General features: G+C 36.1%; 6 protein-coding genes and 1 long non-coding RNA gene across 7 annotated transcripts; 5 read left to right on the top strand and 2 right to left on the bottom strand.

The window, feature by feature from the left end:
* Positions 1-12313: 12313 nt before the first annotated feature.
* Positions 12314-18679, top strand: LOC110871912 (beta-glucosidase 40). Its single transcript, XM_022120669.2, has 13 exons — positions 12314-12654; positions 14152-14218; positions 14635-14693; positions 14954-15029; positions 15577-15648; positions 15734-15821; positions 15914-16169; positions 16277-16392; positions 16482-16705; positions 17471-17502; positions 17575-17677; positions 18162-18270; positions 18367-18679. The coding sequence occupies exons 1-13, from the start codon at positions 12508-12510 to the stop codon at positions 18539-18541; spliced, it is 1524 nt and encodes a 507-aa protein (XP_021976361.1). The 5' UTR covers positions 12314-12507; the 3' UTR covers positions 18542-18679.
* Positions 18680-20623: 1944 nt separating this feature from the next.
* Positions 20624-27436, bottom strand: LOC110871913 (probable mitochondrial-processing peptidase subunit beta, mitochondrial). Its single transcript, XM_022120670.2, has 9 exons — positions 26633-27436; positions 24432-24596; positions 24220-24357; positions 23209-23360; positions 22210-22318; positions 22013-22111; positions 21874-21939; positions 21150-21257; positions 20624-20918 (listed from the first exon to the last, which is right to left on the bottom strand). The coding sequence occupies exons 1-9, from the start codon at positions 27287-27289 to the stop codon at positions 20832-20834; spliced, it is 1581 nt and encodes a 526-aa protein (XP_021976362.1). The 5' UTR covers positions 27290-27436; the 3' UTR covers positions 20624-20831.
* Positions 27437-35811: 8375 nt separating this feature from the next.
* On the top strand, positions 35812-36548 carry LOC110870782 (miraculin-like). The gene has a single exon (XM_022119928.2). The coding sequence runs from the start codon at positions 35846-35848 to the stop codon at positions 36443-36445; it is 600 nt and encodes a 199-aa protein (XP_021975620.1). The 5' UTR covers positions 35812-35845; the 3' UTR covers positions 36446-36548.
* A 2492-nt stretch (positions 36549-39040) lies between these two features.
* Positions 39041-39744, top strand: LOC110869479 (miraculin-like). Its single transcript, XM_022118731.2, has one exon. It carries the CDS (start codon positions 39041-39043, stop codon positions 39626-39628), a length of 588 nt encoding a protein of 195 aa, XP_021974423.1. The 3' UTR covers positions 39629-39744.
* Positions 39745-43583: 3839 nt separating this feature from the next.
* Positions 43584-44498, top strand: LOC110869480 (uncharacterized mitochondrial protein AtMg00810-like). Its single transcript, XM_022118732.1, has one exon. The coding sequence runs from the start codon at positions 43584-43586 to the stop codon at positions 44496-44498; it is 915 nt and encodes a 304-aa protein (XP_021974424.1).
* A 5195-nt stretch (positions 44499-49693) lies between these two features.
* LOC110869481 (miraculin) lies at positions 49694-50372 on the top strand. Its single transcript, XM_022118733.2, has one exon. The coding sequence runs from the start codon at positions 49694-49696 to the stop codon at positions 50276-50278; it is 585 nt and encodes a 194-aa protein (XP_021974425.1). The 3' UTR covers positions 50279-50372.
* Positions 50373-56969: 6597 nt separating this feature from the next.
* Positions 56970-59500, bottom strand: LOC110870783. The gene is made up of 6 exons (XR_002553232.2): positions 59284-59500; positions 58617-58728; positions 58373-58503; positions 57724-57908; positions 57456-57618; positions 56970-57288 (listed from the first exon to the last, which is right to left on the bottom strand). It is a non-coding gene; the product is annotated as an uncharacterized LOC110870783 (long non-coding RNA).
* Between the last annotated feature and the right edge of the window lie 12589 nt (positions 59501-72089).

The raw sequence follows: 72089 nt of genomic DNA, 5'->3' as shown, positions 1-72089 counted from the left end.
CACTAAGAAAAATTCAAAACTCAATGGCAACCAATTTGTCCAATCTTGTATTTTCACACGTTTGTTTCAAAAAAAGGTGAAGTGTGAAAATGTGACTCTATGAGCCTAAAGTTTTGAATTTAATCATATCCCACGTTCGAGTGTCCCCGTGATCTCAAAGTCACAACTTTATTAATATTATATTTTTATGGGATATTGGTATCTAATAATTTCTATTAGCCGTCATTGGATATTCGCAGTTCCACCTTTTTTATTCCCCCTGTCAGTCCCACCTTTCAACTATTTTTTCTCCACTGGTCCTCGGTTAAAATAACTTAACAGAGTTAAGTTTTTTTTTTTCCGAAATACAAACTGACGTTTTAGGGTTATTGATCAGAATGAGGATAAGAGTCGAATGATGTAAAACTTACCTTGAAATTGTGCTCCAAACGACGAAAACAATGCTTCAATTCGGGTGTTTAAATTTCCAATTAACAAAAATCAAGTCGTTGGAGCACCGTTTCGAGGTAAGTTTTACATTAATAAACTCGTATCCTCGTTCTGATCAAAAGCTCTAAAACATCAGTTTGTAATTCGGAAAAAAAACTTAACTCCGTTCAGTTTTTTTAACTGAGGACCGGTAGAGGAAAAATAGTTGAAAGGTGGGATTGGCAGGGGGAATAAAAAAAGGTGGGACTGCCAATGACCAATGACGTCTAGTAGAGATTATTAGAGACCAATATCCCTATATTTTGTAGTTATTTTTAAATAAAACCAATTAATGCATTCTAAGCGACATATAAGAGAATGATATTCGTATTTGTAATGCGCATAAATTTAAAATTATGATATAATGATATATACCTCAGACTATTCACACATCTTAAAATTTATTACAACACCCTGACATGTATACGACTCATATAGAGGTATACGACTACGTGAGCCATATAAGATGTCAGAGAATGTCTAATACGACATGTATATGCTTATACGGACATCTTATACGGCCCTACCCTTGTATGAGTTGTGTTTTTCAAGGGAATGACAGCTACACAACCAATATGCACTTATACGACATGTGTACACATATATAGGTCATATACACATCATGTAATATCAGCTTTTTCATGTGATGTGGATATATATGACCCGTATAGTATATCTGTATACGATCCGTATACAAGTTGTACATATACTAAGACCCATAAATAATCACGTAACCTTGTCCAAAATTGTCTCAAAATAAGGATTACCTTTACGAAATTTCTTTATTTTAACAACATATAAAAAGTTGATAACTGTTTTCTAACGTTTATACATAGGAAATGGTTATTTTAAAAACTCTAAATATTACGATAACTCTTTTTTACATGTGTAAAATAGTTTTATTTTCTTAGACTTGTATAAGAAACACATTTCTCACAAAAAAATGATAATTGAGAACTCTTATCTACACATGTGACAAAAGGATTATGCTTCTCTCACAAATACACTTCGCACCCTTTATCCACTTCATATTTGATGAGACCAATACATATATTAAATCATGTGATATTCTATTCTATTTTATCAATATAATATAGATATTGATTGTTTATTTGACATAATTGCACTATCAAGGAAACCACAACTATAAGTGGTCGTCTATAAACATAATAAAATTACTCAAGCGACAACGACACATTCTTGGAATGTCACCTGTGCACAAGAAGTTATCGTTAAAGAAAAGGAAAACCTTAAAAAAAAGATCAATGACAATCACTAAGTCATTATGTACGATAAATATCGCCTTAGACACAAGAATTATCAATTGTTGGATTATTTTACGTTGTATTCCTGAGTTTTATTTAATAAAGAAAAAGAAAAAATTTGGAAGGATGTAAAAAAAGTCGTGTTTCAGAGCTTTTTTAACGAATGAAAACTTATTTTATTTTAATCATTTTAAATCTTTCAAAATCGGAGAGATTTGAAAGAAAAATATTTTAAATACATAAAATCTTAATTTTTCTTTCCATTTCCTCCAAAATGAATATTTTCTTTTCACTCTTTTTTTTTTCTCTCCTTGATTTATCTTATCTTTTTGTCTTTCATTTATTAAAGTCTAGAACACAACGTTAAATAAATGTAAGCATTTAAGACAAATATTATCAAAATATATACAAAATGTTATAAATTTGGATTGAAATCATACAACAAGATTCTTAAGAATATAAGGTGTGGAAGAGGGTAGTCCTCAAAGGATGACCCGCTACGTAGGCGTAGGCGTCCACATCAGCGGGTGTGGGGATGAGCCTAAAGGGGATGGACCTAGGGATAGGGGATGGGCCTCAATATATATGTGTGTGTGGGTTGGGGGGTCGTCAAGATCAGCTGTAGAAGGCTATTGGAGACGGTGACGGGCCTGAGGGGGTGGGGAGGTGGTCCAGCGCTAGAGGTCGACGGGCGGGGACGTCCCCATACCCACCAACCTAATATAATTTATATGTTATAAATTTGCAACATGTATATGCATTAAGGGTTGTACATAATGTCTAGGGGTGTTTTCAAAAAAAAAATTGATATTACACTTTTTGCCTAAAATTACTTGATTTTTCATTTTTAACTCAAAAGTTTTCATTTTTTGCAATTTAACCTCACTTTTTTTATTTTCAACTTTTGTCCCCTATACTTTTCATATTCCGCAAAAAAAAATTTTATAGTTTCGTTCTAAATTTTACGAGTTAAACTGCACAACGTGCGTGTGTGGTTCGATGTTTTGACGCTTCGTTCTAAATTTGCAAGTTAACACGACGCAACGCGCGTGTATGGTTCAACGTTTTTATGTCGTCTATTTTTCCTGTTTGACAGGTTCGTCGCAACGCGCCGGTACTAGGTCGACTTTGTTATTATTTTCTATGTTTTACATTACGGTGTAATTTCTCCGCATTAACACGTCGCAACTTCAATGTTACGGGTTGCTGGCGATGGTGTGACATTTGCATTTATTTTGAATCCGATATTAACGGCCACTCGTATCTCACCGCTAATGAAAAAAAGATGGATTTATGTTGGATCCGATATTAACGAGTAACGACCAGTTGGATTGACAAGAATAATAGAAGATTCATAATTTAATTGCATGGATATTTTAATACATCCGAAGTTATAATTGCGTTTATCTATTGCCACCGAGCTATAGCTTAATTGACACTTGAGGGGAATTGAAGGTTGGGGTTAAAGGTTATAGGTCTCAAGTTTAAAACTGATTCTAGCCGGGTTGTACTGCAGCGGGCCTTCGAGCGACGGGTTTTTCTCAAATCTAGAGATGTTGAGCTTGGGCTACCCAGCGCTGTCTGCGATCGCACACGTATAAGGTCGTCTTTTGCCATTGTGTTACCCGAGTAGCCGGCTTTTATTCGTTGGTCGTTAAAAAAATGCATTTATCTATTAATAGTATTGATTTCAAAGGATATAATTGGTTTTCATATTTAAATTGTGATAATTAGTATTTTTTAAGACGTGTTTTCGTTACTTTATACTTTGTCAGCAAATATTCAGCTGGAAATTATAATAGTAACAGATACTTGGCGACCAATAATTATTTGCATAAACAAACAAGTGGCGTTAATGAAAATGTGGAATGTTTGGATGATTCCTTTGAAAATAGTTTAATATAATTGGATAAAACAAATAATTATCTTTTCATATATAAGTGAATCATAGTTATTTTACCATAAGACAGGGCCGTCTCCGAAAATAACAAAAAAAAATTTGGCCTTGTGCGAGATAAAAATTTTGGGCCCTATTCGCAAATTTCCATGTATTATAAACTCATCAATTATTTAATCACTAAAATTTATGTGAAAGTAATTTAAATAGTTATTTTTAGCTAAGTGTAGTTAGTAATTTGCTAATTAAAGGAAAAGATGTAGTTGACAAAATTAGGTATTAAATGTCATATACAGCTAAAATTTCTAAAAAAAAATAGCTAAAATAGAGAAGTTGGAGACGCCAGGATTAGAACCAGCGTCTCCTTATTGTCTAAGCAAGGCAATAACCACCCTAACAAGAGCTTGTTTGTGTCATCTTTCGAATCAGTATATAAATATTCTAGCTTATACAACGTAAATTCTATACAAAATTAAAAAGATTTGGGCCCCTGAAGGGTTTGGGCCCCGTGCGGTCGCCCACCCCGCACCCCCTCAAATACGGCCTTGCCATAAGAATGGATAGGTTAAATACGTATTAGTTAAAATATTTAATGTAGTTTTTTTTAAAAGTAACGCTTATAATAATGTCATAAAGATATGAAATGATTATTAATTAACATATAACAAAGTCTTTTAAAAGTAACGCTTATAATAATGTCATAAAGATATGAAATGATTATTAATTAACATATAACAAAGTCTAGAAGATACTTTCACGGTATGCAAGCACTCGTGGCTTTGTATTTTTGAAGTTATTGAGTTAACTTCTCTAGAAATTCTGTTTAAAGCAGACACGTTTTCTTGTGCTTTTAATTAAAGTCAAAATCCATTATTATTTTATCCAAACAAACTTACATTTCACTCTTTAATAGTTGTTTGTCTAATGGTAAATTTTCATCTTATTTCTAGTGGAGACGTATGTTCGATTTTTATTTGTGTCAGTTTTGAGGGATATCTGAGTGAAAGGACGAATCCAGACCTTAATCCGGGTTTGAACCTAACGGGGGCGAGGGTTTACAGATTTCATCCGGTTCCCACACATCGGGGGCACGGTCTCATGGCGGTCGAAGAGTCGACCTTAGACATTACTCCGAGCAGGGTGTGTTTACACGTGAGATTCTTTGCCGTTCAAAAAAATTGTTTTATTTGATTTTAAGTTTTTATACATTTAACAATTACATCAAAGTATACAATAAACTTGATAGGTAAAACATACAATTCTTTTAAGATTTTGTTAATGCAATCTTTTGTCAAAGAAAAAGCATGTTTTCTTATATAAGTACAGTTTTTGAAAATATATGTTATAAATTGAGTTGATGTAATTTTATTAGTTTGTTTTCACAAAGGTATAAACTTTAAATATATATAATTTACATAATTATTGTTTTTTTTTTTTTTTTTTTGTTTAAAAACAGGTCTAGGATTAAATCGATCTCTTAGGAAAACTGATGTAAGTTTGTTGTTATGTAGTATGTTTAGTTGGGTGCCCTGGTTTGGTGTGTGTCACTTATAACGAAGTTTACAATTAAAAAAAACATAATCATTTCTATATGGTCTTTAACCCACACTATTTTTTTACATATTCGTCGTCACACAGTATGCACACATTTTAGTTTACCATAGATTGATTAATGAATGATGATTAACACGTAGGTTTCCTGCATTTAAATAAAGTTTAGTGTGATTATTTTGTGTTGCTTGTTTTTATATATATTTAGAGTTGCGCATGAATCACTTAATATTTTAGAAATTTTACTATATATGTAGTTTACGTTTTATATAGTTTTATAATTTATAATTATGTTAAAAATTGACAAAGTGTCTAACATATAACGTAAGATAAACACAAAATCTAAAAATCACTTATCCGGATTTAGAAGTTTTTTTAATGGCATCTGGATTCACACAATTTGTTCAAGTAATCAAATATATTTATTCAAGTCATCTAATAAAAAGTTTGGCAGAAAATAAAAACATTGGTAACCACCTAAATCAGACATGACGTTACATTTGTATGTTAAATGTGTGTCACGTTTGTATTATACGATTTATTATACGAGATTTACGAGTTTTGTTTAAGCAGTCTAAGAAGAATTTTAAAAATAACATGTTATCCTACTTATGAGTAGGATGGAATGGCATCTTGGTCTTAAAACACAAACTTTCACTCTTTTGTTTTCTTAGAATACAACACAAAAAAATTAGTACAAGACAAGGACCCCTTGAACAAGATCGGTTGGATGCTCACCAATATTTGCTAAATGATTATTTTGCTCAACACCCTTTGTATGATGATACACATTTTCGGTGTCGCTTTCGTATGAGTCATCGACTTTTATTTATTTATTTTATTTTGGGCGATTTAGAACGTGAGTATACATGTTTCAAACAAAGAGAAGATGCTAGACGTATACTTGGATTCTCTGGTTTGCAAAAATGTACAGCCGCAATTCGTCAGCTGGCGTACGACATGGAAACAGATGCATGGGCGAGGATTTACGAATTTTAGAAAAAGTATCATCGTCGAGAGGGAAAACAGCCCGGATCACCAACTAAGACCCCTAAATGATCGGCCAGTGATAAAAGAGGTAGGGATTATTATTATTGTTGTTGTAATTTATAATACTACTTTAATGTTATTAGGTGTAATCAACCTCTACGGAAGACGATATTTGAAGAATTCGACGGCTACCGATATCCCACTTTTATATGGCACTTACCATACACGGGTTCCCCAGGATGATAGGTAACCTAGACTGTATGCATTGGCCATGTGCTGCTTGTCTAACTGTTTGGAAAGGGCAACACCATTGTTCATGTTCGTTCTGTCACACCCCAACCGATGGCGGAATCATCGGGGCGCGGCACTAGGCGAATCAGATTGCTCAAGAGAATCCATAACAACTATATTGCGATAATATTTATTACATTCGTTATCCCATACTAACAAATAATACAATCACATAAGTCATCACAGATTTCTTGTCCTCTCGAACAATTCCAAATCCGACAACCTAGATTTTAGGTGAGTTTCTAGACTTCCTAGCTTGATTTGATGAAGACTTCAACTAAACCTGCAACATACGTTAAAATATTGACAATACAAAAGTATTGGCGAGTATACATGCTTGATATGTAGTAGTATAATAGATAAAAAGTGTTGCGAATTTCCACATGCATAGACGTAATACACGACATATATACTCACAAAACTGATACTACCAGCTAAGTCCTCGATGCTCGATTCTTCGATGGCATAACTAGACCCCGTCGGGCGCAATAGTACTATACTAGTCGTGGTGGGACGTCACGAGTATAAGTCCTAGCACATATGTAACTAGCATCACGTATAACTATGCAAACAGTTATTCGCATGTGATAAATTGACTGGTTAAATGATTCGTTGATGAGTTCGATATATAAGGAACGTATGTTACACCCAAAATTCGATAAAAAGGGGTCAAGTATACTCACAGTGCGTATTTGGTTGGATTAACGGGATAATGCCTGAGAATGCCCTGATTTCAGACTGATTATATGAGCATTGGTTAGCGCGTTAAATGATATCGGAATACACGGAATTGAACGAAAATCAGATCAAAGGTTGGCCCGTTCGGATGGGCTGTCCGATTGAATAGGCTGTCGATCGGATGGGCAGCCCGATTGGTTGGGCTGTCTGGTCGGCCAGCCTGTCCGATCGGCTAGCCTGTCCGATCGGTTGGGCCGTCCGATCGGCCAGCCTGTCCGATCGGTTGGGCTGTTCGATCGGCTGGCCCGTCCAGCTGTTTTCGACAATTTTTGCATGTTTTCTGTGGTTTTGGTCGAGACGTTTGCTGAGACGTGTTAAACAACTGATATTCCATCAAAACCGACTTGTTCTATCGGCCGGGAATCACCCCGTTCCATCAGAACTTGCCGTTCTTGGCGGTTTTCCCTTGTTTAACCCGAAATTGGTTGTTTCATCGTTAGGAATCAGATCTTTGACCAACACGACACTAAGAATGAGTAGAAGGTCGGTATAAGCTCCGATTCCACCGTTTTTGAATACTTTGAGAGTAAAAGAGTTGAAAGAAAGTTGGAAAACCATCCTTCAATCCTCTTATTCATGATGATGTGTGGATCTGATGTGAAAACCTTGTTTATTCTTGTGGAAATCCCTTAGATCTGAGTTGTTCTTGGTGGAATAAGGCCAACACTTGAAGTTCATAAGAACTTCATGATGACATCACTCTAGAACACCCCAAATCCGTTGATTTCACGGTTAAAAGTTGAAATTTGAAAGATAGAAAGGTGAAGGAATGCATATAGGTCAAGGAAGTACAAGATTTGAGTTGAAAACTTACAAGAATCGCGAGAAATCGAGAGATAAAGGGGTTGGAACGTCTGGTCGAGCAGCAACAGTGACAACAAGTGTGTTGGAGGTGAATGAGGGGTATTTATAGGCAAGGAAGAAGGAAAAGGAGGGCAAGTTGGCCTGGATCGGACGGCCCGTTCGATCGGCCGGCCCAGCCGTTCGGCTGGCCTCTCCGATCGGCTGGCCCATCCGTACGGAGGCCTTTCGATCCTCGTTTTTGGTGCGTTGCGATAGTTTGGGCCACATTTTCATATATTTATATTATTATTTATTTATTATAATTAATCACAAAAGGGTCGTATATACGTATCTATATATTCAATATTCGGTGCGATGATCGAGTTACGAGTGCCTTCGAGTGCGTTCTTCGATGTGATGAGCCACAATGATTATCGGGGTACTACTTGCTCGTATTGCCGTCATCGTCACGATGGCTGGAGACATGGTACTTACCCGATAGTCTTTGTTAGCGTTGATTGTTTACGTTTTGACACCTGACGGTTATCGAGGAGGGTGGATTAAGCCCTCACTCAACATCATCGTGAGTGTTTTTATTTATGAAAATAGCTCAGTAATAGTGATAGAATATGTGTAGTTATTCGATTATACTCCGATATAGTGATGTATCTGATATAGTTACATTATGATCCAAATCTCTGGTGCTAGGCGTAACAAGTGTAACGAGGAGTAATAACGCACGAAGGTGCGGGTTGTTACACGTTCGTTAAGAAATGAGCATATTTATGAACACTTACAGAATGAGATTTCTTGTTCGTTCATTAAGGAAATGGACATGTTCATGAACACTTTCTTGGGGGGGTGGGTTGGGTACAAACGCCCAAGTCACCATCTTGGGTGGGCTTGGGTTTTGGCGTGGGCCCTTGGGCGGGGGTTTCAGCCCGGGCGTTGGGCGGGGCTACCCACATGACATGGCGAAACCTCATTGGCCAAGAGCACTATCCCTTTGAAATTGGCTTTTTTTTCCATGCCACCCTAGCCACCCCCCACCATACCCCTTTGAAATTGGCTTTTGGTCTTGGGTGCCCCATTCTCCACGTGTCGCACCATGCCCCCAATCCACGCCCGATCATACCCCACGGTCTAAGCTTTAAAATAAACTGAAATTGAAATGGTCAAACGAGAGATGTTGGCAGAGACGTATAATATAACTATAGTTTTAAGTTTTAAAAACTATAACCAATAAAAAAACTCTTTTAATGAACGAACACAAATGAACATAAACAAAAAAATATAAATGAATACATTACCAAACGTTCATCAACATAAATAAACAAATGTAGTCTCCATTCATTTTGTTTGTTTAACTTATCTAATAAAATTTCTTATTCGAGTTTGTTCATTTATTAAACGAACGAATATAAACGAACTTTTCGACAAACAGTTATTGAACTGTCGTTGAACGTCCAGGTTAATTTACATCTCTAGTAATATTTATTTATAGCATGGTATGGTGAGGAAAAGATAAAAATACAGATTTAGTAACTTTTTACCCTTAACTTTCTTCTAACAGGATATAGCATGTTCTAGCTCTAGACATCCATAGAGTCAATTATTATTATCAATAAGTTTTCATCAATTATACAGATATAATTAGAAAGAAATTAGGTGTCAAAGAAGTATCGGTGTGTGAAACTAACCAATAATAATAAATGTCAAAGAAGGAAAGAAAAAGATACAAAAAAAGAAAGTTCTTTTATAGACAACAAAAAGATAAAAGTCGGCATGTATTTGATTCTCAATTTCTGGTTTCAATAAATTTTCAAAAAACCTATATTTAATAGGTTTACTTAGAACAACAAATATAATTTGTTGATTTGAATAAACTAGGATTAAGACCCGCGCGCGTTGCGGCGCGGGTACAACGAAAATATTGAATAGATTAGTACAAATGTTATGTGATGCGTTAACCATATGAAAACGCATGTTTCGAAGCATCTTACTGGACTCAATATGACCTATATAAGCATTGTGATTGGATCAAAATGTAAGGTAAATCGAGTTTATATCGTATAATTATAACGTATTATATGTGACCTAACTCATACATAGAAAACATCAACGGGTATAAAGGAAAAACTGACACGTTTAATCAAAAGCGACTAATGGAAGCTTTTGAAAAAAGGGAGAAAAGCACATTTTGACTCCACTCGGTTCGAAACATAATTTACGAAACATACATAAAAAGACGAAAAAGTATTATATTTGACCTGACATGTTTTCCAAAAAAAGTTTACGTTTTACGTAGACCAACTCGAATTTATACCAAAACATACATAAACCATGCACTTAAAATGTTTTTTTTAGCGAAAACATTTTATATCTGACCTGACTCGTTTCCAGAGAAAGTTTACGTCGAAACATAGAGCAAATCGATTTTTTTTAATTAAAGGATATATAGAGGTAAACTCGAAAATACTATTAGTAAAAAACTTAATAAATTAAAAACGTTCGTAAAACTGTGCCAAATAGCACCAATGTCAAATCATTGCCAGTGACCAACATCGGAAAAACTCGTAAAACTAATATAAATAAAAAGGACAAAATAACACCGAATGAAAAGCAGACGTAAGATCGTTGAACCACGCACGCCCATTGCGGCATGTGATGAAATTAAAGCGAAACGTAAAACGCGGAAAAGAAATAATAAGTCGATCTAGGTCCAACGCGCTGCGACGAATCTGTCAAACGACTAAAAAACGTTGAACCCCACACACACGTTGTGTGTTAACTCGCAAAATTTAGAACGAAACGTAAAAACTTGCAAAAGACGAAAAGTATGGGTGACCAAAGTTGAAAATAAAAAAGTGTTTGGGTTATATTGTAAAAGATGAAAAACATTAGGTTAAAAGTTAAAAAATCAAAATGGTTAAAATGAAAAAGTAAAATTCTTTGGGTTAGAAGTGAAAATGTAGTTTTTTTTTTTTTTTTTTTTTTTTTTTTTTTTTTTTTTTTTTTTGAAAACCTCCCAATGCAAAAGATACAACACCATTATGCAACAACTAGTTGCTAATTTATAATATGGAAATATATGTTATATATCTCATTGATACTTTTATATCAAAAGGCCTTTAGATCAGTTTTATCCAGTCGTGTGGTAAGGTGTGTCTCCCCATAAGGTTGAAGGTTCAAGTTTAACGTCGACTTTATATTAAAGCATTCACATTCATTTCTCCATCTCCATTTCTAAAACTAAATCAAGGCTAAAAGGTGTGGTCATGACCCTCATGACCACCATGACTCTTCACATCAGTGCCACATCATCCACCTCTAATCCACCATCCAAAACCACTCCCCTAAAAGTGTGGTCATGACCCAAACCACTATCCCATTTTTTAATTTATTCTTATTTAAAGGAAAAGGAAATATTGGAAAAAAAGGAGTCTCGTAATTGCTGTGGTTTAATTCACGCAAACCATGGTGGATGAGGCACGGGGGTGGTGTAGCGATCCATTAATGGTCATATGTGGCGATTGATAACTCAATCCATGCCCCCTCTCCCCTTCCACACCCTTCAGCCTAAGAGTAGTACTAGAGCATTCACATCTATTTCCCATCTCCATTCCTATAATTAAATTAAAAATCACTACATTTATTCCAGGGTCGTCTCCGAAAGTGTTCGAAAATCTTTAGGCCTTGTGCGAACAAAAAATACGGGCCCCTTAAATATAAATTTTTATAAAAAATTAAATATATGAAAATGAATTAATGTAATTTGAATCAACACCAATCATTTAATGTAACTTGAAAAAATTAGACAATTAATATCATTTGTATTTAATAAATAGATAAGAAAGAAAAAAAAAACAAAACTAAGGACGCCGAGATTAAAACCTGTGTCTTCTTATTATTAAAGTGATTTTTAAAACCCACAAAACCAAGTGCATCAAGATGATAATTTTCCTATTCATTATGTATATATTCTAACTTTCAGTGTAAAACTAATATAAAAATAAAAAAATTGGGCCCCCGATGGGTTTTGGCCCTAAGCCAACGCCCATCCCACACACCCTTCGGGCCGGCCCTGATTTATTCTCTATTTTCCAATTAAATAATATTTTTTTTTTATAATTTTATCAATATCTTTTCTCTCTACTCCACTCAAAATCACTTTTAGAACAATAAAATAAAATATTATAATGTGAATCCTGTTGGATTGTCGGTAAAAAAGCTCATAGTTATATTTATAAGAATGGATGAATATTATATATATTTTACTGTTTTTATACATTCGTTTTTATATCTATAAAGAGTGTGAAAACAGGAATTCCTACATTCCGGCACCACTTTCAACTCCCATCCCCACTCCTCCACCATTGGCTATAAAATCACACAAAACCCACTCATTTGTGTATTCATAACAGCCACCGTGTGAGTCTTCACGCGCCACCGTCTACCACCACTACTTTCTTATTCAAACTCAGATACATACAACCAACCTGTACTCCCCATATTGTAAGACAAATGTTGGTGTTGAGATTGAAAACAGTTGTACTATTATTGGCTTTTGGGATTGTACTTCTTCTTCATGGATGTTTTGCTGATGATGGGATTAACAGAAAAAGCTTTCCAAGTGGTTTTCTTTTTGGAACTGCATCTTCTGCTTACCAGGTTTCTTCTTCTTCTTTTTTATTTTTATTTAAATGCCATTTTAATTCACGTGGTTTGTGTCATTTTACCAGTTTAGTTCAAATGTTTTATTTTTCGTATGTGGGTCCAAAAAGTTTTCATTGTTGTCATTTTAGTCCACTTGGTTAACTTCATCCATTTCTGTTAACGAGAAGGACGACTCGGTCATTTATATGCAATTCTGTTAATTAGAAGGGAAATTCGGCCATATAAAATGACCGAATTGCTCTTCTTGTTAACAGAAAAAAATGGATGAAGTTAACCTGGTGGACTAAAATGGCAATGATGAAACCTTTTTGAACCCACGGCAAAAAATAAGACCTTTGGACTAAACTAGTAAAATGGTACAAACCAAACGGACTAAAATGATATTTAACTCTAGTTTTAAATATTAATAGTAAAAATGATTTTAAATGTGGCAGATTTTTGTTATGAGTTTATAGTACTATACCCACAAAATTTAATGTCACCCATGAAATATTTTTTAAATCTAATAAAAAGACGTAGATGTCTCCTGTAGAAAGGCGTCACGCTGATAAGATGTCTCCCCTCTATTCAAGAAGTGGAGTAGATGATTAACAAGAGTAGTTTAGGATTATGACCTTTAAAAACAGTAAACGTGTAAATTAATTATATTTATGATTTGAAATGAAATAAATAGAAGTGAAAACTTTAGAAAAAATCTTAATTTGGTTTATATTGGAGTCTGCTAACTTTTAGATTAGCAAATAAATAAAATAAACACGTAAATTAATTATATTTATGATTCATATGAAACAATTACATTTATGATTTGAAAGGAAATTAATTAAAGTGAAAAATTTAGGAAAAATCTAAATTTGGTTTACATTGAGTCTGCTAACTTTTATATTAGCTCGAATTCATACTCGACAAAACCGGTCATTGGCGCAGCTTTCAGGGGGGGGCTTTTTGCTCAGTAGTGTTTTGTATGTATGTATGTATGTTTCGTATAGAACTTTTTAGGTATATGCATTTTCCACCTCTCGGTTTTATAAAAAAATTTGATTTTGGCAAGATTTGGTAGAGTTACACCTCTCAGAGGACATGGTTCAGGATAGGAGTTTGTGGAGAGTCTCAGACGTAGGATTAAGGTTAAGGACTTGTAGGTGAGAGTATAGACGTGTCCTAGCTTTGCCTTGGGAAGGAGGGGTTAGATTTCTTTTACACTTTAGGTAGGTTAACATATGATGATTATATAAAACTTTAAAGGAAATTGTGTGTAAAGAAACTATTAAATATGTTGTATTAACGTTGCGGTTATCCAATGTAACGAATAGGACACTTTCTGTTTTTTAGTATATATTTATAACCAACTAAAAGGAAAAATATAAGTAGATATTTTAAGGTATTTGTACTTATTATGAATGTGAAGGACATAAATTGCTAATTTATGTTCACTTTTGGAGTTTAATCTGAATGGTACAATAATTCAATTTCTTTGCATTGTTTACTTCCCAGTATGAAGGAGCTGTGAAGGAAGATGGAAGGGGTTCAGCTACTTGGGACAAATTTGCTCACACATTTGGTATTGTTTCTTTGATGAACACGAACACGAACACGAACACTGTGTGTCAAAGACCTTAGTTCTAACTTGGACATACTTGAAATGATGTAAAATGAGCACGGTTTGTGTAACCCGCTTATCTAAACGAGTCAAATGGGATGGCGGGTTGTAAATAAGTGGTAATCAAGTTAAAAATGAGTATATATGACAATTTGACGGTTGTAATAAATGGGTTGGACAGATGACCTCATAAAATCCATTTTTTTAATTCTAACTTTGAAAGGGTTGACTTATCGACTTGTTTAGTAAAACGGGTTAAATATATCATCCTGAACAATTTTTGTTTTTTAAAATGGCTAGAAATGACGGCTAAAACATGATATTATTTTGTGTCGTGTTTGGAATTCTCTCCTATTTAAGAAATTGTAATGTTGCAGGTAAGATATCTGATTTTAGCAATGCTGATGTTGCAGTTAATCAATACCACTTGTTTGAGGCAAGTAATCAATCTTTCATTCTGTTCTTCTATGTTTCATGTAGTTAAGTGTCATTTTCTATTCAATAAATCATGATGCAATGGTGTTCGGTTAACTAACGTGCCACTCGTCATGTTTAAACATGTGCAACACTTTAAAATATCGTGAAAATGAAACAAACCATGAAGTATGTCAATTTCTTTCGGGCTAGACTATCTTCTAAAGTTCAACCAGCCAACCCGACAAAGATTTACCTAATTTGATGATGGTTCATATGCAGGACGACATACGATTGATGAAGGAAATGGGCATGGATGCATATAGGTTTTCAATCTCATGGCCAAGAATTTTTCCAAGTAAGGATTTCTTTTTTAACATTTCATGGTCAAGATTACTTAAAAATCAAATATTTTTATAAAAAATGAGTTTTCCTTGTAATGATTGATAACCATTTATAAGGTGTAAGTGTAACCATTGAGGCATAAGGTACTAATCAAATATAATTACTAGATTAATACAAGAAAAAAATATCGTTTAGTTTAAGCTATACTCAATGTACACTCGTATAAGTTACTCTGAGATCTAACTTAACGAATGACACAGATCAAGAAAGTTACGCCCCGTTGGTGGGTCAAGGGCAGCTCCCCTAAACCTAAACATTTTTACATAACAAGAACCGTAACCAGTTTTTATGAAAATGTATTTTAACATTTCACGGAAATTCGCTTCGGATATTCAATTATTATATATACACATACAAAAGTTTGGTCTAATAGGTTAAAAAAGCCACATAAAAAACTTACAATTTCTTGATGTTTACTTGAAGTTTTAGTTTAAAACTAGAATGTGTTCTTAGATAATATCAAGTGGATTTTATGTAAACTTAAAACAACTATATTGCAGATGGAAGTGGTCAAATCAACCAGGCTGGAATTGATCACTACAATGCTCTTATTAATTCTTTATTAGCCCATAGTAAGTGTATTTTTAAATATTTTATATTATTTATATTAATTATTTTATAATATTAAAAGTTTGAATTTGTAATTTGAAACATTAGATATCGAACCATATGTGACCCTCTACCATTGGGACCTTCCTCAAGCTTTGGAAGACAAATATAAAGGATGGCTTGACACACGAATCATGTAATATTCATATTTTTATTTAATTTAAAAGGATTAAGTTTAAACTTATTATGTTATTTTATATGTTATTTTACATGTTTTTGTTATCATAGAAACGATTTTGCAAATTACGCGGAGACATGTTTTGAGAAATTTGGTGACCGGGTCAAGAACTGGATGACATTTAATGAACCTCATACTTTTACGGTACAAGGTTATGATGTTGGCCTTCAAGCACCAGGCCGTTGCTCGATACTTCTTAAGTTGTTTTGTAGGGCCGGAAACTCGGCGACCGAACCCTACATTGTTGGTCATAATGTCCTTCTTTCACACGCAACCGCCTTTGATATCTACAAAAGAAAATACAAGGTAAATTCGTTATCAGATAATCAGATCTCAGATAATAAAATATCATAGATAAATAATGTCTTTATTTTTATAAACGTTTAAAAGAAACATGTCGTTTTATTAATCAGGCCAAGCAAAATGGACGTATCGGGATTGCATTCGATGTCATGTGGTACGTGCCGGGTACAAACAAAACCGAGGACATCGAGGCGACCCAACGAGCACAAGATTTCCAATTGGGATGGTACATTTCTAAACCAATCTTATTTTTAACTACTCTTACCATATAATTATATAGATCATAAGATATCTAATATTTGTATATGACATTAGGTTTCTTGATCCTATAATGTTTGGAGATTATCCAACATCAATGAGGACAAGAGCCGGAGACCGGTTACCGAGGTTTTCTAAACCTCAATCGGCTCTTCTAAAAGGCTCAATAGATTTTGTCGGTATAAATCACTACACAACATGGTACGCGTGGCATAATTCGACTAGCATCATTAGTACATTTCTCAACGATTCTATTGCAGATTCGGGTGCTGTTACCCTTCGTAAGTCCTTAAAAAAATATCTCCTCTATTATAAACCCTGTTACAAAACCCAGACTTTTTAAAGCCGGCGTATATTGTTGAGTTCCACTATACAACTCAACAGTAGGGGTGCTAAACGGGTCGTGTTCGTGGGTTGGCGGGTTAAACCCGACCTGAACCCGAAAATTTTATACGAACCTGAACCTGACCCGAACCCGAAAATTGTGTCATACCAGTGAACCCGAACCCGACCCGAATATTCGTAGGTTGACCCGAACACGACCCGTTCAACCCGAAGACTTCTATTTTTTACTTTTTTTACACAAATTTATGTATTAAATTTAAAGTTTACTTAAAAAACACAAATATATATATATATATATAATACAATTACATTTAGTTATAAAATCTTATATGAATTTCTTTTTCTTTGTTATAGTTATAGCATAAAATACATACCCAATTTAATTTATAACATAAAACATATTGTAAAAAAATATTATATAATATAAAGGGGTTAAACGGGTCAACCCGCCAACCCGACCAGGTTGACCCGACCCGACCTGTTTAGCTAAACGGGTTCGCGGGTTCAACCTGAAACTGACCCGAACCCGTTTAGACTAAACCTAAACCCACGAATTTCGTGTTAGGTTCGTGTTGTGTTTTCGGGTCGTGTCAGAAATTCACACCCCTACTCAACAGTATAGGTTTTGTAGTATCGTTTATATTTTCATCGACACAAGTAACAAATTGTCTAAAACATCGATTTTTGCGTGTTTTTTACAGCATTTAAGGACGGGAAAGCTATTGGCGATCGGGTATGCAACTTTTTTACGTGCAACGGGCTAACTTGTCATTGTTACATTACTAAAATGTTTTATATATTGCAGGCAAATTCAATATGGTTATACATAGTGCCAGGAGGGTTTAGAAGCTTATTAAATTACATCAAGAACAAATATGGGAATCCTCTAGTGATCATCACTGAAAATGGTAACTTTTTTAAGAGTTAAATGCCATTTTAGTCCCTGTGGTTTGGGCCATTTTGCCAGTTTAGTCCAAAGGTTTGAAACGTTGCCATTTTAGTCCAAATAGTTTCAAGCGTTGCCATTTTAGTCCACTGAGTTAACTCCGTCCATTTTTTCTGTTAGCTAGAAGGGTAATCCTATCATTTTATATGGTCGGATTGCCCTTCTAGTTAACAGAATTACATATAAAATGATCGAAATGCCCTTCTATTTAACAGAATAAAGGGATGGAGTTAACCCAGTGGACTAAAATGGCAACGTTTTAAACTATTTGGACTAAAATGGCAACGTTTCAAACCTTTGGACTAAACTGGCAATGACCCAAACCACAGGGACTAAAATCGCATTTAACTCTTTTTTTTTTAATTTTTTTCATACATTTGTACCACCATTTATGCATAGAGTACAACATGTTAAGCATGATTACTTGTATGTGTTTGTTCCCATAGGGATGGATGACCCGAATAGCATACTTATCTCTCGCAAAGACGCGTTAAAGGATGAAAAACGGGTCAAGTACCATAATGACTATCTCACAAACTTGCTAGCTGCTATAAAGTAAGAAGCCCATTTGGATCTTGTACTTGGAACATGCATTGATGCTTGTACGGTACAATTATCAAAGCGTTAAGGTCTTGTTGTTTGGTGTAACAGGGAGGATGGGTGCAATGTGAAGGGGTATTTTGCATGGTCATTGCTGGATAATTGGGAATGGGCTGCGGGTTTTAGTTCAAGATTCGGGTTGTATTATGTTGATTATAATGACAAGCTCAAAAGATATGCTAAAGATTCTGCTGTTTGGTTTAAGAATTTCTTGACTGTTGGTTAAAAGGTTATGATCTTTCGGATCATTTTCGGGTCGGTGATTCATAAGACGAATACCCGACCATAAAATGAAAAGATTACATGTATTGATTTATTTCGGGTTTGTAGATGGAATATATATACACATATTTATTGTATGTAATATACTTTTAGTTTTTTAATAAGAAATGAAAAGATTATCTTTATCGTGAGGGACGCCAGAGGCCCTCTCTTCTACCCGTTTGTGGAGACGGGTTTTTGCCTTGTCTATTCTCACCACATTCTCCCTACTTCTCCATGTCGACTCAATAGCGTCCGCTTGAAGGTTGAAGATGGCGTTATTATTATTCGCATTAAAATGTTGATGTGAAAATGGTGTGACCCCCTAAGCATATATAAACAAGAAAAGGTTTTAGGTCTTAACTCTCTAAAAAAGTTTATTTTTCATACAAGTTAATAAATAATTCAACTGATGGACATGTTGAACAAGAATTATGTGTATTAGTCATTTGGAATACTTATTAGTCTATGTTTGAATTTAAGATTATATATTTAAAATGTAACACTCTTATTGATATTACTAAACAATATTAAATTTAATTATCGTCTAGCATATACAGTCATGTTATATGTTGCTTCTAAAAACAAAAATGATAATTAATAGCTAAACTTAAAATCCGTAATATTACAAAAAAGTTAAAATGATTTTTTATTTTTTTAATTGGAACATATTTGTTGAAAATACTAGATTCCAAAAAGTTTGTATGTGATATACAAAAGCTTCCAGCTATATTTTTTATTTATTAACAATGTTAACTATAAACTACTTTTTAAGTTTTTTTTTACCAACTATATAAACTACTTGGTTTATCGTTTTTACCTTGAAGTCTGGAAAAAGAAAATTACGACACTAATTTTTTTTTTCATAAAAACCTGCAGATAGGCCTGTAAACGAACTGAACGTTTATGAACTTGTTCGGCGGGAAGTTCGTTTATATTCGTTTATTTAATAAACGAACAAACATGAAGAAAAAAATTTGTTCGTTTAATTAAATGAACGAACATGAACACACCTTGTTGATAGCAAACGGTTCGGTAACGGCTATAAAATTAAAACTCTAAATAAAACGGATAGATCTAACGGTCTCTTGTGATACAGAAACACCACACAAGAAGACGATTAGGGCAAACTAAATGAGAATCAAGATACAGATACACCACTTGAATCTAATCTAGGCTTCAAGAACACCATTCAAGTTGCCACCCTTGAACTAGCATGAAAGAATTAATTACTCTCAAAATCCATTGAGAAAAATTAACACACAAATTTCAAACTCATGAACTCACTGTCCCCTTGCTTCTTTCGATTAGTACATATTCAAACTACAATTACAATAACCGAACACTACTCCCATTATCCTTGTTCATGGGTTTTACTAAATAAAATAAAAACGAAAAAAACACATGTTGGAAAATAAACAAACAGCACAAAACATGGACTCATGCAAATAAAAAGAAAAACGCAAAAATATAACTTAAAAAAAAATATTAGATGAAATAAACGTGACTTAAGGGATGGCTATCACTTGTGTTCGTTAATTTATGTTCGTAAACGTTCGTTTATGTTCGTTCATTTATGTTCATGAACGTTCGTTTAAATTTTACTAAATGCATAAATAGTTAGATTTATATAAATATTAGGTTTTCTAACTACTTATATTAATATGACTAATTAGTATATTTATTAACTCTAATTTAGATGTGTTTTCGGATGAATTGTAATATATTAAACTTGTTTATTCAATCATGTTAATTTATGTTTGTTTATGTTTATTCAAATATTCAGTTTTTTTGTTTATGTTCGTTTGTGTTCGTTAATGTTCGTGAACTGTTCGTTTAGGCTTTAAACGAACAAACTTGAACAAACACGAACTTGCCCGATTTCTTAATGAACGAACACGAACAAACAAATGTGTTCGATTCTATGTTCGTGTTCGGTTAAAGTTAAATAAACAAACACGAACATGCCTATGTTCATGTTCATTCGGTTCGTTTACCGGCCTACCTGCAGGCTATCAAAAAATATAAAACATGACTTGAACAAACATAATGAAATGAAAGGCATAACATAGTGAACCTTTCGTTGTATAAACTACATTTCATGTTATACAGAGGCGATCCAAAAAAAGCCTTTGGGCTTTATTTTAATTCAGGAAAAAGCCAAAAAATTACGTTTTTGCCCATGCAAATGAACACTCATCTTCCAAAGATTTTATGACAAAAAGGATGACAACAAAAAAAATTAGAACAGGAGCCTAGTAACGGAGCATGTAAGTGCGACGACGGAACCAGTTGTAGTCGGGCAATAGCTTCACTGGCCCAGATGCCGCAATTGCTATGTCCTGCAAATCAACAAAAATTATAAAAATAAAACTTAGTATTCATATTATAAATAACAATTCTAAAACTAAAACTGAACCCGGAAACATTAACCAAGTCACTTTTGGAAACGTGTCGTGTGACATGTTGACCCATTTAACATGTTCGTGTGTCTTAAACGGGTTAGAAAAGTTAACACTGTTTAAACACGAATGTGTTTACGTGTTAACGAGTTGTGTGGGAAAAGGGATAACCTGATCAAATATGAATCTGTTAGCTACACGTTTGATGGTGGCAGCATCCACTGCATCAATTCTGGCAAATAACTCAGCAAACGGGATTCTACGCCCATACGTAATCAACTGCAAAAAAATAATATATATGTATAAAATAATTATAAATTTTACAAGCTAAGACTATGGGGTATGGGGCGGGGGTTGGGGCGTGGGTTGGGTACAAACGCCCAAGTCACCAGCGGGGGTTGGGTACAAACGCCCAAGTCACCACCCCGGGTGGGCTTGGGTTTCGGCATGGCCCCTTGGGCGGGGCCTAGCGGTCTTCCGTGGCCGGCTCTCATTGGCTGGGTTGGCTAGGCTATAGGTGGCTAGGATTTAAATTTAAAAAACAACCGTTTGGCCAAGCCAACTACTATAAAACCCACGCGGGCTAGCCACGCCCCGCCATACCGACCCAACATGCAACTGACCAACCCATGCCCCAAACCCCCGCCCCACCATACCCCACGGTCTAAATCTTCTGTAGTTTGATTGTACATTATACTTGATGCCACATTGTTGAATAACTTTATGACATCATTACATTAAAAAATAAGGATCTAGCCGATACAATTTATAAAATGTTGGTATATGAAGTATTACATGAATAATATCTATTTTTAATTGCGTTTAACCATATAACTATTATACAAAAAAATGAAGGTATGGAACCACACGATATAATATTCTGTATCGGGTGTACCTGTCGTCCAATGTCTTCAGCAGTAGGGCTGCTTCCATCAATGTGGAGAAGCAATGAAGATTTAAGCTGCAAACAGTTACAAACAGTTATTTAACAAACTTCAATAGATAGATTATATATTACAGAGTAAGAAACTTACCTGATTTTGAGCACGAATGACATCATCGTCATTGACTCTGTAACATAATTTGCTTATCTCTTGCATTATTGCAAAAGCCAAGTCATCCAAACAATCCGGCTACAAAACGAACAAACAACATTAACTTAGCAATCAGTAATCGTAAGTCCTTAAGTGTATCTAAGATTGTGTCTGAAAAATAATGAAGTTAAAATCACCTTAGCAACAGCATAGACACCAAATAAGCCAGTGTCTTTATAGTTTGTGTTAAAAGCCATCATGCTCTCGGCAAGTTCACTGATCCCCACCAGCTGAGCAAGTTGTGAACTGTTCACAGTTTCCAAAGAATGAAAGATTTTAATAAGTCAAAAGTACACAAGCGCAGATGTGTGTATGTGTTTGTGTAACATATGAATTAGTTACGAAAAAAATTATATGCAAATTAAAAGCAGGGGTGTGAATTTCTAACACAACCCAAAAACACGACACGAACATAACACGAAATTTGTGGGTTTGGGTTTAGTCTAAACGCGTTCGGGCCATTTTCAGGTTGAATTCGCAAACCCATTTAGCTAAACGGGTCGGGTTTGTGTCGAACCTGACGGTTGGCGGGTAACCTGTATAACCCCTTTTATATTATATTTTATTTTTTAAAATGTGTTCTTATGTCACAAGTTAAATTGGTGTGTATTTTATGCAATAATTATATTAAAAGAGAAATTGACATAAGATTTTATAAATAAAATGTAATTTATGTGTATACGTTTGTATTTTTTGTTGTAAAACTTTGTTTTAAAAATGGTAATTTGCGAAAATAAAAAATAAAAAAAATCAGGTTAAACGGGTCGTGTTCAGGTCAACCCACGAATATTCATGTTGTGTTCGAGTTCATATGTTTGACACAATTTTCGGGTTTGGATCGTGTTCAGGTCCTTGTAAAATTTTCAGGTTTGGGTCGAGTTAGACCCACCGACCCACGAACACAACACATTTAGCACCCTACATTAAAAGTTTAGAAAGAAGAGAAGTCTACAAAACAAATCATTGTTTCAGCTTCTGATTTAACCAATAAAGAAACATACAACACCACACCACACCACCAACAGTGGTAGCAACTAGCAAACTTACAAAATTGCTAAGGCACCCTAAGATACACTAATTCATTTCAACTGCGTATGTTGAGTTTGTGAAACGGTAACACGTAAAAGGATACATACCCCATATGTTTGCCGGCTCCTGCAGTTTTGTTCCATGATCCAAGCATAGCTTGGATTACCATCAACGCAATTGAATCGGGATCTGTCCATGATGCTCCATTAAAGGCAACAGCAAATTGAGCAAGAGGCGCGTCGTCATCCCTCATGCGAATCTGATTTTATCACATTTAAGTAACATTTCAATTACTAATTGGGTGAAAACATAACCTGTTCATGAGTTTGAAAATCTAGCCCCCAAAAAACATCCTTTTTTTACTTGAATCCGTATCAAGTTTCTGTTTTTTTTTGCTAAAAAACATGTCTATACTTTGAAGTTTTCAACTTTCTCCGTAAATACAAATAAAACTTCCAATTTCCTCATTTTTAATCGTTTTCAACCGAAAGATCAAAACTTTTCACCAAAAGATCAACCTCTTCAACTCCAAAACTTTATAGTTTCTATTTTGAGTAAAATGCCATTTTCATCCCTGAGGTTTGGCCAGTTTTGCGACTTTCGTCTAAAGGTTTGTTTTTCCGCATCCGGATCCAAAAGATTAGAAATCTTGCCATTTTCATCCGGCTGGTTAACTCCATCCATTTTTCTCCGTTAAGGCAGCGGTGTTTTCGTCTTTTTTGTTAACCTTAGGGTGTTTTCGTCTTTTTTGAATGTTTGTACATTATGCTAAATGCTTGTACATAAAGTGAAATAGACCAAATTGCCCTTTAAGTTAGCAAAAAAGACGAAAATACAACTGTCTTAACGGAGAAAATGGACGGAGTTAACGAGCCGGATGAAAATGGCAAGATTTCAAACCCTTTGGATCCAGATGCGGAAAACAAACCTTTGGATGAAATCAGAAACGAAAATGACATTTTACTCTTCTATCTTTGTCAGAAATAAACCATCTTAATCAAATGAAAACAGATGGTAATTTCAATTTTTCAGTAACAATGCAAATATTAATCTGAAAAAAAATAACAGTGCATGTTCAGCCATTGAAATACCGAGCCCCGAAAAACTATAATACACACCTCAGAACCAGTGAATATTGCAGGCTCCTTTTCTACCAACTGTGTAGTAGTCATGGGATTAGCAGATAGTTTTGTGAACATCTTCTTCACCTGCTCTACAAGATCCTCATGCTTAACTGCTCCAGAGGCGGATATTACCTGTGACATATTAAAAAAATTACATTTTAACATTATATTATATTATTAACCTAAGTTAGTGGGTTGAAATGTACCATTCTGTGAGCAGCATAGTGGGTTGAAATGTAATCTTGAATATCTTTCTTTGTTATCTTCTGGATGTTTTCAGCGGGTCCGAGAATGGTCCGCCCGAGAGGAGTGTATTGGAAGGCGGTAGCATGCAAATGGTCGAATATTACTTCCTCGGTTTGTGTGCCCACCTACAACCAACATTGCAAGAATAACATAATGCATTAAGTAAGATAGCTGATATGAGTGTATGTGTATCCTATAGCAAATCAAACATAGTGGCAAAATATATAATACAGCTCATAAAAACAAAAAAAAGTGAATGTTGTGATCCTCGTCCTTGAAACAAATATTAGAAGAGAAAAAGACCACATTATCCTCATGTTTTCTAGTGGTTTAGACACTTTCAAGTGTTTAGTGGCTGAGTAATATCAAGCTGTATAAGTTCATAACAGATTACTGCCTAATTTGTCGTGGAATTGTGCAAGATCCTACTTTGCAACTCTCACTTAAGTGACCGCTTTCTCTAAGGCGCTGTTTGTTTTTTGATAAAACGTCTGCGCAGGCTCTTCTGTCTGCGCGGCGCAGACCACGCGCAGACATTGCCACGCGCAGACTGTTTGTTTTTCCGAAGACGTTTCATTAAAAAAGGTCTGCGCGAGGTCTTCTTGGTGCAGACTTGGTCCAACCACTTATAAGATCTTCTAAGGTCTGCAGAGGGTTAAACACCACCTAACTCTCTAAGGACCATTACCGTACCAAAATATTTACTGCGCATTTCAAACCCATTATGTATGAAGAAACGCCAGAAATGGCCATCTCTTTCTAAAATTCATGTGCATAAAGATACAACAATGATACTGCTATAGTAACAACGTTCAAATGGAATCCCTGATTGGCTAACACTGACAACTAATATTGTTAATAGTCCCACCTCCTGAGGAATCACATCGGTTCAACAACCCTTTAAAAATTTATAACTAGATATGCTTGGGTTTCTAAAAGGACGCAGTGTTTTGGCACAATCCCCGCATGTTTTCATTACTACTGAGAAGTTGGTGTTCCTAAACCACTCGTAACAAGAATCAATATTTCGTTTTCACTTGAGCTTACTTTTATTTAATTAAGATGAGAGTGCCAGTGGCATTTATAATATCACCATAGAAAAGATTGTAATTACTTTGAATGACGAATTTTAGTTTCAACGTTTCTTCGCCTATAATGAATCTCCAGTGCATATTTCTTAACTAAAAGCAGGTCGTCCATGCTTATCTAATATATACTTCATACTAAGTGTGTGTCACCTCATGTGTTACATTTGAAATAGAATAAATTCATCATGACCTATCCATACTTAAATGATAGAACATCGACTTATACACGTGCATTGTGACAAATATTTGGTCTTTATCTTGTCATTATACGTTATCCAGTCGAAACACTAACACGTCCTACATCACAATCTAACAATCCATAACCAACCCCACCCTAGTCTACCACATAGTTATCGCTAGCGAATAGCGACAACGTACCTATATGCTACGTAGCGATAGCGATGAAATAGTGCCCGCTATTTCGTGTTTAGCGATAAGGTAGTTAAAAATTTAAGAAATAAAAAATAGCTATCTACAGAACTTTTTTTATATATAACGTTAGTTTTATACCTTTATGTATAGATTTATAAGTTTAAGGACCAAATGTAAGCTAGTGAAAATAGGGGTGTTAAATGTTAAAATACACATACTAATTTTACACTTTTTATGTAAATTTTACAAGTTTTAGTGACTAAATGTAACCTAACGAAAGATAGAGGGGTTAAATGTTAAAATCCATAAACTTATTTAACCCTAGAAAAGCTCAAACGCAACAAAAACGCAGCTGCTCTTCTTCTCCATAGTTCCCAGCAAGTTTCCTGCAAGTTTCCGGCAGAAATTGCAGGTTTCCGGCCGGAAGTCGTCGTCGGAATCCGTATTTTCAAGCTATTCAGCGCTATACACCATATCGCGACCGTGTCTCGCCTCGCCACGCTATTCACGATAGCTGTCGCTATGGCCGCTATCGATAACTATGGTCTACCAATAAAATAAATCATGTTAAGACAGTCACTTTCCTATACCCAACACACATTCATCATTGTCCACATACACACAAAAACAATATAACTAATTAACTAACTACCACCATCAAACACAATGACATTAATCAAACACGCTAATTCAACTCATACCTCTTCCATCTCCCGAAGAATAACACCGCGCTCCCGCGTAATCAACCGCTCCTCAAACGTCGAATTCTGCAAAATATCCGCCAATATATCAAGCGCTTTCGGCACATCGCCACCCATAACCTTAGCGAAATACGTCGTCTGCTCCCTCGACGTATACGCATTCAAATGCCCTCCCATATTCTCAATCTCCTCTTCCAAATCCCTAACCGACCTCTTCTCCGTCCCCTTAAATATCATATGCTCCAAAAAATGCGCCACACCGTTCGTCTCCTCCGTCTCAAACCTCGACCCTGCATCAATCCAAACCCCAACGGTCGCCGTTTGCGACGCCAGATTCGACTCGGTTGCAACACGTAGGCCGTTAGGGAGAGTGGTGACACGTGTCTCCGGGTAGGTGAGGATCGATGTGTGATCGGTTAACGTAGGGTATGGAGAGTTGTGTTTGAGGAACCTAGGGTTAGGGTTTTCGAGTCGTTTGAGCTTTGATTTCACTTGTTCGGATACTCGATCGTAGATCATGTGGTTTGGAGGCGGTGGGGAGGGGGTGGGGGTGTCGGAGACGGCGGCGACGGCGGCGGCGGTGGAATTGGATCTGGTGGTGGTGGATAGAGCTCGGTTTGACCGGCGAGAGAGCTTGAGGAGGTGGCGCGTCGCCATGGCTAGTGTGCACGCGCTTCCACTATTCAAATCTGAAGCAAGGTTAGGGCAAGGGGGAGGGAGGGGGTGTGTGAGGTGGAGAAGAAGAGATGTAACAGAGGAATAAAAAGACCGAAATAAGGCTAAAAGTGCTCCTTTTTTTTTTTTTGAACGGCCAACGAAGAAAAAAGTGCTCCTTTTTATTCTCTCAATACTAAAGGACCGGTTCAGTTCATTCATTTGTTAAAACTAAAGGACCGGTTCAGAAAAGCTGATCGAACCGAACCGGGTCATGTCAGGCTTTTTTTTATGGAATTTGAACTGACACCAGTTTATAACGATAAACATCTTCGAAGAGTTCATTGCGAGTCCTGCTGGTTATATATACATCCATATGAATGAACTGAAAATAAAGTTGGAGCAAAAGTTTTATTACAACCCGTTAGTTCTTGTGAACCATAATATGATCTTTTAAATGCGCCCATTCTAGCAACAAAGAATAAAATAAACATCAAACTGCTAACACACTAACATGGCATATGATATCACGACCTCAACCAAAACTTCATTAATCGAGTCCAAATCATATTAGAGGGGCTAATAATGACGCATGGAAGTGCGACCGCGGAACCAATTGTAATATGGCAATAGCTCCACTGGCCCATTGATCGAGTCGAAACTCCAAATCATATTGGAGGGGCTAAGGTCATGTGTAGTCATAAAGCCACTTTGTGGGCGTTATGCGACACGTGTCGTGCCACGTCACACATGGGCTTTATGGGGGCGTTATATCACTAGAGCCCGTAGTCATAAAGCCTCTACCCATCATTACCTAATTATTAATTTTCATTTTTATTAATTAATTAAAAAAACACTTAACTATTTTTTGATTGATCAAAACCATAGCCCTCCTCCCTCTCAAGAAAAATCACGCCACTACGGCTATGGCGCTCCACCCAAAATTGACCCCCATAGCGTCGCCCGTCATGGTGTTTAGAGCGCTATGGGGCGCGATCGGCCAACAAAACCACACATAGCACCCCATTACGGAGGGTCTAAGTATAAGGGTCCAACTGTAATAAACTGAAGTAGAAGGGTCTTAATTGTAAATGTCAACTCACTATTTCAAGTTAGTTGATATTGTATGAACCGTTATTGGTATGCTAACTGTTCTTAAAATCACAAGTAAAACTATAATCTCTGATATAATAAAGGAAATCTTGAATCAACAAATGACAAATAGTTTTTATATAAATGTTTACATAAGAAAATTTACGATACTAGAATCGTAGGTAAACAGGCAAGTGACAACAAGCTGTGTTGTAACCCCCTTCTAAAAATGACAAATCCAATCCTATCCAAAAAAAACTTTTGTTCCTTGAGGTCAAGAAATTGTCCTGCACAACTCTTTACACTTTGTCCAGAAAATCGATACCTTTAGGAACAAGGAAACCAAATGTAACGTAACGAGACTTGTATGTAGTGGAAATAAGCACCAAGCCGAACAAGCCTGTTGAAATTTAAGAGTTGGATTGAAATGGTTTTGTTGAATGTGCCGCTGCAACTCCCAACTTTCAATTAGTCTCCCACCACCCTCAACTAAACATTTCGGTTGCGATATCACTCCTCAGTTAAATAGACTCTAACTGAGTAAGTTTTTTTAGCTGACATGGCTTTTTTGTCTGACGTGGCAAGATGATGTGACGGTTTTTATCATACGTGTTATGGTGAGGTGTAAATATATTTTTTTAAATCTATATTTATTGTTTAAAATATCTGATTAAAAATATTTATTATTTTAAAAATCTGATAAAAAATCAAAAAGATATATATATATATATATATAAATATATATATATAGGGTGGAGATACAATAGGAAGTTTATTTGGCTAGGAAGGATAGGAAGTGATCTTGACCATCCATTAAGTTAATCAAGTGCTAAGATTAAATCAGGGAAACTGAAAGGAAGAAAAGAGACGCGTGAGTTTGTTTAAGGGCATTCTAGTCAATCAAAGCCAATAGTTTCTCTCTCCTCCAATTCCCCCCCCCCCATTTTTTAAACGTTAATAACTCTTTCATACGACATTATTTTTTTATAAAAAAGCACCAAAAAAACGAGCGTTTTTTTATCTTTAAAACGAGTATACTATTGCTATATTTAAAAAAAATTTAAAACTCAGTTGCGTAAAACGCAATAGAAAAACCATCAGTTACGTAAAACGCAATGAAAAAAAACCTAAAAATGACATCTTTCTAAAACGCAATGCACAAAAAACACAAAGAAATGACTTATTTGTAAAATGCAATGGCCAGAAAACACACAAATGACTTATTTGTAAAACGCAATGGCCAGAAAACACACAGAAATGTCTTATTTGTAAAACGCAATGGCCAGAAAACACATAAAAATGTGTTTTACCTAAAACGCAATGCACCAAAAACACAAAGAAATGACTTATTTGTAAAACGCAATGGCCAGAATACACTTAAAATGTCTGTTTTCTAAAACGCAATGGACTGAAAACACATAAAAAAGTGTTTTACCTAAAACGCAATGCAACAAAAACACAAAGAAATGTCTTATATGTAAAACGCAATGGCCAGAAAACACTTAAAAATAACTCATTCTAAAACGCAATGGACTGAAAACACCTAAAAAATATGTTTTACCTAAATGAGCCAATTTATGGAAAATTAATTTTTCTGATGCGTTTTTAGTACAGCAATTTAACCCCAGCCAGGGGCTTTGCCCCTTGGACCCCGCCAGGGGCTGCCGCCCCTGGGACCCAGCTACCGGGGGCTGCCGCCCCCGGACCCCCGCAAAGATCGTAAAGCGCAATGACTAAATCAAAAACCCAAATCATGAAAATGAAATTAAAGAATTTCTTACATGGATCGAAGCCGATTTCTTCATCAATTGACGCAATTTGAATGATAGAAACACTTATCAACGCTCGAATCGAACGAATCGAGTGATTATCTCCAAAATCATCGGAAAAAACGAGATTTTTTTATGAAATTAAACCGGGTTTTCTTCAAAAAAAAGCTGAAGAACACGTTGATCGGGTTCTGAATCATTGATTGGTGATGAAAATCGCACTATAATGTAGTGATTATTGAGATAGAAAGTGAAGAAATAGTTGAAGATGGTGGGTTTTGAAAATGGTGGGTTTTTGAATTTACTGGGTTTTGAAAAAGGAAGAAGAAGGAGTTGGATTGACTAAAATACCCTTTCTCTTTATTTTAAAATTTGCCACATGTCATAATCCTATGGCTTCCTATCCTTCCTAGCGAAAATTAACTTCCTATTTGATCTTTTCCATATATATATATATATATATATATATATATATATAGAGTAGGGTTCCCGCGAAAAGTGTGTTTTTCCTAGAAAGTCTAGGAAGCAATAAGAGCGCGACATGTGGCATTGAAGGATTTTAACTAAAAGGGCAATTGTGTAATTTGAATATTATTTTAATTATGGATTATTTTATTAGGATAACTAACTAACCAGAAAATTATGGAAACTAAATATTCCATTTAAATCAAATTGACAGTTTCAATTTAAATCATACAAGACGCTGTGTTTCTTGACAATGTGTTTTAACAGCAAGCAGATTTCTTGACCCTGTGTTTTAACAGCAAGCAGATTGCTGGAGGATTCTTGACACTGTGTTTTAACAGTAAGATGATTTCTTGACATTGTGTTTTAACAGCAAGCAGATTTCCTTGACACTGTATTTTAACAGCAAGCAGATTTCTTGACGCTGTGTTTTAACAGCAAGCAGATTGCTGGAGGATTCTTGACACTGTGTTTTAACAGGAAGCAGATTGCTGGAGGATTCTTGACACTGTGTTTTAACAGCAAGCATATTTCTTGACATTGTGTTTTAACAGCAAGCAGATTGCTGGACACACTGTCAGTGTCTTCATCTTCAACACAACCCAGTGTCTTCGTCTTCAACACACTGTCATCATCAACATTAAAATGGTAAAACACATAAACCTTAAAACACACTGCCATCATCAACATATTCAGATGTCATTTTAAAACACAATTACATCTGTAGGTACTGCCATCAAGACATCTGTAGGTAACCCCAATTACATCTAGAGCCCACTCTAAGATGTCAAGCATTGAGGTCCATTGACTAAAAATAAGAACCCGATTCAATGATAGATAAAAAAAATTTGAAACAAGTATGAAAAACAACAACCGATATGGAAACATCATCGGCCGACCAACGATTCCGACTACTGTTTGATCGGCTTATACCTCGAAGGAACTGATATATGACCAATCGGAGAAGAATATTTGCAGGAAATATGGCTGGTTCTTCTTTGGTTGTGGTTAGGGGAGAGAGAGAGAGAGAGAGAGAGAGAGAGAGAGGGAGAGAGAGAAAGAGGGGAAATCCCATTATTTTAGGGATTCGTTATTGTTATGGCAGTTTTTTGATTGATTTAAAACACTTCCAATTACCAAAATACCTTCATTATATTAAAAGTCTCTACTTATATAACTCAGATATTACGAAAATGCCATCCATTTGATCTAAGCAATTAAAAACACCAATCGGATGACCCAGATCGCTTCCTAGACTTTCTAGGAAAAACACACTTTCTGCAGAACTCCTACTCTCTCTCTCTCTATATATATATATATATATATATATATATATATATATATATATATATATATATAGGGCCAGGATCATTTCAGAACCATAAATATTTACAGAACTCGCAGAACTCCTATTAAACAATCTTTTTATTTATATATTTTTATGTTTAGGATAATTTTATCATTTATTATGTGTATTTTTACGATTACATACATGTTAAGAGTAATTTTATCATTTTTATATGTAATTAGTTATGACACATATATATAATTTTGGCAATTAAACATATGTAAACTACTATTAACATGTATGTAATCAAAGAAATACATATAATAGATGATAAAAAGATCCTAAATACAAAAACTTAAATATAAAATGATTGTTTATTAGGAGTTCTGAAAGTTCTGTAGTTATTTAGAGTTCTGAAATGAACTCAATCCTATATATATATATATATAACTCACCCCTCTCTCTCCCTCTCTTAACACCATCACCTCCCAGCTCCCACCACTACCACCACCACCACCACCACCACCACCTCCACCAACCACCACCACCACCGCCACCAACCACATCCACGCTTTTAACACCATCACCACCACCCTCCATCCTCTCTTACGGTGATTCTTCATACGCGACGGATGCTCAATCGAAATCCACCGACGTCGTATCCGCAATCGTCGCCGATTCAACGCCTGAGCAAATCGCCACCATTTCCGCTTCCGTCGACTCATTTCTTCACAAACACTCACCGGACCAGTCACGATGGTTCTTCTCCGATAAGGTTTCGGATACAGAGGTTTCCGATAAGGTTTCCGGATTAACGTTTTAGCCCCGGGTACTAATATAGAGGTTTCCGATAAGGTTTTTAATCTACTTTCCGAAGCTTCCATCTCCGATCAGTCATCCGTTTCGCTTGATTGTCTTCGCAACCCATAAGTATTTTGGTGTGTTTTGTTAGTTTTGGTTCAAGGATTAAAAGCCATATGAAAATTCAAATTTTGGTTATAGAAAGGGTTTGGTGGTGGTGGTGGTGGCAGAACTCGCCGGAGTTGTGTGGTGTGGAGGAGATCGATGCAGAGGAAGTGGGATATAGATTGGATGGCCAGTGTTGGTGGCCGGAGTGGTGGCTCATCGGGAACTAGCCAGAGTGGTGGCTCACCCTACTGAGTAGGTTTTCATAGAAAAGGTAAGTTTAGAGAGGGGTTATAAGGGGGAAGCCACGTAGGCAAGCCATGTCACATTTTTATGAGATGTAGGATTAAAAAACAAACAGAGTTAATGATTATTTAGCGAAGGCGACAAGCGGAGGAGCAGGCAACAAGAGCAAGTAGAGTGAAAGTATCCTCATGGTCCAAACAAGAAGAGGTTTAGCCCCAACATCAAATTAATGCATTGATGAAAGGCGGTGTAAACATCGTCTATCTCTCTCTCTCTCTCTCTCTGACCAAGTGGCTCTTAGGGATTTTGTGAAAGGAGACAGACTTCAAGCTACGAATAAGTCTCCTGCTGTTGCCGGTTGTAGCCAGGGGAATGAAGTTCGGGTGATCTTCATTCTCCGGGCGGCTATGTTCTATGCTTTTATGCAGCTAACAAGTCCAACCGAGTCCGCAATTCATCCGATGAATTGAGTAAGACAACCTAATCTACAGCAACGCAAAGGCTTGAGTTACAACCTAATCTACGACTAGCAAGACACGAAGAACGACAGGCAAGGTTGAAGCATAAAGCTTAGCCCAAGCCCACAACAGTCGAGGTAAAGACTGAGACCCGAGCTCGGTCAAGCCATATAACACGGTAAAGCTAGGCAAAGATCTAGCTAAAGCCAAACAGTCGCAAGGTGGGACATACTGCTCAATAAAGGCTGAAACACGAGGGCAGCGGAAGTGTTTGTTAAAGGACTTACACACACGAAAGGCAAGTCTAAGGACACAAGGCTATAACCTTGAAAGAAAATACCAAAAGTGATCAACAAGGCTGCGAAAGAAAATACCAAAAGTGATCAACAAGGCTGCAACAGCGGACTACACCAACACCTCATACAGGAGAATTCCTAACTACGGTTACAGGCCTATCTAGAGGCCAGACATCCAGCAGGGAAATACTGCGCAGCGACTGAACTCATTAGGACTAAGGAAGTAATGAACTAACATACTAATGAATGCAGCTCTTCCGATACCACAGACATGTTGCTACCTGCCGGATCTGCTTGACTTGAGTACCGCTCCTCGTGGAGTAGACCCCGCATCCAACCAAGTCTTTGAACAGGGAACGGGATAATTCCCACTACCGCTGGCAGGCCAGCCGGGCCGTGAGCACGGTGGGGACGGGCTTCCCAAAAAGCCAGCCCGGGCCGGGGTCAGCATAGGATGAAGGGGACAGCCCTAATGTTGTGTTGGCAAAGCCAACTTCTTGGGTTTCGGGCGGAGAAAAGCGGACGTGGGGACTCGGGTCGGGGCGCAGCGTAACTAAGGGATTCCATTTAGGGCGAGACAAAATGGGCGGGCACGGGCGGTCTGGTGTCCGAGCCGATTGGTCAGACGACGACTACTTCATTTATTAGATTAGTATTAGCCGCCTGCCCCGGAATGGAATGAGATGGAATAGAAAAAAAGGGAAGCGCTCTCGGGTAGGTTTTTTGGGAGGGATAAGCTTGTGAAGAAGGAAGCTTATCCCCGCCCCGACTGTCAGCTGCTGGCTCTCTCCATCTCTCCTAAACTTCCCCCGGGTTTCGGTCCGAGCTGTATGAGGCAGAAACTCGTCCCATGTACGGTTCGGGGGCCGAGCCCCATCCCAGCAGTAAGGGTGCGGCTTAGGTTAACTAACACAAAGAATCAAAGTAAAAGTTGGGAGTGGCAGCGGCCAAAATTGATTAGGTGGGGGTGATAAAATCCATTTCCCCTTTTATTTATAAACATACTTTTAAATAAAAGGATAATGTATAATAAGTGAAATACCCTCATGTGCCTTGCACATGACCCGACTTAACTATTAAACTTAACTGGGTTAGTGCCAAAGGACCTAAGGTGTAACATGTTTTCCAAATAAAGAATTATGACTGTAATTATTGAAGTTAAAGACTATTCATTGCAATCCGCTACAAACGTAAAGGACAAAAAGTGTAATTTACCCTATTCTCTAACAATCAATATATTTAAGTTTTGTATTTTTCTAGCCTGTCAAATTAAAGAACTTAACGAAAACAAAATATTGATCATATATATAGGTTTACAAATCGACCCGATAACACACCAAAACCGGTTTCCAAACCAGCCCAACCCGTAGGTTTGTATACAAGTTCGCACTTCCGAGAATCAAACCGGTTTAATACCCGGCCCGATTGGAGAAAACCGGTTTTTCCCCAAAACCGGTTTATAACCCAACCCAAACCAATTTGATAGGTTCGATTATTTTTCCTCCTAAACCGGTTTATAATTGAACCAGTTTGGACGAAACGGGTTTATAACCCATTAACCGGTTTGTACATCTTTCAAATGTCCTAACGGCTAAACAGCTTTCAATATTCAAATTTCAAATTCCAGTGGGCTTCTTATTGGGCTAGAGCTTTAAATTTCTGGACTATCAAACTTAAAAACTTGGGCTAGACTTTTAAGCTAAAAGTTTTTCATGGGCTCTTTTAAACAAAAAATACTATTTTTTTTTCCACTCAATTCAATTAAGGTGAAAATACTACTGGCTAGTTGTGCTGAATATATCTTATAGATCCTATGCCACTTGATATTTGTAGGGCCTGGTTACATTATTACAAGTCAAAAACAATATCCAAATTCATCAGTTTAATTTTGTGTCTAAAAACTATCCATATCCAAATCCAAACCAACATGTTTTTTTTTTTTTTTTTTAATAATCTTAAACTAGCATACTTCCTACCATCTATAAATATGTAGCAATTCAAGCTTAATTAATCTACATCATTCACTAATACTTTCAAAAATGAAAACAATCATCTTATTCTCACTTGCACTCTTCTTCACCGCAAATGCGGCTCATGTTCCTGCTCCGGTGCTAGATTTTGATGGACAATACCTCCACACAGGGGCCAAATACTACGTTATGCCAGCGGCTCTAGACGGTGAAAATGGCGGACTCCTTTCCGTTAAATTTAACAGGAAGCCTTGTCCAGCTGGCGTTGAACAATCTCGAAGCGACGAGACTGGCCTCCCGGTGACTTTCACTTCGGTCAACCCCAAGAAAGGCGTGATCCGTCTTTCCACAGATGTTAACATAAAGTTTTTAGCTTCCACTGGTTGTGACGACGAGTCAACCGTATGGAAGGTGAAATATGATAAAGCCTTGAAGCAATATGCTGTGATGGTGGGAGGTGTTGAGGGAAACCCGGGACCCGAAACATTGGAAAACTGGTTTAAGATTGAGAAAACTAAAGACGGTTATAAGTTAGTTTTCTGCCCGAGTGTGTGCAGCTACTGTAAGGTTATGTGCAAGGATATTGGAATAGTTGACGACGAAGATGGTTCGCAACGTTTGGTACTCAACAATGATCCTGCGTCTTTCGTCTTCTGGAAAACTAACTAGTTCCATTCCACCAGTCCATTATTCCATGGATGCTCGAATAAATAACATATGTAACCAGCAATCTTAATTGTTGTTTTATCTATGTTTGAATAAATTAAGTTGTTTATGGTTGCAAAACTTGCATGGATTGATGTGTGTGTATAGAGAAAATGGTTCGGTTACATGAATTAAATAACCTAAAATTTATTAAAACGACAAGCTGTATAATACTTCAAAGACATTTTGATGATCATAATATATATACAAAGCCTTCTTAGTTCTTACATACATTTATCAGAATGGAAATCTAACATTAGGGTGTGCAAAAAACCGAATTAACCGATAAAACCGAACCGAAAAACCGAACCAAATAAAAAATTGGTGGGTCGGTTAATGGTTTTTTTGAAAACCGAAAGTAGCAGGTCGGTTATGGTTATCAATGTTTCCATAACCACCATAACCGAACCGAACCGAACCGAACCGACATGTAATAAAACTTTGTAGGATTTAGGACTTTTCACCAGTTTTTTAATATTTAATGTTTTTGATTAATTTTTTTTCGTATTTATTGATTATTTGATATCGTTTTGCGGTTTGGTTGGATGTTTATTTGGATTTATGGAATATATCATATCACTTTATTTGAATATTTGGTAATAATCGGTATTAATATTATAGATTGTATGTATTTTTTAATACTATGTAATATACTAATATATACAAATATGCAATAACAATTTATTGCATGTTAAAAAAATTAAGCTATTTTTAGCTAGGTTAAATACACGGTTAACCACCACAACTGACCCGCTATAACCATCAAAACCGATTAACCATAACCGCCATAACTGATCGGTTATGGTTACGGTTATCATTAACTGATATCACGGTTATGGTTATGGTTTTAGGCTAAAACCGACCCAAACCGACCCATGCGCACCCCTATCTAACATGGAACAATCATATAGTTACCATTTATCATCTGAATTTCAAGAAAACAAATAATACAAATAAATTTTTCATTTTTTAAATAAACAGACAAAAATCCATATCAATTAAAGCAGAAACCACACCGTTAAACAAAAATCAATCCATAAAGATATTAAAAACTATTAAAAGAAAAAAAACATACAGTGATAATCCATTTTGAACAAGAGGAATAAGCCTAACACATCCATATTGAACAGTCAATTCCTTATTGTCAAATGTATACCTATTCCTAACACATCCATATTGAACAGTCAATTCCTTATTGTCAAATGTATACCTATAAATTATCACTAGCTAAATTCAAAGTATATTTCAATTTGATATGTAACTAGGTTTTGAGTTCGGTTTTTTTCTATTGTTTTCTTTTTAGAGTAAAATGTCTAATTCATCCATGAGTTTTGTTCATTTTTGTATGATTTTCTTTAAAAGTTTGTTTTTGTTTTTTCATCTAAATTTAAAAGGTTTGAAATCTTATTATTTGCATCCATTTTATTAACTTTATCCAATTTTTTAACGTTAAGTCCGGCTTGTTTTCGTCCTTTTAGACATTTTTGAGATGATTAAAGGGTTTTGATGGGGAGAAAGTCAATAGGATGGATCTTTATTTCTAATAGTGTATATTATAATAAAAAAATAGAATTAAGCCTCCTGTGTTGCACACGCAGGAGGGGGGGGGGCGTATTAATGTCACACCACCATCAACGATATCAGTATCGGAAAAAAACTCGTATTAAAAAAGAAATAAAAAAAGGGAAAAATAAAACCCGAACGAAAAGTAGACAAAACAACGTTGAACCACGTACTCAAAAAGTAAAACATATAAAATAATAACTAAGTCGATCTAGACCCGCGCGTTGCGATGGGAATGTTAAACGGGGAAAAATAAGGATAAAAACATTGGGTCACATACGCACGCTACGATACGTTAACTTGCAAATTTTAGAACGAAACATAATACGAAAAATTTGTAAAAAGATAAAACGTACATAAGATCAAAGTTGAAATTGCAAAAGTGATTAGGTTAAATTGTAAAAGACGTAAAAGTATGGAGTTAAAAGTTAAAAAATAAAGGTAAGTTAAACTTGGAGATGGAAGTCTTCTTTCGTTTCTTGACAGTGAACGAAAAAAAATAAAAAAATAAAAGTACCAATAACTAAGATTGCTCGGGGTTAGATAAAAAGAAAAAAAAAACAAAAAGTAGGTACAAGCCCACTATACACAAACAACTTACAAATTAATAATATATAAATTCACGAATAAAAATATTTAGTATAAAGCAATCAAAGTATAGAAAGAATATTAACATACTTGAATAGTGAACATAATCCATATCTTAGATAATAAATTTACAAACACACCTTTTAAAATATAGAAGATACTACACAATATATTCAAAGTTACATTTTCTCCAGCTGCAAGAAGAAAGCCAGCATGTTGTAGTTGATTATTTATATTTTAGTGGTTAAAAACATCAATTACAAGTCAAAAACAATATCCAAATTCACCAGTATCTAAACCTAGCAAAACTATAAACCAACAACATGTTGTTATTAAATCAAAAACTAGCAAACTTCCTACCATGTATAAATAGCCATTAATCTACATCATTCACCAACACTTTTCAAAATGAAAACAATCATCTTATTCTCACTTGCACTCGTATTCGCAGCCAATGCAGCTCCCGCTCCTGCTCCAGTGCTCGATGTTCATGGAAAATACCTCCGAACCGGGGCCATATACTACGTTATGCCAGTGTTTTCGGACTATGAACATGGCGGACTTTTTCCAGTGAACTACACATCTGCCGTTGCACAACGCCGAGACTACCATCAAGGCCTACCGTTGACTTTCAGCCCGGTCAACCCCAAGAAAGGCGTGATCCGTCTTTCCACAGATGTTAACATAAAGTTTTTAGAAACCACCGGATGGGACATCGAGTCAAACGTATGGAAGGTGAAATATGATAAAGCCTTGAAGCAATATGCTGTGATGGTGGGGGGTGTTGAGGGAAACCCGGGACCAGAAACAGTGGATAACTGGTTTAAGATTGAGAAAACTAATAACGGGTATAAGTTCGTTTTTTGCCCGAGTGTTTGCAGCTACTGTAAGGTTATGTGCAAGGATGTTGGAACCGTTCTAGACAAAGATGGTTGGCTACGTTTGGTACTAAGCGATGATCCTATGTCTTTCCTCTTCTGGACTCTGGATTACTAACTAGTTTCACCAATCTTATTTATTCCAAACGCGCTCCAATAATTTAGTTATGTAATTCGCAACCTTAATTTGTTTTATGTATGAAACAATATGCAATAAAAGTTCTTGACAGTTGCTTAATATTTTTCCTGTTGACAAATAATAGATATCCTTAAATACCACAAAGCACAGTGAGAGGTTTTTAAATGACCAGTAGAAGTAGAATACTACACCACTGGAGGGTTCAAACCAGTAGAATTTTTTTTGTAACAATAAGAATAGAAGAAATTTCAACCAATAAGAATGCTTCATTTAATTTTTATATTTATATAAATAATTTTGATACTTTTATTTATATAAATAACTTTAACTCAACTCCATTTTCGCTAGAACCCGTTTTGACCCAAACTTATTTTGCTCATAACCAATATTGACCAAACCCATTATGGCGCGTCATCTGAACCCGTACGACCCACCCACATGTTTTGGTTTACACCAGAACTTATCATCATGGCATTCATCATTTCTTTCAAGGTACGATTTTTCCGTTCCGCTATGCCATTTGATTGAGGGGAGTAAGGAGCCGTGAGTTCGTGGATGATTCCACTTTTTGCACATACGTCAATAAAAGGTGAAACATATTCACCTCCTCGATCGCTCCTTACGATTTTGATTTTCCGATTTAGTTGATTCTCAATTTCGGCTTTGAACAAGATAAACTTGTCAACAGCCTCGTCCTTACTCTTAAGTAAGTACACATAGCAAAACCTTGTACTATCATCAATAAACGTGATGAAGTACTTGTTCCCACCACGAGTAGGAATTGCTTTTAGATCACACACATCAGTGTGGATCATCTCGAGGGGTTCGGTGATTCGTTCAACCTTTTTGAATGACGATTTTGTTTGTTTTGCTTTTACGCAAGTTTCACATTTATTAATTGAGTCGATATCGAATGTTGGTATGCAATCAAGTTTGATTAAAAGACGAATGGAATTATAATTTACGTGACCTAGTCTACCATGCCAAAGATTAGAAGACTCAATCAAGTAAGTAGAACTAGTAGCGTTTTCTTTCATTGCATTCACGACAATTACATTGAGTTTAAACATTCTATTTAGGGCATAGCCCTTACCAACATACACACCATTTTTGGTCAACACGACCTTATCCGACTCAATCACCATTTTGAACCCAAACTTGTTCAATTGCCACCCCGGAACAAGGTTCTTACGAATTTCTGGAACATACAACACATTGGACAATGTGAGCTCTTTTCCAGACGTCATCTTCAAGACCACGTTACCCTCGCCTTTAATTTCTGCCGTGGCAGAATTTCCCATGAAAACCTTTTCTCCATTTGTCACCTCCTTGAAGGTGTTGAAAAGGCTTTTGTCAAAGCACACATGTCGGGTAGCCCCCGTATCGACCCACCAATCCTTGTTATTTTGCCCAACTATATTCACTTCCGTGACCAAAATCGAGAGGTCCGTGACCATGGCAACAAGCTTATCGACTTCATCTACCATGTTCACTTGTTGAGCATTTTCCTTCTTCTTGGGAAGCTTGCATTCGCTAGCCTTGTGGCCTTGTTTTTGAAAATTATAACAAGTTCCTTGGAACTTCTTTTTCCCAACTCCTCCTTTAGGACCAAGGTTGGAGCGTTTCCCATGACCTTTCTTTCCACCTTTTTCCACTGTTTTTTCCCTTTGAAGATTGGCCATGTTCAACAAGATTGGCCTTCACTGTTTCAGGACCATCAATCTGTTTCAAAGCCAATTTGTTATCTTCTTCAATACGAAGACGAACAACGAGATCTTCAATGGTCATCTCCTTTCGCTTATGCTTGAGATAGTTCTTGAAATCAACCTAACTTGGTGGCAGTTTTTCAATCATTGCCGCAACTTGGAATGTCTCGCCGAGGACCATTCCTTCCGCATGAATATCATGAAGAATAACTTGCAATTCTTAGACTTGGCTCATGACAGTTTTAGCATCTATCATTTTAAAGTCCAAGAACTTAGCCACCACGAATTTCTTAGTGCCCGCATCTTCTGTTTTGTATTTGCGATAAAGTCTTGGCTTTGCAATACACATTATACAATGTGTCCACCAAACCATTCAAGATAAAGTTGCGGCACAGGAAATCCGAATGATTCCAAGCATGCATCGCGCTCATAGTTTGAGCATCCATTTCCCCTTCATCAACATGGGGTTTAGGTTCAGTTAAGAACCTTGCCAGATTCAGCGTGGTCAGATAAAAGAACATCTTTTGCTGCCACTGTTTGAAATTCACACCATTGAATTTCTCTGGTTTTTCAGCATGCGAAACTGCATTAGGTAGCGGTGCAACCAGACCGGTAGTGACAGAAACAGCGGAAGTCATGACCGCAGAAACAGCACTGGTCATGACAGCAGAAGCAACAGCGTCATCGGCTGGGATTCCATTCTGAAACGAAAAGAATGCAGGAAAAAATCAGTAATATAATCTGTTTAAGTTTGTTATAAAACCTGTATCAAAGAATTGAACAGAAACTGGACAGAATGTAATAAAATTGATGAAACAGTAAACGAGTGAACCGGGCTTGTGTTAGACACAATTTCCTTAAACAGATTCGTCGTCTGTTCCCAGGGCACGCCGGTTCTAAGCAGCACCGCGCACTGCCGGACTTGAGCACTTGCCTGAAACGAAAAGAAGCTGTGTTGCAGAAACTGAGATTGAGAGAGAAGCTATTGAGGTGTGTTTAAACAGGTCATCTGCATTGGGTTTTATAGGCATAGATCATAACTGATTCTGGCCTCATCATTGCAGAGAATTAAAGCTAGTCGGTTTCAAAACTTATGCCTCATCATTGCAGAGAATTAACTCACATAATGGCTCAGCGGTTTTGAAACTGAATAATATAATGATTCTCATTAAAACTGAAAATCATTTCAGTTAAAGACCCATTAAGACCAACCGTTTTAAAGACTAATTAATAAAAAATAATTAGTCACTCTCGAGTGCAAAAACTGTCTCCCGCGAGCCCGGGTTTTCGGAGCTGCATTCGTGTCCGCAGGACGTGCGGGCATACGCGAGATCAACTAAATCCGGTTCCATTTTTTGCACCCCCCTGTGCGCGCGCGGGTAGGACTTGTGGTAAAACATGTCATAAGACTTCAAAGGCTTCATTAAGGTTTCACCTTATAAATAGCCTATCTTTTTGTTCCCACACCGATGTGGGACAAGGTAAATTACCAACTTGAGACTTTCATTCACACTAAACTTCCAACAGATGCTTTGTGGGATTTCTTGACCCGGCGGTCCATGGTAAGAACACCCCAGTGCGACCATGGGGTAACCTTCTTGGGCTCATGGCCATACCGGCGTTAACATAAGCAGTTGTGGGGCACGAAGGACACCCATTTAGGGACTTCCCATCGTAACCACTAGATAATAACGCCTATCATCATCCCTGGCAATATCATCGGGACTCAATCGAACATGAAGAAATACCCCTTCGATATAGGGTACCTTTAAAAGTGCACAAAATGATGGACAATACCTTTACCTTTGTGTTATTAAAAGATGCCCTTTTAACTTCAAGATCAATACCAACGGATGCCATGCAATGCTTTCCTAGTACAAGCTTCTTTGTTAAAAAGAACAGAAGAATATTACATAAACAAGAAACATGATAATTATATTATCAGTTAGTGCCATAGAAGTGCATACATTTATGTGGTACAAACTTCAAAAGGATGAACCAGCTTTATTACAAGTACTGTTCTATATATGTATCTAGTTAATGAGATTTTTGGGACAGTGTCAACACGGATGCGAACCTTTCAATCAAACCAGCTCCCTTCAACACGTTCTTGTAGTCGGCTTCACTTGCCCATGATGGCATCTACAATATTTCAACATCAGACATTATAAACTCACATATCAACTGGTTCGAGTGAGGAGGGAATCCTAGAGTTTAAAAAGAAAATGATGGGAATATTCGATATGAGCGATCTGTGTTATTTGACATATTATCTGGGAATTGAGGTTGATCAAACCAAAGACGGAATATTGTTGACACAAGCTGGTTATGCACAAAAGATACTTGAAGTTGCTGGTATGGCCGAGTGCAATAGTACTTTGTTTCCTATGCAACCAAAGATCAAATTGAACAAAGATGAAGGCGACAAGCCATACGATGCTACAACATATAGAAGAATAATAGGAAGCATCCGATACTTGATCTACACCCGGCCTGATTTGAGTTATTCGGTGGGAGTAGTAAGTAAGTATATGCAAAATCCCATAGTGTCTCATTACAATACAGTCAAACAGATTTTAAGGTACATCAAAGGTACCATTAACTTCGGCTTAAAGTATTGCAGGGGAGGCAATGGTGAAGTACTGGGTTACAGTGACAATAGTAATGGCAATGGTTTAGATGATGGAAGAGGAGCAACAGGGTTAGCATTTTACTACTCAGGTAACCTGGTGACTTGGGCCTCACAGAAACAAAGAACAGTTGCTCTTAGCTTGTGTGAAGATGAGTTTATGGCTGCAGCTGCAGCCGTGTGTCAAGCATTGTGGCTGCGAAATTTGATTGCAGATTTGTTAGGGAAAGAGGCTCAAATGGTGACATTGTTGGTGGATAATGAAGCTGCGATCTCCTTGATGAAAAACCCCGTGTTCCATGGAAGAAGTAAACACATAGACACAAGGTACCATTTCATCCGCGAGTGTGTTGAAAGAAGTCAGATTTGTGTGAAACATGTTAGTGGAAGTTTGCAAAAAGCTGACATACTAACCAAGTCTTTGGGAAAGCTGAAGTTATGTGAAATGAGGAGGCTAATTGGAGTGCATGAAGCACAAGTACAAGCCAACATTACAGGGGAGAGTGTTGGATAATGTCGACTGATGATGATGAGCTGGCAGCCTTGACTGAATCATTGAGCTGGCTGCAGTGGAAAACTTCAATAAAAATGTGCAGAATTGATTAATAAAGAGCCGTTGCTTTCTGTTCCTGGAAAAGTGGAAGACTAAGTTAAATAGCCGTTTGTTTTCTTTATTATAAATAGCATATGCAGTAGGTTGTTTTATTTATTCACTAGTCGAAATTTCTCTTTTATCATTTGTAAAGCAGTGATGTAAGCTTTTCATTTCAAGCATTCAAAAATATTACATAAATAAGAAACATGATAACTGTATTATCAGTTAGTGCCATAGAAGTGCATACATTTATGTGGTACAAACTCCAAAAGGATGGACCAGCTTTTTTACAAGTATTGATTTATATATGGTATCTAGTTAATGAGATTATTGGGACAGTGTCAACACCGATGATGCGAACCTTTCCATCAAACCAGCTCCCTTTTGGTAGTACCATTACTAGATGTGTCAATGTTAATATATTATCTACCAATGGCGGACCCAGGAATTTTTTCATGGGGGTGCGGACAATTTTTAAAAATTTTAGGCCCCAAGGTATATAAGTAAAAAATCGGTTCGTATCGGGTCGGGTCGGGTCATATAAAACAAAAGAACATCGAACTAAATTTATATAATCATCAAAAATATGTCAAACCATGTTACAAACATAATTAAAACATCACCCTACGGGTTTTCATTTTTTGAAATCTATCCAAAACATGGCTCCATAACATATTACATAATATATCAACTATTCAAGCCCTAGAAATCATAATGTAAATAACCCTAAAAATCATCTAAACAACATATACACCATAAAAAGAAAAAGCCAAACATTCTTCACTAACAAATATAACCCACCAGATCTACTATGTGGTGTATGCAGCTATAAAAAAAAGGCAAAATATCATCACTAACAAAATATAACCCACCATATAACATAATGAAAAACAAAACGAAGCACATGTCTACTGTCATGGTTAGTATGCGGCTAATATCAACAAAAAAATCAACCAAAATTCATCAAAAATAACAAAGAAATTTACCCGTGTTCGATCGGCGGTGGTATGGTGGCTGATTACGGTGGTATAGAGAGAGCGGGAGAGAATATGTAAGGGTTTTGGGCTTGTTTATTTTATTTGGTTTGAAATATTATTGATTTGTTGAGTTTGTTTATTGGGCTAAGACTTAGTAGTGGGCTAGTTAAAGGTATTGATTATTTGAGTTTAGTTATTTAGGTATTAAAAGTTATATAATTTAGGTAGTATTTAAAAAAAATAAGAGTTTACTAAAAAAATTAAAATATAAATTGATAACACTTTTTACCTAAGGGTTGCAGACGGAAAATTGCAAGAGGTACGGACGGAAAATTCCAAGGGGTGCGGACGGGATTTTCGACGGAACTTAGCACTAAATTTTTTTTCCCAGGGGTGCACCCGCCCATCTTGCCTTTCTCTTACGTCCGCCCCTGCAATCAATATATTTAGGTTTTGTATTTTCCTAACTGTCAAATTAAAGAACTTAACGAAAAGAAAAAATATTTATCACATATATAGGTTTACAAACCGACCGATAACACACCAAAACCGGTTTCCAAACTGACCCAACCCGTAGGTTCGTATACAAGTTCGCACTTTGGAGAATCAAACCAGTTTAAGACCCGACCCGATTGGGAAAAAAACCGGTTTCCCCCAAACAGGTTTATAACCCAACCCAAACCAATTTGATAGGTTCGATTATTTTTCCTCCTAAACTGGTTTATAATTGAATCGGTTTGGACCAAACCGGTTTATAACCCATTAACCGGTTTGTACACCTAAGTCCCGGCTAAACAACTTTCAAATTTTAAGTTCCAGTGGGCTTTTTATTGGGCTAGAGCTTTAAATTTCTGGACTATCAAACTTAGAACTTGGGCTAGACTTTTAAGCTAAAAGTTTTTCATGGGTTGAACCTTTTAACAAAAAAATACTTTTTTTTCACTCAATTAAGGTTGACAAAAAAATACTACTGGCTAGTTGTGCTGAATATATATATTATATATCCTATGCCACTTGATATTTGTAGAGCCAGGTTACATTATTACAAGTCAAAAACAATATCCAAATTCATTAGTTTAATTTTGTGTCTAAAACTATCCATATCCAAATCCAAACCAACATGTTTTTTATAATCTTAAACCATCATACTTCCTACCATCTATAAATATGTAGCAATTCAAGCTTAATTAATCTACATCATTCACTAATACTTTCAAAAAGAGTTAATTACACAAATAAGTCTTGTGCTTTATACCTAATTTCGTCTTTTAAGTACTAACTTTTTTTTAATAGGTTTAGATTTTATAGTTTCAATTTTGTAATAACTTTGGGTACTAAAACCAAAATTTGTTAATTAATGACTAAAATACCCTTGCATTTTTTAAGTTTATCAATGTAACACGTTTGGGTACTAACACCTAATTTTATTTAAGTTTAAATCAATTTTACAAAATCTATTTATTTTTTTTATTTTCATCTTTTTATTATATCTCTTAATTCACATAAAATCTATTTATTTATTTATTTTCATATTTTTATTAAATTTCTTATTTAACAAAAAATCTACTTGTTACACCAGTATTTTTTTTAAATAAAATCTACTAGCTATATGGTTTTATGTAAATTAAATTTCTTACTCTTTTTAAATAATGTAAACCTTACTCGTTTTCAATTTGGATAGATATGATTGATAATAATAAATATCTTTCATGTAAAAAAAATTAAGCGTTTTTTTAACTCGTTTTTTGTTCATTTACATTTTACTATTTTAAAAAGATATTTAATTTACATAAAATTATATAGCTAGGTATTTTAGATAAAACTAAAAAAAACTAAGCCTTTTTTAAACTCGTTTTTTTTTTTGTAAAAAAAGATATTTAATTTACATTAAACTATATAGCTAGTAGATTTTACTGGTGTAACTAGCAGATTTTATGCAAATTAAATATCTTTCTAAAATAGTAAAATGTAAATCAACAAAAAATCGAGTTAAAGAAAAGGCTTAAGTTTTGTTACATGAAAGATATTTATTATTATCAATCATATCTATCCAAAAGTGAAAACGAGTAACGTTTACATTATTTAAAACGAGTAAGAAATTTAATTTACATAAAACTATATAGCTAGTAGATTTTATTTAAAAATCTATTTAAAAAAAATACTAGTGTGACAAGTAGATTTTATGTTAAATAAGAAATTTAATAAAAATATGAAAATAAAAAAATAAATAGATTTTATGTTAATTAAGAGATACAATAAAAAGATGAAAAAAAAAAAAAATAAATAGATTTTGTAAAATTGAATTAAACTTGAATAAAATTAGGTGTTAGTACCCAAATGTGTTACATTGATAAACTTAAAAAATGCAAGGGTATTTTAGTCATTATTTAACAAATTTTGGTCTTAGTACCCAAAGGTGTTACAAAATTGAAACTATAAACCTAAACCTGTTAAAAAAAAGTTAGTAACCAAAGGCGAAACTAGGTATAAACCACAAGACCTATTTGTGTAATTAACTCCTTTCAAAAATGAAAACAATCATCTTATTCTCACTTGCACTCATCTTCACCGCAAATGCGGCTCATGTTCCTGCTCCGGTGCTCGATTTTGATGGACAATATCTTCATACAGGGGCCAAATAATACGTTATGCCAGCGGCTCTAGACTGTGAAAATGGCGGACTCCTTTCCGTTAAATTTAACAGGAAGCCTTGTCCAGCTGGCGTTGAACAATCTCGAAGAAGATGGTTCGCAACGTTTGGTACTCAACAATGGTCCTGCGTCTTTCGTCTTCTGGAAAACTAACTAGTTCCATTCAACCAGTCCATTATTCCATGGATGCTCGAATAAATAGCATATGTAATAAGCAATCTTAATTGTTGTTTTATCTATGTTTGAATAAAGTTGTTTATGGTTGTAAAACTTGCATGGGTTGATGTGTGTATGTAGAGAAAATGGTTCGGTTACATGAATCACATAACCTAAAATTTATTAAAATGACAATATATGTGTGTGCGTTCGGGGAAAAAGTGAAAGTGCACTGATTTTAACGTTATTTTATTAATTTCTTGAAAATAACATTAAAAGAGGGAGATGGTTAATCATGCATCATGTGGTGGCGTGGATAGCCGAAAGACAAGGGAGTACATGCACTAATCGGCTTTTGTCTTAATTGCTAAGTGTTATGTGCCTTATGTCCAAGGCTTGATGCAAAACTACTATCGAGCCGAGGGTCTCACTGGAAGCAGCCTCTCTATTCCTATGGGGTAGCGGTAAAGCTGTCTACATCTTACCCTCCTCAGACCTTACGTTAGCTTTGCTATTGGTGTGATTTACTGAGTATGATGATGATGAATAAGAAGAAGTTGTATAATACTTCAAAGACATTTTGATGATCATAATATATACAAAGCCTTGTTACATACATTTATCAATCATATAGTTACCATTTATCATCTGAATTTCAAGAAAACAAATAATACAAATAAAATTTTCATTTTTTAAATAAACAGACAAAAATCCATATCAACTAAAGCAGAAACCACACCGTTAAAACAAAAGGTAAAAACAATCAATCCAGAAATATATTAAAAACTAAAAAAAGAAAAAAAAAACTTCGAGTGATAATCCATTTGATAATCCATTTTAAACAACAGGAATAAGCCTAACACATCCATATTGAACAGTCAATTCCTTATTGTCAAATGTATACCTATAAATAAATTATCACTAGCTAAATTCAAAGTATATTTCAATTTGATATGTAATTCACGAATAAAAATATTTAGTATAACTATGACATAGAAAGCAATCAAAGTATAGAAAGAATATTAACATACTTGAGTAGTCAACACAATCCATATCTTAGATAATAAATTTACAAATACACCTTTTTAAAATATAGAAGATACTGCCCAATATATTCAAAGTTACCTTTTCTCCAGCTGCAAGAAGAAAGCCAGCATGTTGTAGTTAATTACTTATATTTTAGTTGTCAAAAACAATATCCAAATTCACCAGTATCTAAAACTACCAAAACTCTAAACCAACAACATGTTGTTATTAAATCAAAAACTAGCAAACTTCCTACCATGTATAAATAGCCATTAATCTACATCATTCATCAACACTTTTCAAAATGAAAACAATCATCTTACTCTCACTTGCACTCGTATTCGCAGCCAATGCAGCTCCCGCTCCTGCTCCAGTGCTTGATGTTCATGGAAAATACCTCCGAACCGGGGCCATATACTACATTATGCCAGTGTTTTCGGACTATGAACATGGCGGACTTTTTCCAGTGAACTACACATCTGCCGTTGCACAACGTCGAGACTACCATCAAGGCCTACCGTTGATTTTCAGCCCGGTCAACCCCAAGAAAGGCGTGATCCGTCTTTCCACAGATGTTAACGTAAAGTTTTCAGATACCACGGGATGGGACATCGAGTCAAACGTATGGAAGGTGAAATATGATAAAGCCTTGAAGCAATATGCTGTGATGGTGGGGGGTGTTGAGGGAAACCCGGGACCAGAAACATTGGATAACTGGTTTAAGATTGAGAAAACTAATAACGGGTATAAGTTCGTTTTTTGCCCGAGTGTTTGCAGCTACTGTAAGGTTATGTGCAAGGATGTTGGAACCGTTATAGACAAAGGTGGTTGGCGACGTTTGGTACTCAGCGGTGATCCTATGTCTTTCGTCTTCTGGAGTACTTACTAGTTCCACCAGTCATCTTATTCCATCGGCGCTCGAATAATTTAATTATGTAACTCGCAACCTTAATTTGTTTTATGTATGAAATTAATATGCAATAAAAGTTCTTGACAGTTGCTTAATTTTTTTCCTGTTGATAAATAATAGATCCTTAAATACCACAAAGCACAAATGAGAGGTTTTTAAATGACAAGTAGAAGTAGAATGGGTTCAAACGAGAAGAAATTTTTTGTAACAATAAAAAAGATGAAATTTAAACCAATAAGAATGCTTATTTTACTTCATTTAATTTTTGTATTTATATAAATAATTTTGATACTTTTATTATATAAATAATTTTAACTCAACTCCATTTTCGCTAGAACCCGTTTTGACCTAAACTTATTTTGCTCATAACCAATATTGACCAAACCCATTATGGCACGTCATCTGAACCCGTACGACCCGCCCAATTTGCCATGCTTAAGTTAAAGGAGGTGTTGAGGGTAGTTTAGTAGTTTAGTTCCATCAAGTTCTTTTGTTTGGATATGGATATGATGTCTTTGTTGTAGTTGACTATTTACAGCATCCATTTAAAAGTAAAACACAATATCCAAGTTTGACTTTCTGTCAAAAACTATCAAAACTCCAAACCAACAACATGATCATTTTACACTTCCGACTTCCCACCATCTATATAATAATACCTTTCAATCTTCTTACTTGGGTTCTTTGCCACCATTTTTGCCGGGAACATTAAAGGCATTGATCATAGTCTCATAGATGAAACCAGTATGGGTTAGGTGGTGACAACATTCAAGGAAGATGTAGGAGTTTGCACCCCTGGTCCGATTAGCCTGCTTCATTGGAGCGGAAAAGGTAAACCGTGGTTGAGACTAGACTCGAGGAAACCTTGCACGGTCGGTCACTTGCGGGCCCCATATGATCTTTACCGCTCGTCAAAACATAAATTGGAAGCTAGAGTGACAAAATCTGGGTCAGTAAAAAGATGTATCATTGTTTGATTAAAAATTGCAATAACCGAAGCCAAATGAACAAAAAAGTGTATGAATCTTTCCAATGAAATAAAACAGAAACGCAAAATGCATGGGAATGTATCCACAAGTGAAAACATCATGTTTAATCTATTGGAGGAGCCCTGTCCCACATCGAAAGAATAAGACCTTCCGGTTGTATTAATAAGATCTTGGGTTACTCCCTCTATCACCAATTGGTTTTAGAGTGGAACCCGGGAGGGTATTGGAGGAGCCCTGTCCCACATCGAAAGAATAAGACCTTCCGGTTGTATTAATAAGATCTTGGGTTACTCCCTCTAGTTAAGTTAGTTATAGTTATCACGTATCTAGAGTAGAATGTAGAAAACATTACATAGTGAAGATATTTTTAATGCTAATGCAGATTCGCACATTTTTTTTCTTAACTTAGTTACCTAAAAATTCTATATGGTGATCAACATAAACATTGAGACCTAGACAACCAAAGTTAAATTTCTCATGAACATAACTGAATTTTAAATGAATGGTAAACCATGAAAGGGTTCAGGACTTTAGATCTTCTCAAGCAACACTAGTGCGCAAATCCGAGGTGTGTTTTTGGTACAAGAGTAGGAGCCCGTTGGACTTGAGGAGGTAGATGCTTTGTGGGATTTCTTGACCCGGCGGTCCATGGTAAGAACACCCCAGTGCTACATGGGGTAACCTTCTTGGGCTCATGGCCATATCGGCGTTAACATAAGCAGTTGTGGGGCACGAAGGACATCCATTTAGGGACTTCCCATCGGAACCACTAGATAATAATGTTGGTACACTTTATGTGGACGCGACTCGACTCGGTTCGACTTGGTTCGGTTCGACACGGTTAGGTTCGGCTCAAGCCCGACGTCACGACATTCCTCCGTTGTGCGCCCCAGAGATCGACACGCGAAGCACGGAGAGCCGCGACCTCCGACACATCACCATGACATCATCATCATCATGATGTCATGATGATGTCACATGTTGACTAATCCTTATAATCTGCATGTTGAGAATTCATGTACGTATATATGTGCATGGTTGTTTGGGCCTTAACTCACTTGGGCCAATCAACTTCTTTGGATGCAACCAAAACTTACTTGGGCCATTTGTTTGTTATGGTAAGAAACAAGAAGAATCGTAAGAGGAAAGAATCTGTTTCATTACCAAGCTAATCTCCACAACTCAGTTACAACCGTATATAACGACTAACAGACTAACCCTAACTACTAACTATACAGCCCTTATAGAATTCCATTATTACAAAATACCCCCTAAAGTTTATTGACCAATTACAACACATAACAAAACTCCCCCCAATAAGATTCTTGACCTCAAGAATCCACATTAAAATCTGGAAATCTCAACATGAACTCATCAGCATCTTCCCAAGTTGAATCATGAACTGGCAGGTCTTTCCATTGAACTAAGAACTTGACAACCGGTTTGTGACCTTGCTTAGCTAACTTCCTGTCTAAAATAGACAATGGCTGTGATACTGGTTCCACCACAGCAGGTAAGACTATTGGCTGATCAGGAGGACCAAATGCCTTTTTCAGCAAAGAAACATGAAATGTAGGATGAATTTGGGATCCTGCAGGAAGTTCTAGTGTGTGCGCTGCTCCTCCTATCTTTTTCAACACACGAAAAGGTCCAAAATACTTTTGTGACAACTTCGAATACTTATGCAATCTTAAAGACGTTTGAACATAAGGCTGCAGCTTCAAATAGACCCAATCACCCACCTCAAAACTCCTTTCACTTCTCTTTTGATCTGTAAACTGATTCATTCTATTCCTTGCCCTTTCCAAAGATTGTTTTAAGACCATCAACATTTCTTCTCTACTTTGGAACCAACTGTCTAATTCTGCAACAGTAGTTGTACATGGTGTATACGGCAACTGAATCGGAGGATTAATACCATAAAGAGCTTTGAATGAGGACATTCCAATTGCCGAATGCCAGGTAGTATTGTACCACCATTGAGCTAATGGCAGCCAATTCATCCACGTTGCAGGTTCTGTCATAACCATACATCGTAGATAAGTTTCTAAACACCGATTTAATACTTCAGTTTGGCCATCCGACTGTGGATGATATGCAGTTGATAGAGCTTGCTCTACTCCTTGCAATTTCAAAAATTCTCTCCAGAAGTTACTCAGAAAAATAGGGTCTCAGTCAGAAACTATTGGTTGTGGGCAACCATGAAGCTTGAACACATTATCCAATACCACTTGAGCTGCATGAACATCTGTGAATGGATGCTTCAAAGGAATAAAGTGGCCAAATTTTGTAAACCGATCCACCATAACTAAAATAGTATCCATGCCCTTTGACTTAGGTAGCCCACTAATGAAATCCATAGAGACATCACTAAAGATGGATTGAGGTGCAGGTAATGGATTCAATAGACCCGGTGTGGCAATAGCTTCATATTTAGCCTTTAAGCAGATATCACAAGTCTTGATCATCTTCTTAATGTCTTTGTATGCACCCTTCCAATAAAACCAATCCCTGAATCGTTGCAATGTAGCTTGTACACCCGAATGACCACCTACTGTTGAAGCATGACATAATAACAATATCTCATGTCTCAATTCATCATTTTTACCAATCCAAAGCTTATTCTTCCTTGTCAACAATACTCCATCCCATTTCATGTGTTTCACTACTTTCCCTTGTAACGACGAATGAATCACTTGCTGAGCAATAACATCAGTCTCCCAATGAGTCTTGATCTTGTTAAGTAATAGTGGCTCATAAGAAGAGACTGCCATTTGGAATAATGTAGAGCCTTGTACTCTTGACAGTGCATCAGCTGCATTGTTCTCGACTCCTTTTTTATACACAATATCGTAATCATATCCCATCAGCTTACTCAGCCAAGTATGTTGAAGTGGTGTTGTAATCTTTTGCTCCAAAGTTTGACTGCCAACAGTATTGCAAGCAGTTCCTTTTCATATACAGACAATGCACATTGTCTTGAAGATAATGCCTTGCTAACAAATGCAATAGGATGTCGACCCTGCATTAATACAGCTCCCAACCCTTTAGAACTGGCATCCGTTACAATAATGAACTCGTGAGTCCAATCAGGTAAGGCCAAAACTGGAGCTTGTATCAAGGCTGACTTCAGTGTCTCAAAAGCCTGCTGTGCCTCACTAGACCACTGAAAAGCATATTTTTGTAATAGGTTTGTAAGGGGTTTAGCAATAGTACCGTAAGAGGAGATGAACCGTCTGTAATAGCCAGTTAAGCCCAAAAATCCCCTAAGCTACTTGACTGTTGTAGGAACAGGCCAATTCTTGACAGCTTCTATTTTTGTTGGGTCCGTTGATACACCATCTTTAGAGATCACATGCCCCAAATATTCCACTTTTTCTCCAGCAAAACAGCATTTAGACCTTTTTGCATACAATTGATTCTCTCTAAACAGCTGCAATACCTCTTTTAAATCAATAAGATGCTGGTCCACATCTCTGCTATACACCAGCACATCATCAAAGAATATCAGCATGGATTTCCTTAATAATTTTTGAAATACTGAATTCATTAATCCTTGGAAGGTTGCCGGAGCATTAGTTAGCCTAAAAGGTAATACCAAAAATTCGAATAACCCCTGATGGGTCCTAAAAGTTGTTTTGTGGATGTCATCTTCATACATCCGCACTTGATGGTAACCAGACCTTAAGTCCAACTTAGAATACACTGTTGCTCCCCCTAACTCTTCTAAAAGTTCTTCAATTAGAGGTATAGGAAACCTGTTTTTAACTGTATGATCATTTAACCTCCTGTAATCGATACAAAGTCTCCATGAACCATCCTTCTTTTTTACTAAAACCACAGGAGATGCAAAGGAACTCACACTGCGTCTGATGATTCCCATGTCTAACATTTCTTGAACCATTTTCTCAATAATGGTCTTCTGTCCCATAGGATATCTATAAGCTCGCTGATTAATGGTCACATTCTCATCAATGAGCTTGATTCTGTGATCACAACTCCTGTTGGGTGGTAATGAAGTTGGTTCTCGAAAAACATCTTCATATTCCTTTAATAATGCTTGAATCTCATCATTGTTTTTGCCTTCATCAACCTTGATCTGATGTTGGAATGCACCACCTACCACTTTTTGTAAACTGAAAAGTTCCATCTTAGCCATTGAATCTCTTTTACTCATTAAGCTGGACAACTTTTCAACTGAACACAGTGACACTTCCCCTTTAGTTATACCCCTCAGTTCAATACCCTTGGAATCCACTTTGAATTGCATAGATAATTTCTTAAAGTTCCACACAATATCATCCAAAGACTGCAACCACTGTATTCTCAATACCATATCGTAATTATCCAATGGCAATAGTAAAACATTAGTTTTAAACCATACCCCTTGCATAAGCCATTGAAAATCATGACACAGTTTATTACATTCTAATTCCTTTCCATTAGCCACTAATACCTTCATTAGAGGGACTTCTTTGGTTAAACAGTTCAATTTACATGCTAATTGAGAATTAACAAAGTTATGTGTTGAACCAGAATCAAAATCAATGAGTATGTGAATGTGTCTTGTATCTATTGTCCCAACTACCCTCATTGTGTAAAAAGTGCTGACCCCAGTTATAGCATGTACCGAGATATGAGGGTCAATTTCACTCTCTTGTACCAACATCTGATCACAGTCTTCCTCCATCTCTTCATCATCATGTATTTCCAGCACATACAAGTGTTTGAACTTACAATTATGCATAGGAGAGTATTTTTCACTGCACCAGAAACATTCACCCTTAGCTCTCTTTTCTTCAGCCACTTTTGCAGGTACTTTTTTAACACTTTTCTGATTTTTGTTGTTTGTAGGGGTAGGTAATAAAGCTAGGGTATTAATTGGATTTCCTATTCCCCTAGGTGTTGATGAAGAACCACTGTAATAAGTGGAGCTGTTATTACCCACTGGTTTCTTGAATTCTTTTTCCTTTTCTTTGGTACCAAACAAAGTTGAATAAACAACAGTTTGTTGTTTAGCCATGGATATGGCATCCCTCATAGTTTTAGGCTTAAAGATTTTAAACAAACAACGTATTTCTGGTTTAAGACCCCCCACATAAAGGCTTGCAGCATATTCATCATGTAGTTTGACTCTATTTAACAATGAATCAAACTCTTTAGTGTAGTCAGATAACTACTAGAAAACATGGTTTTTGTCATGTAAGTTTTGGTTACAAAATGGTAGCAATTTCCTTGTTGTCACCAATTTGTCACCGAAAATACGGTGACAAAAACACCCGTGTCAATTACCCTAATGCCACCAAATAGCCACCATTTTTATATTTTGCTACCTTATTTTTACCACCACAAAATTGGTCACAATTATTTGCCACCGCTTCATGTTTGCTACGCTCCGCCTTGTTTGCCACCGAGTTGTGACGTGTTTTCATACCATTTAGCTACTGATATTGCCACCATTTAGCCATCGGAGCCACCAATATTGCCACCATTTAGCCACCGATATTGCCACCATTTAGCCACCATTTTTTTACACAATTTGCAACCATTTGCTACCGTTTATTACTGGAATATTGGTTTGGTTTGGAATATTGGTTTTTAATTCATATTTTTTTTCTCCATGCTATTTTCATCAAAATTACATATCAATAAAACTACAAAATAATATAAAAAAGTCTAATAAAATCCAAAAATCCAAAAATTATATACAACATATCGTTTTCAAAAGCATATAATAAATACCAACTAAAACATAAAATAACTAAAATCATCCTAATAAGATAAACATCTAAACATTCAATACCAAGTGTTTATAGCATATCTTCGAACTGAAGCTGTTAACATAGCTTTAATTTGTGACATCCTATCAAGCACAACATCTTTATCCACCTTATCTTTTTCTTTTTCAGCCAACAACCCCGCAATAATTCCATTGAACCTTTATTTTTCTTCATCTTTTTCCTTAACGAGCTCCTTGATAACTAAGTTCAACTTTTCAATCTACAAAACAACCAATGAATAGAATCAAGAAATCAGAATTAACGAAAAGTAATAATGGGTCAAGTTGGCTGCAAAGAAAACAAAATACAATTGTGAGCTACAATTCAAGTGCTAGAAACTAAATAGCATGTTCCAGTTTGTTTACATATTAAAAGGATTAAAAATACCTTAGGGTCTTCTCTGCTATGTACACAAGGGTCACTAACATTACATAACCCGTGCACTTATCTTTTATTCTTGCCCTCATCTTGTGACCACAAGTCAGTCAAATTTTGGATGTTTATTACGTTCTTTCCCATACTTCTCCACAAGAAACCCTTCATATTTAACCTAATGAGATAAACACATAATTATATTATACAAATTTCATTGTAATAAACTTCATGTTTTTTATTTTGAAATACTTTGTTCAGATTTACTAATCAATTGACTTACCCAAGTCTCATCTGCCCTAGCATCAACCCATACAAGATTTTCTTCTTGAGTGTTCCCTTCCGAATCAACGTCCAAAAGTAGTGACTGCTACAACTTAGATCTTTATCCAATGGTCGACTTCGTTTCTTGCAGTGTGATTGCTTCCACGCTTCATGAGCCGATAATTCACGCCCAAGTTTCTTAGCCTACAAATGTAGAATTTGGAAGTTAATAAAAATGATAATATTGACATGATACGGACCAATAAAATATGAAAGCATCATAAATCAAAAAGAATTAGTTGAGCCCAAAATTCCACCCAGTAGAATTATGAAGTTGGTGCTGCACAGTAAACAATATCAAATTGAAGCATAGTCATTTTAAGGTTCATTGGGACATTTGTAATGTTCAGAAGTAACCCATCGCCATCAGCTTCATGTTCTTCCATTATATTGTTTATTAATGATTAACAAAATCTCCTTAGCTCATAAAAAAAGCCTAGAAACATATATAAACTACAAACACAAATCTACACAAAGAGTGATGTGACATCAACTTTGCCTATCAAAAAAACAATCTGCCATTAATTTCACATGAACTTGTAGGAATATGTTCCCTTGTACATATCACTCTTTTAAAATGGAAAAAGTTAAGTAAAAAGAATGCTTACTTTCAGAATCTTGACCCGCAGCCTCCAAATAATAAGGAGATGAAACCCAAACTTTTGCAATCACCCCATCATATTAATTTACTGAAATCTTCTTTTTGTTTGAGATTAACATCAGGGAATTCTTTGATTTCCTGCAATCAGAAATATATCGCTCTAATAACCGACCAAAAGAGCTTTTTTTTTTTCTAATGCAGTCATGGTTTTTAGAAAGAAAAAAAAAAAATAGAATCAAAACTTGACTTACAGGATATATTTCATACTTCTCTTCTTTTGCATGATGAACGTATTTCTTACCACATCCCTTTTGTCCATACGCCATCTGAACATACCGTGGCACCAAATGCAACTTCAATCACCTGCGGTATGAAAAATACACAACGTCATGAACATTCATACGCTAAGTAATTAATAACCCAAGTACGAAACAACGTCATGAACATTCATACGCTAAGTAATTAATAATCAAAGTATGATGAAATCAACAAACATGAAATGAACATTCACAAGCCCTATAGCTATATAATGGCAAATTCTACTCTGAAAGTAAGCATTCTTTTTACTTAACTGTTTCCATTTTAAAAGACTGATATGTAAGCTGTATTGTGTAAATTAATATTACAATAAAGTATACGGTAAAATTCTATTATAGACGAATCAATTCGTTTCTATGGCTTCAAAAGGAGTAGAATTTCAATATCCCCTTTCAGTTTATACACAAATATTCAACTGTTAATAAAACCTAATATACAAAGAAAATCAACATATAGACAAATTAAAAGTCAATTGTATATTTGATAGGCAATCGGAAGTCAATATCTTACACCATCTCTTCAACCCACACATCAATTTCTACCATAAACGACTAAATCAAAAATTCCCATCAATTTGGAGAAAAAGGGGGAAATACTTACCAATAAAGTGTGAGTGCGCCGCTCTCATCATCTCCGGATGAGCCGCCAGAGGGAACCGCCTGCCAGTGCCGGAGCCGACATCTTCAACAACAGAATACCGTGGGAGGATAGAGAGGGGGAGGAAAGGAAGGGTTCTCGTGGAAGGATAAAGAATTAGGGTTTTTATTTCTGCAAAAGCCTATGGCTTGACGTAGGGGAGCGAGAAGGAGGGATTAAAATTTTGGTAGGGGAGTTATTTGGTTGGAACCCTAATTAACTAGTTTAATACCCGTCCGTTGGACGGGTTACGCTAAGGTAACAAACAAAGACAATGTATATTCATGGTTTTTCGGTTTACTTCTCCTTTTCCTCGTTTCCATCTCCTATTTGAAAATAGTACAACAATCGAACTTTTTTTTTAATTTTAAAACCAGTGAAACATATTTTGCAAAAACATTATCCAAACACTACAGAAATGACATATTAAATTTTAAGAAGCCAAAAACTTAAAAGCAGGTCAAAATAAAAATTACAAACGCACACATTAAGTGAACACAAAACTAAAGTGGGGATGAGCGAATACCGATCCCGTCCCGATCCCACCCCGACACCGATAATTCCTATCCGAAATTTCATGAATACATGATACAAATACAGAAACATGTCGGTTCGGTTAGATATCAGAATTTTAAGGGAAAATATCGGTATTTTACCGGTACAACACCATACCGATAACGAAAAAACCAAAATGTGGATACCAGTTCCAATACCGAAACATGTCAGGATCAGAATTATCGATATCAGGATCGGGATGACATCAATATTTTATACCATTTGTTCATGGCCGGTCTAAAGAATATTATAAACAAAAAATAACAATTTTAATTTATATACAAAAAACAATATTTACCCTTATGGATAAACATCACGTTCACCATTTATAATCTACCCACCGTTTGGGTTTCTCCATGCACCTCAATAGTCAATAGGCTATTATAACAGCCACCCACTACTTCCATTTCTCGATACACATCAAACCCCCTCAATCCATCAGATCAAAACACAGAGAGAGAGAGAGAGAGAGAGAGAGATAGAGAGAGGAAGAGAAGAAGCACAGACACCACGACACAGAGAAGACGGTGAACTTCCGATCGGCGAGACCACTCCGGCAAATGCACATCTTCAACTGCTAAATCGCGGAAAGCTGCAAAGGTCAGATTCGTATATGGCATAATTAGGGTTTCGTGGTTGGGTTGTGATCAGAAAAAACAATGAACCTTCATTTACTTTTGTTTTGTGTTCATCTAGGTTCTTCAATACACAAAGAGAAACCTGTTTGTTGGGTTTCTTTCTTTTTTTTCTTTTTATGCTTATTATTACTATTATTTGTTGGATGCAAATCTGCGATTAAAGTCTGAAAAAGTATTAGTACGATTCATAGATTTGATATTTGTTCCTGTTGTACGCCTTTCTGAGCATACTCAACTTTCAGAATCGTTTATATCTTGTGTTTTTACATGAAGAATGTTAGATGTAACATATGGACTACTATTTGTGAGGCAGGCGTTTATGTGATGAAAGAACATGAACTATTCTGTTGATTTTGATTATATTGAACTTATGACTAATTTTAAATAGTTGTTTAATTTTTAACTAAATACATGTTAGTAATCTCCTGTTGATACATTATATATGAGTGTTCTAATACTTATGGGCTTATTCAATAGTTGAACTTGCTTCTTTTGACATCGGTGCATAGTTAGTAAGCTTGTTTTTTTTTTCAGGTGCATAAATGTGTTTTAAGTGTGTCTACATGGTTAAGTATTATGCCTCTGTGTCTACTTTACTTTCATCTTTGTTTTTAATGTTGTTTAACAACACACCTTGTTGAGGGGTTTGAAGCCGATAACACACCTTCACAAGATTCTGGACAAAGGCTGTTGTTTAACTTATTCTAAACCCACAAAGATTTTACCTTGATGCATACTACTATACTAATAGTTGTAATGAACTGAAAAAAGTTTACACAGGAAATAAAAAAATAAACTAAAGTTTAACTTATTAACTTAAGAACAAAAAATAAGTAGTTTTAATATTTGATCAACGGTGAAAAAAAAATAACATCAGCCATTAAAATAAAAGGTTCATTCGTTCATTTCCTCATCACAGTAGGTATGAAAATTTATACCAGCACATGAATTTCGGTTCGTCTTACTATGGATGTTTTTATTGTACAGAATGGCTGCGGATGTAAAGATACGCAAAAACAAACTACGAAGGCGAGAACACTTGACAACCTCCTAGAAGATTGTGCGGTGCACATAAGGAAGTGATCGATGAGAACGATCAATTGCAGCTGAATGAATATAACCCTAGTGGTGGCAGCTACGTAATTAGCGAGCTCTGGAATTTCAAGGAAAACCGAAAAGCTACACTAAAGGGGTTATCAGCTACATTCTGAAGTGCACCAATCAATAAAGATCCACAATTTTGTTACACCAGTACAGCGCCTTGTTTACGTTGTATGTTACGGTGTATGTTACGGTGTATGTTACAGTGTATGTTACGGTGTATGTTACGGTGTATGTTACGGTGTATGTTACGGTGTATGTTACGGTTTTTTGATATCAAGTCTGAAAGTTCTGTCAAGATTACCAAGTTTTACTTAGTAATATGTTCTGTCCATGTTTGATGCTTGACTATTTAACTTTTAGTCTTGAGCTCGTTTAAGCTCGATTGGAACGCACCGTGAGTTAGTTTTCTTGAAGCATTTCAAAGGAGTGGTCTTTGCATTTAAGTAACTTATAACAACCTGGTATTAGTTGATTAAATTTGATTAAAGTAAAAAAAAATTCGTCTTATATCTTACCTTAATGTAGAAGAAACTTAAAATAGTAAACCCATTCTCTTCGAATCCAACTGAGGTTATTTTACCATGTGATTATCGTTGAAACTGAACTAATTAAGCTTCTTTGAATGTTTATTTACTTACATTTGATGAATTGGAGTGTTTAAAGTTTTTCATGTAAAACTAATAAAGGGGTATCATATAAAAATAGGGTAACATGGAAATGACAATTATGTCACTACAATGGATTTTCTGAAAATAATTTTTTTAATAACAGAGGACTCAAACTGTTATGAATCTATAAGCTCAGCGGCTAAAAAAACCAAATAATAAATTTACGAGCTTAGGTTGATGTTTCACACATATCAAAAGGACGCAAATTGCATTTTGCTCTAATTTATAAAAGGAAAACTTACGTGAACGGTGTACAACCAGAAACAATATAAAATAAAACTGATAGAGAGATAAAACTTGAAATATTGTCGTTTTAATGCAAAAGTAAATGTTAAACAACACGGTGGAAAAGTGTTATAACAATCAAACGTAGTTTACTGCTTCAATTTTCTCGGCTTTTGGATCGTCCTCTTTAACCTCGAAGATAGCCTCTTTTCGACTTGTTGAGTTGATGCACGATGCTCATTTGTCAAAGATGGGATATTTTTGGCATCGTCTACTGACACATCCTGATCGTTCACATCAACAACCACTTGAAAGTTAAGTATGAAAGCAAGGAATAGAAAGTATAAATATGAAGTTTGTTTACATGTAAAAACAACTACCAATTCTTCTTGACTTGTTGCATTGTGAACATCTGATGAAGTTGGTGTACATCTAGCATCATCTACCCGGGAACATTTAGAATTGCCAGTGTCGACCTCATGTTCCACATTATCAACCACCTAAAGTTGTTACACAAATCTGAATGTAAGCAATATAAAGTATATGCACAAAGGTTTTTAGATATAAAAAACATTACCGATGACGTATTTTCTTCTTGTTGAGTTGTCGTCTGCTCCGCATCTGACAAATTTGGCGTATTTTTGGGATCATTTGTTGGGGCAAACTGAGAATTAGCATAACCAACCTCATGTTCCGTATCAACAATCGCCTAAAGGTATTACACACGCATTAAGAATAAACAAAAAAAGTATATATAGGAAGTTGATTTACACGTGAAATGAATTACCGATGACAACGACGTTTTAGATTCTGTCGGCAAAATACGTGGTCCCCATAATGACTCGTGTATCATGTCCCATTCATCATCATTGATCCGACATAAAAACTCGCTAGCTTCGTCATGGAGAAGATCACCAGAAGGACATGTTGAAGGAAGTAAAGTGGTAGCAAGATTATTAATATCGTCACCCAAGTATTTTGATACGGTGAAGCGTGGACTGTAAGTAGGTGCCAAATTGTAATCATCAACTCTTATCCTAAAAATCACATGCCGAGCACATAAAGCGTCCATCAGAAATTCATATATCCAATACGGATCATTAGCACCCTATAAAAACACCAAGACACAGTATTATAAATTAGAAAAAAAGATAACATAAGCATGAAAAAAAAATCATGAATGAGTATATAGATATGGCCATTTTTAAGTATAAAGATCCGAAGACATATATGTCATAATTAGTACATGATAATATATAAAAATATACCTCTGATAAGGTCTTTATAATCAATTGTTCAGCCGTAAGTCCGAGAAGAAGATTTGCAGCATCGTCAAAGAGAACACATGTAATCTCTTTTTCTTGGTTCCATAATTGAACAGCCAGTTTATACCTAAATAAAGAAAACGATAACAATATATAACAATAAAAAAGTCAGATCCACGAATAACAGTCAAAACCCTTTGTGTGTAACACCACAGTATTAAAGTATCAACCGGAACCGGTACCGAATGTCCGAATCAACCGAACGGGTACTTTACCGGTACCAATTCAATACAAAGGGACGACACTTTTCCGGTGCCGCCTACGTTATTGGTCGAAACCGGTTTTACCAATTTATGTCGACAAATATATGTGCCGATCAGGAACTGAAACGTACCGTACCAAGTACATTAGGTATCGGTACCGCTACCCAGTTGTGGGGCTTTTAGGTACTGTTTGTTACCGAGGTGATCCCTAGTTGTAAAATCCTACAGAAACTTACGAATGACGGGGATTGACGACATATCTATTGCATTTCAAACAAAGGTAGCGTGCATCTGAAAAAGTCGTCTTCTTACGACATATGGTACACCGAACGTACTTCCAATCCTCCTCCAAATCAACACCAATTATTGTGCCCTCAACATTGTACATTTTTCCCTTTAAAAAGATATGAAGAAATTTAGGCGTGACCATGGTAAAAGCTGCTGGTTGTAGACTAAAAAGCACTAACAATACCTTAGCAAGACCATCTTTAATATAATTATAGATGTCAAATACACTAACAACAGACATGTCCTCGTTGCTTTGATCATCCAATGTGAACATAACAGGCGGCACTACACTGTTAACATAAATAAATAAATAAAGTTAGTATTTACAAGTAGACTAATCATTTGTTACAATGAACAGAAAATTAGGAAAGAATTGTTGTACATGTTTTTGAAGGCCTCAATGACAATAGGGAAATCCAGATTGAGATAAAGTTCAGTCGCAACCGTTGACACTAAACACGGACCCCCTGGTAAAATTTGACACAATTATATATAGGTTGAAATATTAACTGATGAAAATACATAGTATTTTAGAAAAAACATACCGTCGAACATTCGGACCTTGCAACCGGTCAAAATAACCAAAATTTGATTATTTCCATAACTGCGGATAGCCTCGTCAGTAAACTTGAGAGCAGCTTTGCCCCATAACGTAACATTAAGTTTGTTGCCACTATATTGTTTAAAGAAACAATGAAAAAAAAACATAGTCACATTATATAACTAACATATACAAAGACAAATTACAATAAAATTTACCGCTCATCAGATAAAACTATGTGACGAATCTCCCGATTACATGATTGAACGTTTGAAGATTCAGTGTTAACAGGACCCCATGCGCGTAGTGCACCAAAAACATCTACATTTAAAAGAAAGTTACACATAATGATGTAGATTAAAACAAATGATAGCGTCGTCGGTAAAACCTGTCAGATAATGATCATCATTTATGCGTTTGGTGAGATCCTCAAATGGAGCCAAATCAAAAACATAGCGTTTAAACAACCACGGTTCAATAGACGAAGCAGCGACTCTCGTCCACCGCGAAAATTCAAGATACTTACAACGTCGCAAAGGACGGTACAACATATCATAGGGATGAACAAAAAAGTTATCAATCATATACACACAGCCCTCTTCCAAACGGTTCTTGAAAATGTAAATCAAATTAGCAGGTATCCTTGCATGAATTGTAAAACCCTAAAAAGAAACAATGTTAAGTCTTAGAAAAAAATGTTATACCGCTATCTATGCACCTAAATATTAGAAGGGGCAATCTTTACACAAAGGCTTCCAAGTGGGTCAATTTCGGTTACGTTTAATATTATATTGGTTCACTTGGGTAAAGATATAATATCATTCGGCCCAAAACTCATACTGACCCGAAACGTTCCCATCCAAAAAACGTTCGGTCCCAAACCCGTTCCATCCCGAACCAAAAACAACCCTTTAGGTAGTTGACCCGGTTATAACAAAACCCGTTTCAAACTGAACTTTCAACCCATGAGTCGACCCAAATCCGGCCCGACCCGTTTGCCTGGTCTAAAAAATATGATCTTACACGTTCATCTGAAAAAATGATGTCGTTAGAAAGAACACGGTTTGTTTTGGGGTTGTATGTTGTCCATATGCGCGAGACCATAACAACTATTCTCCGGTTGTCAGTACGATTGCACCGTAAGTCTGTAATGAAATTATAAGCCATGCTATGGTGATGGGAAACCTGAAAAGTTGGTGAAACATCAGTAAACACAAATATGGTAAACATGAAGACAATATTTTCAAATACACACGTTAAACGAATACATTAGTGACAAGAACAATAATATTGAGTACACAGTAAAATACCACCTTTTATACCATGAAAAGAAGATAGTCCATATTTATTCAAAACTATACAATTACCATCCAGCGACTACATTACACCACGTGTTGCTACAGATGGTAAATTGTAGAACACTTCTTTGTAAACAACATTCCTTGTGAGGTTGTTATTGCACTTCCCAGTATTGTCAATGTAAAACCTTAGGCCATCACGAGACGTGACACGGGATGCAACGACGTATAGTTGACCATGTGTAAAGACAGGATTTACCAAATACGCGCAAACATGTTTAAAAGTTTGCCCTTGACTTTTATTGATAGTCATAGCAAAGCAAACCTTTATTGGAAACTGCCTTCTTTTAAAAGAAAAAGGCCAACATGTATTCGTTGGAGTCATATCGATCCTACCAATAAATGCCTTTTCGCCAACATGTGTACCGGTAATAATTACTGCCTCAATAACACGCCGACTAATTTGTGTAACCACCAACCGTGTACCATTACACAAGCCCTTTTGCAAATTTAAGTTGCGCATCAAAATAACCGGTGCACCGATCTTTAACTGTAACCTATGGTTTGAAATCCCAGAAAAATTCAACGTGTTAAGAAACTCAGGTGGATACAAAGCACACATCTCGTCATAGTTGTTTGTGCTTTGACATATTTCATCAGCACTTAACAATTCTTGAAGTTCACCTGGCATTTTTTCAAGGACGTGAAGGTTGATCTTATCAACCTCATCATTCGTTGGGCACAAAATGCAGCGTTCTTTTAAATAGTGAATGTCATTGACTCTCTCTAAAATATCAGGAAAGGTATTGGAAACCACTGCACCAATCGGATTTTCAGAAACCGGGATTAAAAGATCATTAGGCATTTTGATCCACGTAGGTTCATCTTCCCCCACCAATGAAATTGTAGGCAAGCGACCGGCCCCCATGGCCAAGATCCAATTGCTGAACCTTTTCATTTTTTCAAGCGAATCTCCACTGATATTTGGATTGTGTAAGCGCATATTAGTCGTCAAATGAAATACCTTACATGCATTCCATATTGTGTCTGACTTGTTAACAACAGACGCGACAATCTGACTACGTGGGGCATGCGGAACAACCGGTAAAATTTGACGAAAATCACCTCCAAGAACCACAACTTTTCCCCCAAATACTCGATGCCGAGCGTCAACCATGTTATCACGACAAACATCTCTAAAGGTTCGGTCAACAGCCTCAAATGCATACCTGTGTTGTAAAGGTGCTTCATCCCAAATTATTAGATCAGCAGCGTTGATTAACTGAGCAAGGTTGCTGCCGTAGTCAATCGAACAACATGAATCATTTTCAATATCTATAGGAATGCGAAACCGTGAATGTGCGGTACGACCCCCAGGTAACAACATAGATGCAATTCCGGACGATGCAACGGATAATACAATTTTCCTACGTGAACGAAGGCAAGCAATAAGTGTTCTCCACAAGTACGTTTTACCTGTCCCTCCGCTGCCATATACAAAAAAAACGCCACCATTGTTGTTATTCACTGAATCAAGTATAGCATCAAACACTTGCCTTTGAATCGCATTTAACCCGCTATGTAACTCATTGAATTTCACAGCTTCTTCTTGCACATTATATGTTTTTTCAGCAATAATCAACCCATTGGAACCATCATCCATTAAATGAGGATCAAGCTGAGGTAGAGTTGGAAAGTCGGCCAATGATTTGTTATGATTGTTTAAAATTGAATTTATCTCAAGCAACGTGTAGTTAAGTATCTCCTCATCCGTGAACACGACAAGTTGGTTACCTAAAAGTTCTCTCTGTTTGAAAGCAACATCTTCGGATAAGTATTCAAGACAGTCATAAAATAACTTCGACTGATCACTAACTGTGCAGAATAAAAGAATCGTCACAAACAACTCACGCAATTGATTCCCTAACTTCCACTGGTAGGCTTCACGTATAGCCTCAACCCATTCAACATCGTCTCCAAGCAAACTTAGTGCTTTACAAGCTAACATATAATTTGGATACTCGACACCGTCAACCGTACGAATTTCTTTGAAGCTACGTGGACCGCGAACAACATTTAATAACAAACGAAGATAATACTTCTCACCCATAGAAGGATTCACATGATAAATGCGACCAATAGTATTACCACCATACCTTGGCATCCATTGCCTATCCTTTTCATGCCACGTGTAATGAGTTGGGTACTCAACGTAGGTTAAATTCCGACCCTCTGGGTGATTCCGGTTTGCCTCCATCCATGCAGTGAACTTAGAAAAGGCAGATGTTGATCGTTGTGCTACATCAGCAACATCAGCATCATCTCGGAAGTAGACTCTATTACAACCTTCTTCATGGAATGGTAGTCTTTCAACCGCAACTGAACGGTAATTCATGTCAAATGAAAACAGCTTCCAACACGCTTCTATCGCTGAAATGTACCGACAATTTATATATTCTTCAATTTCATTTTCGTTTCGTAACAACGATGCAAAAGACGTTCTACTGTTAGGACCTTCCAAGACTGCAGTTGCACGATCTGGACCTTTGTTAAGATACGTGAATAAGTACTTAACCAACATACCCTGGTTACACCACTCCACATTTATATGGCAACCATATTTGACAAGTAAGTCACGGTTATAAGGAACCACATATCGATTATCAAGCCTAATATCTTGACTACCAACCCGGACTGTTCTTGAATTGTTCGGCCTTTTATAACAGGGCCACCCATCATTTCTTATAAATGTTTCATCACAATAGTTCTTTGGATACCCTTTCGTACATTTCTGATTATGCATACAAGGACTGGATGGATTTAGTTCACCACATGGTCCATGCATCATTTGCTTGCTAATAACTGCAAAAGCAGCAGGATCTTGCAATTCAGAAGGAAGTTCAGCGGATATATATCTATCAATATCTTCCGTTGTACCAATCTTATCCACAGGTTCTAGAAAAAGCAAAGCATGACAATGCGGAAGTCCACGTTTTTGGAATTCAATTGTGTAAATAACTACAAATTAAGCAAAACATATTTTTTAGTTATGAATAATGAAATATATGTTCAATTAAAGAAGGTAAACCTAAAAAAATAAGTAACGTACCAGCCTTCGTCTTGCCAAAATGATTTTTTTCCTTAAATCTTTAATAAGCTCATCAAGCCGAATTTTAAAAACGCGTGCAAGAATGTCTGGTCTATCTGATGCTGTCCGCCCAGGTGTGGTAGCACTAATGTGACGGTCAACTTCAGGCCATCTCGGGTTGCAAGTCATGGTAATAAAAAGATCTGGTGTCCCAGCCCAACGGCAAATCGCCATTGCATCTTGATATTGTTGTAGCATATACCTTGGCCCCCCAGTAAATGACGCTGGTAGAATAACCCTGCGTCCAACAAACTCACACGTTGTTTCTCCATTACATACATGATCATACAATCCGTTATATAGATCTGAACGAATCGTAGCTTGGTTTCGCCTATACCAATCTAATTCACTCTCTAGAACAGCACTATAAGCATCAACGACATACGTCTGAAACAAACGGCCAGATAAGTGCAACGTTCTAGCTTCAGTATCCCTAACATGTAAACGATACCGATAGTATTCCCTTAAAGATATGCTTTTCCTCCTTGCCGACGTATTACGTGATAAGGGAATGTTTGGATGGTACCCATCCTCTCCATAAGGAAAGAGCAGTGGATATTGCAAAGACATGTAACTTGGGTGCAGCTCCGAAATGCGTTTTGTAGTATAAGTATCTCGCTCTTGAATAAGAATGTCACGCGAGTCAGTTGGATTACCATCACTTGGAATTAATGCAGCCACTTCCGAAGCTGTGGGTAAATTATATTGACGAGGCTGTGTATTTCGTGTGCCAAGCAACCGAAGTCTAACTGGTTGCCTAGACGAATCGTCAAACCTTTCCCTAGCCATCCTAAACGCTTGCACTAATACATTATTTTCATCAAGCATGGCCAGCAAGTCAACCACCAACGAACGAAAAATGGATTCAGCAGAAGATGATGGAACACAGTTTCTTAAAGCATAAAAGCGATTATCAATTTCATGGGCCGTGTCATAAATATATAATTGCGCAAATCTAGGCCGACCATCATCATGAGTTGGAATCAGAGAGCCAATTCTATGATGGTTGTGTCCATTCAAGCGAAAGGCATACGGACCACGACTATCATTTAATTCCGAACATACTCTCCCACCGGTTGAGGTCATCGAAAAAAGTGAATTAAAAACTTTGATATGGTCTCTATAAACTGATGACCGTGGCTCAGAATTGTGATTCAGTAAACTTAGCAATGGCTGCGGAGCATTCATAAGTAAAGGTAAAATGACATTCCCCTCACCGCAACATAAGCTGAATCTAGGAACAGACGGTGCAAAATGTTTCAAAGTTCGTTCTGCATACCACACCATTGCATCACAATGCGAACATACATGATCTGCATCACCACAATCCCAGTATGATTGAACACGACCTTCAATAAGAACGATCAAAGTATAAGTGATGATAAAATTAGGAAATCAACAAAAAAATATGAAAAAAAAGTTACATAATGGTAAAAACTTCACCTTGAGTGTTTTCATCTTGATACTGACCATATGCACCGTTTCGCATTTGGTTTTGAGGAGTACATACAGGGACGTTTGAATTCAAACTGATACAACTTGAGGGAGATGGTACTGCAGAAGTTGCTGGAGATAAAGGGCTTATTGCACTTCTACCAACAGCACGACGACGAATTTGTGAAGGTGTGTTGTCATTATTCAAAGAAAGTGGCCGATCTCGTAAGCGAGGACGACCCATTCGTCTCGTAGCTTGTAGTACTCCTTGTGAGCAGAAAATATATGTATTGTGAGACAACATGTATCGGACTAACTATGATAAACGAACATTTGTTACATTTGTGTAACAAAACCTATCATTTACCTTCATTAGTCATATTGATATATGGCACAAACATATATTTCATTTTATCTTATATACCTTGATTCACCACGTATCACACAGCTTATCCAATTCAAACCTTCTTTCCCCACATGTCCAGCATCATATCCACTTCATCTTATGTAACTTTCTTAAATTTTATCACGTACAATATAAACAAAGACCTGACCATCATAATCCGAATCCTAATCCTAATCCTAAGTACGAATATCATAATGACATAAGTATCTTTAAACACGTGTGTATCCAACTAAAAGATATGATTGATGAATCGAGGCAACGAATCAAATATATAACCTGTTTACTACTTTTATGAGTTCATATAATGATACTTTAAATCAAAATAGATGAACAGATAACACAAAAGATATAATCATACCTGTTAATTAGCAGGAAAACTGTAGATTGAATTGTAGAACTTGATGAACCGGCACTTAAGTAAATTCAACCTAATATTACACAACAACTGATTAACAAAGGAGTTACCAATACTAAACACAATTATGAAAACACTAAACAATATATACCTTTTCGAAGCAACACTTGGAATAGATCAATGTATCTTTTTTTCTGAAAATAAAAATTATATGCAGATAAGTTTTTGATTACCAAAAAAATAGGATATAATGAGGAGTGGAACCATAAACATAGAAGTTAATTAAATGTCTGAATAACCAACTTGTTTAAAAAAAAAAACCATGTTTTGTAACTTCTTTACATGGGGAGTGGGTTTCACTGATGAGAACCTTAAAAACACAACTACAAGTCAAGTGTCTTCACAGGTGGTTTCGAATAAGGTGATTAAGTACAAAAAATCAAAAAGCTGAAAGGCTAAATTGTAATTAATCTGTATTCTATATTATACATACCTTAAAAATAATCATCGGTGGTCAGTGCAGATGTCATGGTCTTCCCTCTTTGCTTCAACATGGCAGTTTGCCTAGGCCATCCCTGTTAT

This window comes from Helianthus annuus, chromosome 8, assembly GCF_002127325.2.
Source record: "Helianthus annuus cultivar XRQ/B chromosome 8, HanXRQr2.0-SUNRISE, whole genome shotgun sequence".
In the NCBI taxonomy this organism is placed as follows: Eukaryota; Viridiplantae; Streptophyta; class Magnoliopsida; order Asterales; family Asteraceae; genus Helianthus; species Helianthus annuus.
This window is presented reverse-complemented; position numbering and strand designations above follow the sequence as displayed.

Bases quoted from the DNA above. Each gene is read 5' to 3' on its own strand.
- LOC110871913 (XM_022120670.2), bottom strand. From the start codon at position 27,289: ATGGCGACGCGCCACCTCCTCAAGCTCTCTCGCCGGTCAAACCGAGCT. The intron at 23,361-24,219 runs GTGTGTATTATA...TGATAAAATCAG, and splicing joins CAATATTCACTGGTTCTGAG to ATTCGCATGAGGGATGACGA. The intron at 22,112-22,209 runs GTGATTTTAACT...TTCGTTTTGTAG, and splicing joins GTGTCTATGCTGTTGCTAAG to CCGGATTGTTTGGATGACTT.
- LOC110869480 (XM_022118732.1), top strand. From the start codon at position 43,584: ATGGGAATATTCGATATGAGCGATCTGTGTTATTTGACATATTATCTG.
- LOC110871912 (XM_022120669.2), top strand. From the start codon at position 12,508: ATGTTGGTGTTGAGATTGAAAACAGTTGTACTATTATTGGCTTTTGGG. The intron at 14,694-14,953 runs GCAAGTAATCAA...GTTCATATGCAG, and splicing joins ATCAATACCACTTGTTTGAG to GACGACATACGATTGATGAA. The intron at 16,706-17,470 runs GTAAGTCCTTAA...TGTTTTTTACAG, and splicing joins TTCGGGTGCTGTTACCCTTC to CATTTAAGGACGGGAAAGCT.
- LOC110869479 (XM_022118731.2), top strand. From the start codon at position 39,041: ATGAAAACAATCATCTTATTCTCACTTGCACTCGTATTCGCAGCCAAT.
- LOC110870782 (XM_022119928.2), top strand. From the start codon at position 35,846: ATGAAAACAATCATCTTATTCTCACTTGCACTCTTCTTCACCGCAAAT.
- LOC110869481 (XM_022118733.2), top strand. From the start codon at position 49,694: ATGAAAACAATCATCTTACTCTCACTTGCACTCGTATTCGCAGCCAAT.